This window comes from Magnolia sinica, chromosome 9 (assembly GCF_029962835.1).
Source record: "Magnolia sinica isolate HGM2019 chromosome 9, MsV1, whole genome shotgun sequence".
NCBI classification, from domain to species: Eukaryota; Viridiplantae; Streptophyta; class Magnoliopsida; order Magnoliales; family Magnoliaceae; genus Magnolia; species Magnolia sinica.
In genome coordinates, this window is record NC_080581.1 from 81,208,087 (window position 1) to 81,280,175 (window position 72,089).

A 72,089-nucleotide genomic window follows, 5' to 3' on the forward strand; every position below is an offset into this window, starting at 1 on the left:
TAATGTTTATCAAAAAAGTAAGAAATACTTTGAGATTGAGAAGCTGCTTTGCTTAGCAAAAAAGTCGGTTGCATTGTGCGATTGTTTTGCTTTTTAGCAAAAAGAATAATCCACTACTAATAATCTAATTAGACATTGGTGTGCCACTATATTGTTAGAAAAAAATTAGAATTAAATTTAGAAAAATAACGTTAGAATTTAATTTTTTGAGAACTTAATTAGCAATAAAGTAGGTAGTTGTGGTCCTAGGTTTTAGGAGAAGAATTTATTGGAAATGATGCTATTATTTTGAAAAGAGACGACAGAGTTAAACTATTATTATTGATAGTGCTAGTTTATAGGATTTGTTTTTTATTTTCAATTTCAAATTTGTAAACTAATTTTTAGATGTTCCTATTGTATAGGCCTTTCAATAAGTTTTATTTAAAAAAATTTAGGCTTTTTTTCTTCTTCTTAATTTTAATTTTGCTATAACATAGGACCTTCGTAATTAAAATACTTTAATTTTACTATAACATAGGGCCTTCATAATTAGGGGGCCTTTAGGCAATTGCCTCACATGCCTACCCCTTAGAGCCGCCCCTGGAGAGGCAAAGGAAGAAAGGGACCTGATATGCAAAGAGAGGCAAAGGAGTCAACGAGCATGTCATCCATGCAAACTGTCCTATCAATTTACTCGCACTAGCATGGAAAGTTGTGCAGACTGTGATCATGGAACGACCTTCATCCGCCAAAGTAGGACCTACCTTTCTTCATTAATGTTGCTCGAGTACATTAATTGTGATCATGGAAGGACCTTCTTCCGCCAAAGTAGGACCTACCTTTCTTCATTAATGTTGCTAGAGTACATTACATGCAGTATTGCTATTGGATATGCGTAAGTTTTAATCTTTCCAAAACTGATCAATGGACCTCACCTTGGATGAAACGTGGAAAGCTTCGTGTTGGATGAAAGAGTTGGAGGATAGAACTCTTACGGCCAATGTTGGAGTCGAGTGTATGGCAGGGGGAATATTTTTGTCTCCACAGTAATAATTGTGTAGCATCCAAACTATGAATCCAATAGTGCCCATCATGAAGATGGGACACACCAAAAATCATGCTGGTCGAGAGCTCACTTGGGCCACACCATATGAAACGGTGTAAAAGCATTCACAAGCCTCCAAATTCAAGCAATGTGGCCCACTTATGTTTTGATTGGATTCATTTTTGGAGCATCCAATAGACCGTGAGGCCCATTATTATAAGTGGTTTAGATCATTGAAAAGAGAATGATCCGAGCGTTAAAGCCCCAATATATGTTATTGCAACACATGGTGATGTAGGCAAGCAAACCTTTGGTGATAATCCTTTCAAGCACTGTTTTTTCTTATCCATTGTGGTAGAGCATGCATGACATAAAACTATACATGTATGTGAGTTTGTGTGAGTTGAACAGTTAACAGGGAACAAAGAGATAGACATGCAATTTAATAGATGATGCTGCCTGTCCATAGTCATCACCCAAACAACTTTAAACCGTTTCTAAATGAGGCGTCGTAGAAAACAGGGACAGTTCAGAACCGTTTTGGGTACCGTTTCAAATTTTAGAGACAATTTTAGGAACGGTTTTAAACCGTTCTCATGCCAACGGTCACATTTTAAGTACAAAATTTTAAGGTGGTTTTAGACCCTGATTAATGTTGCCAACGGTCAGATTTTGGACGGAGTTTTAGGAACAATTTTAAACCCTGATAAACACACGAAATTTAGGGCCAAGGGAAATAAATTAACAAAAGTATATTGCATTCCATCAAAATAGAGATTAATCCAAAGAAAAACATAAGAAAATAATGTGCTTGAAGATGTTTCATTGCAAAATCAAATTTACAAAATAAGCTATAGTAGAGGCTAGCACTTTAAATTATAGCTTTGCAGAGATGACGTGTGAAGCTCCCTCAATGCATTGATCATCATCTCCTAGACCCACAGGAACAAGGCGCTTCCCACCTAAGAATATAAATAAATAAATAAATAAAAATACTAAGCATTGTTTCATGAAAATGAAAGGAGAGGAATAAGACATGCAAAACCATCAATCTATGTGCATGAGAAAGGTTTCCAAGAGAGTTCCTACCTTTCCCATGTCACGAAAAATTACTACACGCTGTAAAGAATCTTGTCCAGGATAAGGAGATGCTTCGAAGTGATATGTCTGACTCCAAATGTACGAACCATTGAATAACCTATGCCCCAACTTGTAATTGTACCTGCACCAATATCAGGTTATAAAAAAAGATTTTGAGGCAAGGCATAAACAAAGGTAATGCAAGCCAACCAATAGAGTAAATCAGTTAAATTCAAATCACAGACAAACAACAAACAGATCTCGGCTCTGGGAAGATGCAAAAAAGAAAAGTCTCCCCACTAACGATTAAGATTGAAGAATGGGAGCATGCTACAAAGGACTAGAAACACAAACACATCTGGGACCCCTCAGTGCAGGCCAATTAACCCTGCTTGATATGACATATTATGATGCAAAATGCACATCAGGCATAGTAAGCTTGAAATGTTTCCCGAGACGTTGTTGGTCTGTTAAAGGAAAAAAGAAGAAGAAAACTCACCATTATGGAAGATAAAAGCAATTTGGGAGCTCAAACCATCTGATTTGAAGTTCATCTTTTGCATATCGTGGGAGTACAAAGCGAGCTTTCTTTGTTGCATCAAATGAGAAGATCAGCTTCCCACCCTTTCGCCATTTCCTGAAAATAGGATTAAAGCAAGCAAAGAATTCTAGTTAATGTAATGGAACTAGCTTCACAACTATTGATTGCTCCAAACATTAACGAAAGGCATATACTGCACCTATGCATCATGTTTATCAAAATATCCCAAATATCACAAATCATATAAGATTCCAAACAATTTAGAATCGATCAATCGCTGTGAAATGCCAAGTTATTTACCCAAGGCGCACACGATCCATATAGAGCAAATGTCTTGAATGTCTGTTGATATTTGATATTTGATAGTGGTGGTGCAACTAAAGTGAATTCAGTATCATTTCATATTTTTAATTCATGTCTATTTAGTTTGCTTTGGGAACTAGTTCAGGTACCACCAATGGTTACAAAAGCAGATGCAACAGAGTCTAAAGTACTTGAATCTAAGGCCACCACCTAATCGATTTCCATACAATGGATCAATTCAAATTAATGAAAGCAAAAAAAAGTCACCGAACTGTCAACCCTATCATTTAATGAAGTTTGAAGTAATTTCTGGAAGAAAAATCTTGACTCATGAGGTCCTACTTTTACCAATACAAAGCACATGAACCATGTTACCAAATGACAAGTAGCATCGTAATGACAACACAGGAAGATGGCACTCAGATAACAAAAACAAGGAGTACATAAAATTTAGATTTTCCTGTGAGATTATAAAACAATGCTATTCAATTATTGGCATCAAATGCATTTGAATTTGAACTACAATTCCCTTTAAGTTTATAGTCCATCAAAGACGTAAATTCCACCTGAATTTCAATTAGAAGTTTGGGACCATCCTATCATGTGTGGCTTACATACGAAGATGAAGATGTAATGTGATGCACTTATTTATGATACAAAAACGTATAACTGGTAAGTAATGACAAGTCATAAAGCACGGACTTAATTCTATTTGAAATGTCGAGTTCTACTATGTGAGCTATTGTAATGGTAGTAAAATACTCAAATAGGCACATCTCCTTTTCATCCACCCAACTCTAGTTATGTTGAATTAAAACTAGGCAACCTATTCATATTGTACATTTGTCAATAACAATTGATTGCCTCAGGTAAGATGTACTTCAATTTGTGCCAAGTGACGATATGAGAACCTCCTAAACAACAACAAAAAAAAAAAAAAAAAAGGTGGGGGGGGGAGGGGGGGGAAGGTGATTTATACATGATGCTTGGCCAATCAACTGGCCAGATGGAGACTGCCTTCTAGCAATGCAAACCAATTATCTGGTGATCCCAAATAACAGAACAGCAATGCTGAAAAACTTCCTCCATTGAACAATTATATTTGTACAATTGGTAGCCTGCAGGATGATGATTTTGACAGCATTCTGCATTAAAGTGGTAAGAAAGAGGCTTGAGACATGAACCACCCATGATGGGGCCCAACAGGTGAACCAATAACTTTACAGCATACATAACATTACTAAGGAAGAACCAAATGATAACACAATCAATTCTGAATAACTTGTTTTTTCAGTGCCTAATCGTTTAAGTTAGCCCTAACAATATCTCATTTTGATCATTTCCACTCATGGAACTTCACAAGCACTTGACATATCCAGACAACAGTTGCAAGAAATCAGCATACTATAGAGTTAAGAAGCACAAAAGAACACGATACCACATATATAGCAGCAGCAATTCAAAAAAAAAAAAAAAAAAGGAATTCATGTTAAAAAAAAAAAAAAAAGAATTTCTATTTAGAATGAGATGGGTGATTGATTTTGAACATTTCAAAAACTGAAAGCTAGAAATACCCGCGAGACCAAAACAAAATAAAAATAAAGACATGAGAAGGCATGCACATATCCAGGAATCAGATGTATGGCAAAAGCAAGTAGCGATACTAAAAGGAATCAAGTTATGACTACTCTCCAAAATGTCTGAGAAACCCACCAAACATCCAAAAGCCCATAACTTTAAGAAAATAAAAATAAACCAAAACCTGAAATCCCCAGTATAAAACATGCAAGAATCAAAAGAAAAGGATGGCCACTAGAAGACAAAATGAAAGTAAACACAAAACACAACAAAAATTTTCATAGAAAACCCAAAACCAACAAATTTAAGAATCTTATAGAAAAATAATTTTTTATATGAAAAACGAATAAAAAATCCAAAGGCATAACCTCAAGGAAGGTCGTGTGCAAGCACTCAGGAACAGAAGAACCCCATTCTATGATTTGCCTACTGCCCATTTACCAAAAAAAAAAACAGTACCACTAATTAAAAGCAGGCCAACAAGAAAGAAGATAGTGTGCTCAAGTTCATTAGACCTTAAAAAAAAATTTGAATTTATATGTCATTGAAATTTTTATTTTTACGTGAATTTAGATGTCATTGAAATTTTTTGGGCCTACATATGACATACAATTTCTGAGTGCATCTGTATCAGCTTGTCTTCTTCTTCTTTCTTTCTTTTCTTTTTTTTTTTTCTTTTCTTTAAATTTAAATCGGTAGAATCATGTGATATAGAAGAAGAAACTAACCTGTGTTCCCTTCTCAAGTAAGAGAATTGCAAAAGATGAGACTCTAAACTGAATCTTCATACAGGGCTGCATAAAGACAGTATACAAACCATGAGCAAAAAATCTAAATTTCTCTTTCTTTTCGGAAAACTTATGTACTACCTAAACAATTTTAATGATTTTCTTTTACCTATCAATATTGCCTTTACAAACTGATATTTGGTGCCAAAAACATAATATCATAAAATTGAATCCTACTCCCACTTATAATCCATTTTTTAACATTATAATTAATAATATGATATATCAAGATTGAATCCTACTTCCGCTTATAAATATCATAAAACCAACAAAATAATTCACTAGTCATAAGATCACTCAGAGCTTGGAAAGGTCAACCAATAAACACTACTTAATAGTTTTGGAAGTGCAAAACCCTATCCTGGCTACATACAGTTGCAAAAGTACAATTTTGAATTCTACTTTCCTGCACGTGCCAATGTGCCACGTGGAAGTGAGATCTGAACTGTACAGGGTAAGAAAATTGCTCAATCCACACGTGTCATCAATTAGCTATAGAAATTATAAAAAATGTTGGGAAAAAATCTCATTAATCTGAAACACGATCTCAATACAATGTATAAAACTCGACGAAGAAAAGCTAATTGTGAAGGACAAAAACCAACCAACAATAAAGTCAGCTCAAATAGCTAACGGAAAAAGAAAAGGAAAAGAAAAGTATAACTTAAGCAGCCATCCCATGGTTAGCATATGGTATCCTGCTAATGCATACATGAAGCAGTCAACTTGAAACAGAGGATCTATTACCTCACCCACTGCTGCCTTAAAAGTGAATATAAATGGCAGACGTTCCAAGCCCTCAGAAACAGAAGTTCTATTACCACCACTGCCATGAATTGCTGCCTAAACCTGAAAAAGAAAATAAAAAGGAGCTTATGACAAAGTGATTCTTCAAGTACTCTTTCATAATTTGGTTGTTATTATTGTTAAGTAAATACCTGAAGTTGTTGGAATTTGACCAAGAAAATGCTGGATTCAGCATTTTGTGGGTTGCTTTCAGCATTCCTAAGCTACTAATACAAAAAGATTGAAGATCACCCTACAACTAGATAGATCCACCAGCCACATAACAGCTACTAACACATCCGCCAGCCAAGCTCCAATCACCCCTTCAACCATATGATAGCTAATAATACAAAAAGATTATACCAAAATAAGAATTTCAACCACTCTTATCAGTCTTATTCATGAATAGGAATCCAAAAGGATTATGCTCAAATGGAAAAAAGTTTGGAATCTGCCAGCCCCAACTCATAGAGATCTCATGGCAACTAGTAGCCAAATTGGCAAAACTGTCCAAATTATGATAGATGGACAATAAACTGAGAATTATGCAGACGGCCATTTAATGGCCTGTTAAAGCAAATGTTATCCAGTGATCTGACTACTTCAAACTGGTGTTCAACCACTCTGATTCTTGGATGATGATCAATCTAATCGGGACAGTTTGATTTAAGGCATGCCAATGGCCACAAGTTGAGCTTTAATATAGACATCGACCCATTCTGGGGGCACAGATTCAGGGTCAGTGTAGGGCTAGGGCCCTTTGATACAAGCTAAAAAAAATAATTGTTCCAGGAGCACCCGTTTGACAATGAACTGCATATTGTTGAAGATAGAATCTCATTGTCAAGAAACAACTCCTGAAAGACTCTGAGTGATATCACGTAAGAAACAACTTATGAAAGACAGAATTGAGATCTCATGAGGCTCAGTTGAAAAGTAGCTCAAAGCTGAGATTGTTACTTAACTACACTGACTTGATGCTCAGCGGGACCCACCTATAGACCTACGCTGTGTTGTGTCGAGGAGGAAGCTTAGGGCTAGATCATGCTTTAATGATCTAGCTACAAATACTCATCATTGGGTGGCAAATGGGACCCAACTAAAGATCTGCTCCAGAGAACACTTCAGATTAAAGGCCATAACATGATAAAGACGTGCAAAGTATGATATGATGAGCGTTCTAGGAAGAAACATCTCTCATGAGCATTTTATCGAACAGTATGTGTGCATCATTAATCTAACAACAGTTTACATACATATCAGTCAAAGAGGTCCCAACATACAGATCAAACATGAGTTATCAAGTACGTGAAAGAAAAAAGTCAGGAACTCAATCTAGCAAATGTAAATGTGTCTATGAAATCAACTAATCTAGATCAAGAACTGATAGAACAAACTATCATAAAACTAAAAAGAAAAAACTAAAGGAAAAATATACTCCAAAAAATCCACATGGAAGAAGCATCAACTAATAATTCCAGATCTATACCATTTTATAACTAAAAAAATGAGAAAAAATATACTCCAAAAATCCACATCAGGAAAATGCTACAGATCTCAAACTCTAAATACTATAAAAGAAAGAACATTTCTTGCCAACCCAAATCAGCATCTACAGCTTCACATAGACAAAATCATGCCAAAATATAAAAAAACACTGATTAGAAAAATGGAAACAGAGGGGTTTTGATGTAAATCGCCTCTCTTGCTCAGTAAAGAACATTTCTTGCCAACCCAAATCAGCATCTTCAGCTTCACATAGACAAAATCATGCCAAAATATAAAAAAACACTGATCAGAAAAATGGAAACAGAGGGGTTTTGAAGTAAATCGCCTCTCTTGCTCAGTCGCACCCCGAATCTAAGCTTTGGTGACCTTCTTGTCAACGTTCAAGCTCCGAGTTGCAAACTTGACCCCAATCGTCGACTTGAACTCATTCCTGGTGAACCTCGAGAGCGGATTTGACTTCGTAACTCCTGAATCACCGATTAGAACGACAAAAAGGCAGGAAAGATGGTGGAATTACAAAAATACCTTGGCAGAGCTTCCACGGACCTCCAGAAAGATGACATTGTTGAGGTCGTTGATGCCATTACAGAACTCGACAGCCACGATTCTTCGCCCTGGCGGCTGCAAGCAGATTACCACAAGGCCTAGAGCAATGACCACTGCTGGAGTAGCAGCTTGGCCCTGATCTGCAGCAGCTGGCGCATTCACCACTTGTGCTAGAGGCTCCACACCTGTTACACAGAACAAGAGGGAGATTGAGAGAGGGAGGGAGAGAGAGGGAGATCGAGAGAGAGGGTTGAGATCGGAAGATCGAAAGAGAGGGAGATTGAGAGAGGGAGACGGAGACGGAGACGGAGACGCAATGGAGATGCAAAATGAGGCACTGTAGGGCTTTTGGCGTAAGGAAGGGTTAAAACCCATCGGTAGTCTGTGGCAGATAGAGCAATGTGCCTCTTGGGCCTTGTGGGGTCCACTCAGAGTTTTTTAATCGAATCCATTCCGTCCATCTGTTTCAAAATAAAATAATAAACAAAATAATAAGAAATAAGAAGATCCAACACTCAATTGGGACACACCAACAAAACAGTTGAAAGAATAACGTATAACACAAGGACTCCAGTACGGTTGATTACCGTTTCAAATCAGGAACGGCTTAGAGCCGTTTCTGAACCAAATTCTCAACCGTACCAGATTGACTATTTTGGTGTTGTGGAACGTGACTGATCGGTGCTTTATTTGCTGATTATCATGTTGTTATTATATAATATAAATTCATTGGTCCCCAACAACAACAAGATGGTCTAGGGTTTAGCAACTCCAACCTGTGCCCATCTGGCATTCCCTACTCGAGCGGATTCAGTTGATTCCAGGGTCCATCAAGGTCGGTGGGCCCCTAACTCTGGTGTCCACCATGATGTATATTCCTTACATCCATGTCATCCATGCATTTTGACAGCTCACTTAAGGGCATGATCCAAAAAATAAAGCAAATAAAAAACTTAGGTGGATCAACAAATATCAGCTTGATCCAATACTTTTGCGGCCCACAAGTTTTTAATGCTCAATCACCACTGTTTCATGTGGTGTGGTCCTTCGGAATTTTGGATCTGGATCATTTTTGGTCTCGTGTCCTAAAATGAGATAGCAAAATGGCCACTATTTCATCTGGTGTGGTCCACCTGAATTTTAGATCTGGAACATTTTTGGGCTCATGCACTAAAATGAGCTAGCAAAACGAATGAATGACATGGCTATACAATAAATACATCAAGGTGGGCACTACGGTGAAAGCCACACCGTATTGTTGGGGCCACACCTAATCCACTCTCCATTGGGATCATCCAATCTGTGTCCAATAGATAACTGGTCTGGATCAATGTACTACTCGTTTCACGAAAGCACTGTTTTTCCCTTTTACATATCGTCTTGCCTCAATTGCAGCTGAGGCTCAAGTCTGAATTGCCAAATACAAGAGCGTAGGATTAAATCCACAGTTCAATATAAAACAGCTTCAACGGTTGCTCAAACCAGTTAAGAGAAAAAAAAAAAAAAAACTTTTTCTTCTCTTGTCGCTTGGGATTTAGAACTGTCCACCGGAGCCCACAGGCTAAGTGCTCCAATGATCAGAACTGTCCATGTTGTAGATTCCATTCTAATTAAGAAGACCATAGTAATAAAATTGCACAGAAAGGATGATTACAGCCATTGTTGTCTATAGATGAACTTTTTCGTGGGGATAGAGAATTTTCAATGGCTTGTATTCAATCCTAAAAATCAAATGTTATTATTTGTTCTAGTAATAAGAATTTGGACGGCTTTTATTATTAGACCATCTCAACATGTAGGTCCTAATGGATGGTGACATACACTACATCCTAAGTGGGCCTACAACGGAACGCTTTGTAAGGTCCACTGCAATGTTTATTTCACATCTACACTGTCCACCAGTTTTGCCAATTCATGTTAAGGCATGATCCAAAAAAATTATCTAAATTCAGTTTTAATGGGTCATGAGAAAATCCATGACTCAAAGATTAGATGATTATGAGATCATAGCTTTTATATGGAAGTAAAGAGAGCATCGATTCAGATCACATCTAAGATACGATCGAAGGTAAAATTCCATTTGAATCTCAAATGGGGGCACCATATCCTACCAAAACCCATGTGAGAAATATGGTTAAGATTTATAAATTATCATAATAATAATCTTTAAACATTAAAAATTGATCAGTTTTAGTAAATTCTTTGAACAGTTTATCTCAATGCTGGATTTAATCCTATGGTTGCTATTTGGCCACTGGCCATGTCTATATGTCTATTTGATATCTGCTCTGGTCACCAGTTTTGTCATATCAATATTAGGGCATGATCCATAAAATTATCTAAATCTAATCCATCCTAAGAAAAATTTGATGAAGGCAATATTATGTATGAATATGAATTCTGAACACTTGAAAGCAAAGTTCGAATGGGTCATATGAAAAATCCAAGACTCAAAGATCGGATGATTATGAGGTCATAGCTTTTATGAGGAAGTAATGAGGACACAACGGTTGAGATCACATCTAAGATAAGATAAGAGGTGAAAGTCCATCCCATATCCTACCTAAATCCATGTGGGAAATCTGATTTATATAAATAATAATAATAATAATAAGCTTTAAATATTAAAATTGGTCAGTTTTGGCAACTGCTTTAAACAGTTAATCTCAAACTCTTTCGTTTTAACTCTATGGTTGCTATCTGCGATAGTGATTTTCAGCATGCCAACAGGTAGGAAGACTAACATGTGATATGAAAATGAGAAGAGAAGAAAAGGAATCAACGTGTCATGCGCACGTAAGAGCTCTATCGATCTAGTCATGTCAGCGTAGAAAGCTATGCAGATGGTGATTGTGGTTTTCAGCATGGGACAAGTAGGAATCTAGGTTGTTGATGTAGAGCGGGTCGCGGACAGTTACATGGCCAAGATGGATCAGAAAAGGCCCGGTCGATGACAGAAGTGATCCAGACCATCGGACCTTAAATCGGGCGTGTCTCGCAAACCAAAATGAGTTATCTGACGTAAAATATATGATTTTGGGGTAGAATGAGCTACTTTAGCCAACCAACCCCGCTATGCCAGGTTGCGCAGCCCGGATTTGCGAAATACCCCTAGATCGACGGTCGTTTCCCCATTTTAATTTCGTTTTTACTATAAATAGTAAGTTTTAGTTTGATTATAACTCTTCATCCGTCAGGCTTTAGGAATTGCATCCAACATGAAAAGAGCTTAGAATAATTAGGAGAATGGTTTGGTGAAGCCAAATAGGACACTTACTATTTTTGGCCGAAAACCTTACACACTAGTAGACATCACGACCGTTTATAAATAGTAAGTTTACTATTTATAGTAAGTCGCGGATTCTAGGAGTTTTAGTTGTAGTTTGATTCTGATTTCTTTCTCATTGCTTGGTACCCCTATTTAAAGGGTTGTGAACTCGTTTTTATTCATTCATTAATCTATTTCGAATTTATTAGAATTTATTTCTATTTTCTGCTTTCTTTTCTCGTAGATTCGAGAAGTCTCTGTGAGGAGTCCAAAGAAGTTCCGTGGATTCGGAATAGTTATCCTCTTGAGAAATATGGTGCTCGACCTCACGTCCTTCCCTGCGTCAATTTGGTATCAGAGCGAGGTTTTTCCTCGGATAGATGGCTTCTAACGATGGGTCGGGCAACAAGCCCATGGGCGGTGCTCCAGGAAATTTACCTTTAATGGCGGTAGCTTTTGAAGCAGCACAGCAAGAAAATCAACAAGCCATGCAAGGGCTGCAGGCTTCCATCAACTGCATAGTGGGTCTCTTGGCGGAAACCCTAGGACAACTCCATGTTCCTGGTGGTAATCCTCCACCACCAATTGCTGAAACTCGTAATCGCCCTGATCACAGGATAGTACCGGCAGTGCATCCAATGGTCATTCCTGAGGAAGGGGTCCAATGAAGAAGAGATCAACAACATAATCTTCCAACACCCCAAACAAGGCAGCGATCAAGTAGATCGAACAGATCGAGAATTCAAGATGCGAGTTTATTTCCTAACTTCAATGGCCAACTACACATTGAGGATTTCCTCGATTGGCTTTCTGAAGTTGAGCGATTTTTCGACTATATAGACATCCCTAAAGCAAAAAAGGTCAAGCTTGTGGCCTACAAGTTGAAAGGCGGAGCTTAAGCTTAGTGAGAACAACTGCAACTCGCACAAACAGACAAATGAAAGCATCAATCCACACATGGCAGCGGATGAAGCAGCTACTACGTGCCCGATTCCTCCCTGGCGATTACAATCAGGTATTATTCCAACAATACCAAAATTGTCGACAGGATAGTCGGTCGGTGAGAGAATACGCAGAAGAATTTTACCGCCTGGCGATGCGTAACGATTTGGTCGAGACTGAATCGCAGCAAGTCACCTAATTCTCGCCCGATTCAACGGTGGATTACGTATGGCGATCCAGGATCGGGTCCAGATGCAGCCCGTTTGGACGATGAATGATGCGATCAAGTTGGCTATTCGGGCGGAAGCGCAACTTAAACGTCCTAACACACGGACCTAACCTGCCGCAAGGATCGCTGCGGCAGGTCCGCCCCAAGGAGCTCCACAGCCCAAGGGGAAGGAGCCCGTGGGAGCACGCACTCAACCTCCTACGTCTGAGAGCCGAGATTAGGGAAACGGGCAAGCTAGACCCCAAAGGGGCGTATCGACTACTGCTGGTCCAAGTAGAATCCCGAACCCCGATGCTCGACTAAGGCCCGACAACTGCTATCGTTGTGGCCAACCGGGCCACCTATCAAATACTTGTCCCCAGCGAAAAGTGGCGAACCTCGCCATCAATGATGGTAGTGCTGATAACGCCTATGAAGATCCAGATGTTGAAGAACAGGAGCATACCACCGAAGACGAGGTAGATGATTCAAGTTGGGTTCAGCAAGCTCGCGGCGAGTCACTCGTCGTGAGGCAGCTATTATATACGCCAAGAAAAGAAGTGCATCCACAGCAGCATAACATCTTCCGCACTAGATGTACGGTGAATCAAAAGGTTTGTGACGTGGTCATTGACAGTGGAAGCAGTGAGAACATCGTCTCCAAGGTCATGGTGGAAAATTTACAATTGAAAACGGAGCATCATCCCTCCCCATATACAATCGGTTGGATCAAGAAGGTCAGTAAAACAAAGGTAACTGAACGGTGCACCATATCCTTTTCAATTGAAAAACATTATAAAGATGAAGTAGAATGCGATGTGGTTGACATGGGAGCATGTCGCATACTACTTGGTCGACCCTAGCAATCTGACCGTGACGCCACTCATAAAGGGCGAGATAACATATATATCTTCGTCAAAGACGAAAGAAAGGCCATATTGGCCCTTATGGATCCAGATGGACCACCTGAAACTTCTAAAGTGGAAGGTCATATTCTCTTAACCATACGGGACTTCGTGGAAGAATCCAAAGAAACAGGACATGCTTATGCATTAATTGTAAAAGGGAAAGAACTCGAGGTTACCACCATCCCTGAAAGACTAAGGCCCTTGTTACATGAATTCAAAGAAATCTGCCCCGATGACCTTCCCGATGGGTTACACCCATGCGATTTATCCAACACCATATCGACTTTGTCCCCGAGTCCAGTTTACCCAATCGTCCTCATTATCGAATGAGTCTGAATGAGTGCGAGATTCTGTCAGGATAAGTGGAGGAGTTGATCCGTAAGGGTCTTATTCGAGAAAACATGAGCCCATGTACCGTACCAGCTCTATTAACTCCAAAGAATGATAAAAGTTGGCGCATGTGTGTCGACAGCCGGGCCATCAACAAAATCACCATAAAATACAGGTTTCTTATACCTTGGTTGGATGATATGCTGGACATGTTAGAGGGTGCAAATATATTCTTTAAATTGGACCTAAGGAGCGGCTACCATCATATTTGAATACGGCCGGGTGATGGGTGAAAAACAGCCTTTAAGACCTAAGAAGGATTGTACGAATGGATGGTCATGCCCTTCAGTCCTTCGAATGTACCTAACACATTCATGAGATTGATGAACCAAGTTCTGAAACCTTTCATTGGGCAGTTCGTTTTGGTTTATTTCGATGATATTTTGATATACAGTCAAGACAAAACTACCCATATGAAACACCTCAATAAGGTCCTTCAGGTGCTCACTGAAAATAAACTGTATGTCAATTTTAAAAAGTGCAGCTTCATGACTGATAGCTTATTGTTTCTGGGTTTTGTCATAACATCCACGGGTATTTAGGTGGATAAGGAAAATGTGAAGACAATCAGAGAATGGCCAGTTCCCACAAATATTCACGAAGTGCGAAGTTTTCATGGACTGACGCCATTCTATCGTCGGTTCGTGAAAAATTTTAGTACCATTATGTCACCAATCACAAATTGGATGAAAAAAATGGCAGTTTCAGTGGACTGACGAAGTCGACAGGAACTTTGTCGAAATCAAGCGCAAATTATACACGACCCCGGTTCTTGTACTTCCCAACTTCGACAAACTGTTTGAAGTCGAATGTGATGTCTCATATGTCGAGGTTGGGAGAGTTTTGTCTCAAGAAGGCAGGCCGATAGCCTTCTACAGTGAGAAACTTAGATGCACGCAAAAAGTGGTCTACATATGAGATCGAGTTGTACGTGGTGGTCCAGGCACTGTGACACTGGTGATATTATTTGATTCAAAGGAAATTCATACTTTACACGGACCATCAAGCTTTCAAATTCATTAATAGTCAAGCTATCATTAATAGTCAAGCTAACATTAACCGTGTACATGCTACATGGATCTCGCTTTTGCAGGAATTCACGTTCATGCTAAAACATAGGTCAAGGCAACAGAACAAAGTAGTTGATGCGCTGAGTCGCCGTGCAACTTTGTTAATCACTATAAGCAATGAGGTTGCCAGGTTCGAGCGCCTCAAAAACATATGCCGATGACGACTTCAAGGACACATGGGTTAGATGCCAAGAAGGTCACCTCAGCGACTTACATATGCAAGACGGGTTCCTTTTCAAGGGCAATCGACTGTGCATCCCTAACAGTTCACTAAGGGAATAGATAATCCAAGAGCTACATGGAGGTGGCCTTAGTGGACACCTTGGCCGAGATAAGACGCGAGCTCTTGTAGAAGAATGGTATTACTAGCCGGAATTGGTGCGTGATGTGGGAAAGGCAATCCAACGTTGTTATATTTGTCAAACCTCCAAGGGGCAATCTCATAATACGAGCCTCTATACCCCGTTACCCTTGCCTGACAACCATTGGGAGGATTTATCTATGGACTTCATGCTCGGTCTCCCATGAACACAACGCAGCATGGATTCGATGTTCGTGGTAGTAGATCGTTTCTCCAAGATGGCACACTTTATTCCATGCAAAAAAACTCTCAATGCAACACACGTGGTGAATCTATTCTTCAGAGAAATTATGCGGCTACACGGGATTCCCAAGACTATTACTTCTGATTGTGACACAAAATTTATAAGGCACTTTTGGCGGACTTTGTGGACTCGATTCGATACACGACTTCAGTTCAGCAGCGCTTACCACCCACAAACTGACGAGCAAACCGAGGTTGCGAATCGCATGTTGGGAAACCTACTTCGATGTATTTCAAGAGAAAAACCGAAGCAGTTGGATTTGGCCTTGTCTCAAGCGAAGTTTGCATTCAACAAGATGGTGAACCGCTTGACAGGGAAATCCCCGTTCCAGGTTATTTACGAACGAGTACCTCGCCACACACTAGACTTGGTCCCTCTGCCCAAGCTCCCAGGCAAGAGCATTGCAGCAGAATATATGGCAGACAAGATCATGGGCATTCATACGGAGGTACAGACCAAGCTACATGCCTCAAACGAAAAGTACACGGAGCAAGCGGACAAGCATTGGCGACAAAAAGTGTTCGACGTGGGCGACCAAGTAATGGTCCATCTGCGCAAAGAAAGAGATTAGACCGGTACCAATCATCCGAAAGATCAATGACAATGCTTATGTTGTTGATCTTCCAGATGACATGGCGATCTCACGGACTTTCAACATCGCGGACCTGACCGAGTATTATGAACCAGGGCAAGACGAGAACTCGAAGACGAGTTCTTTGGGGGTAGAGGAGTGATCTAGTCATGTTAGCGTAGAAAGCTACGCAGATGGTGATTGTGGTTTTCATAGGAATCTAGGGTGTTGATGTAGAGCGGGTCGTGGACAGTTACACGGCCAAGATGGATCAGAAAAGGCACGGTCGACGACAGAAGTGATCCAGACCATCGGACCTTAAATCGAGCATATCTCGCAATCCGAAACGAGTTATCTAACGTAAAATATATGATTTTGGGGTAGAACGAGCTACTTTAGCTAACCAACCTAGCTACGCCGGGTTATCGTTTCTCTATTTTAATTTCGTTTTTACTATAAATAGTAAGTTTTAGTTTGATTATAACTCTTCATCCGTTGGGCTTTAGGAGTTGCATCCAACGTGAAAAGAGCTTAGAAAAATTAGGAGAACAGTTTGGTGAGGCCAAATAGGACACTTACTACTTTTTGCCAAAAACCTTGCGCACTAGTAGACATCACGACCGTCTATTTACAGTACGTCGCAAATTCTAGGAGTTCTAGTTGTAGTTTGATTCTGATTTCTTTCCCATTGCTTGGTACCACTATTTTTAGGGTTGTGAACTCGTTTTTATTCATACATTAATCAATTTCAAATTTATTGGAATTTATTTATATTTTCTACTTTCTTTCCTCGTGGATTCGAGAAGTCTTTGTGAGGAGTCCAGAGAAGTTCCGTGGATTCAGAATAGTTATCCTCTTGAGGAAGACGGTGCTCGACCTCACGTCCTTCCCTGCATCAGGTGTGAACATATATTTCAAAGTTAACGTGTTAAGCACGTCATAGGTTTTAGTCTATGAATTTAGTCACGCCAGCCAGCGTAGAAAGCTATGCAGATGGTGACCATGGAAAGACCTTCATCCATTAATTTTGATACAATGCATTGCCAACCTATTGCTATTGGATACGCCTAGGTTTTAGTCTTTTAAGCCTGCTTGGTTCATGGATTATCATAGTAAAGTGGCATAAAACTTTTATTATTATAATTATTATTATTATTATTATTATTTAACGTTTTATTGAATATTGGGTCAAATCATTGTAATATTTGCGTATAATTTTATAAGCCCCATCATGATGTTTGTTATATGCACACCATTGATCCATCTTGCATGATCGGTTTATGAAATGAGACAAAAAATGAGGTAGTTCCAAAGCAAAAATAGACCACACCACAACCATGGGTGGTGGTTGAACACCCGTCATTGAAAACTTCTTGAGGTCCACAGAAGTGTTGGATCTTTCTCAATTTTAGGACATGACATAAAATGATATTAAAAAATGAATATACGGTGTGGATATAATACATGTTAACGAAATTACATCTAAATCTATTTAACTTGCGAAAGTACATGTTGGTAGTAGATATGAGAGGGGAGGATTGTGTAAGATCACTATTTTGCTTTACTTCTTACTATAGTAGCAATGGTAATTATTACCTTTTTATAGTATACATAACAACACATCCAAACACACTCTTGGAACTCACAGGGTATAATCAGTGTACAGCACTAATAAAAATATGGCTACGGGAATAGTTGTGTCCACAATAATAGTGTAACATCCAAACTATGAATCAAATGGGGGTGGAAAGATGGGATGCACCAAAAATCATGCTGATAAAAATCTTACATGGGCCACACCATATGAAGCAATGTAAAATCATGCCCAAACCTCCAAATTCAAGCAATGTGGCCCACCTATATTTTGATTGGATTTGTTTTGGAGCATCCTAGAACATGAGGCCCATCATTATAAATGGTTTAGATCATTGAAAAGACCATGAACCAAACACTAACGACCCAACATATCTTACTGCAACACACCATTAATGTACTCTAGCAAATCTTGTGTGTTGATTCTTTTCGGAACTCTCTTTTCTTCTCCCTAGTACAAAAGCACATATGATTTCAACTATACATGCTTGTAAGTCCTTGCAAATGACTTGAACATTGGAATAAAGGAGGGTTAATAATTTGATAGATGGATGTTGTCTTTGCATGGTTATCATCTAAACAACTTTTTACACTATCGTGAATGTGGTGTTTGGCATGTTTATAATGTGTATACCATATAACTTTGCCCCTTTCCTTGTACTTCATTTTTACGTGGCAAAGTCATGTGGGCCCCACTATAATGTATTTGTTATATCCACACAGTCCATCCCAATTTTCCGATCATTGTACGACACATGATGTGAAAAATGAGGCAAATCTAAAACTCAAATGGACCACACCACAAAAAGGTGTAGAAGCAATGACACCCACTATTGAAACCTTCTCAGGCCCATGATGATGACCATCCAATCTGTTAATAAGGTTACACAGACCTGGATGAACCGAAAAACAAACATCAGATTGATCCATAACTTATGTGGCCTCAAGAAGTTTTTAATTGTAGACATTCAATCCTCACTATTTTTTATGGTGTGGTCCACTTGAACTTTGGATCGGCCTCATTTTTTGGTTCATGACCTAAAATAATCTGAAAAATTGGATGGGCAGGGTGGATATGACACATACATCATGGTGAGGCATACAAAACTTTGACATGGTAACATTTCACGTGCTGAGTTTTGTACACGGCCACTAGGAAACTTGCATGATGTGCCACAAACCACCGGCCTTACCATATTTTATGTCTCTCATATATCTATAATGTCCATCCATTTTATGGCATGGGCCCAAAAATGAGGTACATACAAAGCTCAAGTGGACCACACCACAGAAATTAGTGGAAGATAGAACGTCTGCTATTGAAAACTTCTAGGAGGCTGCAGAAGTTTTGGATCAACCTGATATTTGTTTTTTCCCTTCATCCAGGTCTGTGTAACCTCTTTAAGAGGTTGGATGACAAATAAACATCATGACAGGCTCTATGATGGGCTATAGAAAGGCTTCAACAACAGAAATGATTGTACCCACTGCTTTATGTGGTGTGGTCCTAGTAAGGAAAGTTCTATCCATTTTTCCATATCATGTTAAGACATGGGTAATTTGATAAAATTATCAAATTTCAGACTTTTTATCAAATAGAAAAAATTTAATTTAGTACTAAATTTCAGTGTTGAGGAACAGTTTACCAAACAGACATTCCAGCACTTATCAATGCATAAAATTTAAGTACACAATGGATACGGTACTTAAATTAATTTCAATCTTTTTTCATATAGTTTACCAAATGCATCCTGTGGCTCAAGTCCCAATTGCCAAATAAAAGTCATAGGATTAAATCCAGAGTTTTAGATAAACCAACTTCAAAAGCCAAATAAAAGTCATAGGAATAAATCCAGAGTTTTAGATAAATCAACTCCAAAAGTTGTTCAAACTGGTTAAGAAAGAGTCCTTACTCATGGCTCAGGCGTAGATTCACAAGAATTTCATCATAGATGTCACAGGTTCAAGTACTCACCATGGTGTGCTGTGGTGTGGTGTGTGGGTGTGCCAAAATAAGACCCAAAAAAAAAAAAAGGCAAAAATTTCTTTTGATTCTCTTGCCACTTGGGATTTAGTCATTTAGAACAGTCCTTTGGAGCCCACATGTTGAGTGGTCGAATGATCAGAACCGTCCATGTTGTAGATTACATTCTATGAAGGCCACCGTAATAAAATCCGTTGTTGTCTATAAATGAACTTTGAAGTGTGGATAGAGAATTGTCAATACCTAGTATTCAATCCTAAAAATAAAATGTTAGGATATGCATGGGGTATACATTATTTATTGTAGTAACAAGAATTTGGATGGGTTAGATTATTAGACCATCAAATGTTAGGATATGAATGGGGTATACGTTATTTGTTGTAGTAACAAGAATTTGGACGGTTTAGATTATTAAACCATTGCAACGTGTAGGTTCTAATGGGTGGTGAGATCCTCTTCATAAATACAAAGTTGCGGGGGCATGGCCCTCCTTAAAAAAAATGTCCCAATGGGCGGTGAAAATGCACTACATCATAAGTGGGTCTATAACCAAAGCTTTCTAAGGTTCGCTGCTATGTCTATTGACACCTCCATCCACCGCTCCACTGGTATGATCCAAAAAATTAGTTAAATCTAATTCACTCTAAAAAGCAAAGTAAAGTTTTAATTCATAAGAAAGTTATGAGAACATTGGTTCAGATCACATCTACATTCATCCACGCAAACCATCCTATCAATTTAAAGCTGTGCAGATTGTGACCATAGAAAGATCTTCATCCTCAAAATGTAGGACCTATTTTTTTTTTCCTTAATGTTGCTACAAAGTACATTGCACGCGGCATTGCTATTGGATATGCATAAATTTTAATATTTCAATAACTTGCGTGGGTGTGCTAAAAAAAAAAAAAAAAACTATTTAAGGAAAAATTTTCTTTTGATTCTCTTGCCACTTGGGATTTAGAACTACCCACTGGAGCCCATAGGTTGAGTTGTTGAATGATCAAAACCGTCCATTTTGTAGACTCCATTCCATGATGGCCACCACAATAAAATTACACTCAAAGGATGATTACAACCATGGTTGTCTATAAATGAACCTTGAAGTGTGGATAGAGAATTTTCAATACCTAGTGTTCAATCATAAAAATCAAATGTTAGGATATAAATGGGGTATACCTTATTTATTGTAGTAACAAGAATTTGGACGGTTTAGATTATTAGACCATCGCAACATGTAGGTTCTAATGGGTGGTGAGATCCTCTGTTCGTAAGGGGGCATGGCCCTCCTTAAAAAAAAATAAAAAAAATGCACTACATCATATATAGTGGGTTTACAACCAAAGATTATGAGGTTTCGCTGCTATGTGAATTCACATCTACTCCATCCACCGCTCCACTGGTATGATCCAAAAACTTAGTTAAATCTAATCCATTCTAAAATGAGAAAAATGGTTCAAATCACATCTACAATATGATCAAAGGTGAAAGTCCATCCAAAAAACCTATGTAGGAAATCTTATTTATAATAATAATAATAAATCAGTTTTAGCAACTGCTTTAATTGGAGAATTTCCAACTCTGGATTTAATCCAATGGTTGTTATTCTGCGACTAAGCATTGAGCTTATGAATCCCTACTGAGAAGATAGACTTTAAAATCCCTCTTCCTTCCTAGAAGGAAGGCAAATGAAAAAAGAGACCCAACATGCAAAGAAAGGCAAAGAAATCAACAAGCGAGTCATCCACGCAAACCGTTCCATCAATTTACTTACGCTTGCGTAGAAAGCGGTGCAGATTGCGACCATAGAAAGACTTTTATCCATCGATGAGTTGGACCCACCCTTCTTCATTAATGTTGCTAGATTACATTGCACGGCGCGACATTGCTACTAGATTTGCGTAAGTTTTAATCTTTCCATGTTCTGATCAATGTGTCCATGGTAATAATTGTGTAGCATCCAAACTATGAATCCAATAAGGCCCATCATGAAGATGAGATGCACCAAAAATCATGCTGATCAAAAACTCACATGGGTCACACCATATGAAACAGTGTGAAAGCATGCACAAGCCTCCAAATTCAATCAACGTGGCTCACGTATATTTTAATTAGATTTATTTTTGAAGCATCCAATATACCATGAGGCCTATCATTATAAATGGTTCGGATCATTGAAAAGACCATGAACCAAGCACTAAAGCCCCAACATATCTTATTGCAACACATTGTGATGTACGCAAGCAAACCTTTCGTGCTGATGCTTTCAAGCACTGTTTTTTTCTTATCCCTGGTAGTAGAGCATGCATGACTTAAAACTATACATGTATGTGAGTCCGTGTAAGTGAATTGAAGAGTCAACATGGTAGTAGAGCATGCATGACTTAAAACTATACATGTATGTGAGTCCGTGTGGGTCCCTAACTGTGGGGTCCACTATGATGTATGTTCCTTACATCCACATTGTCCATCCATTTTGACAGCTCACTTTAAGGCATGATCCAAAAAATAAAGCAAATCAAAATCTTAATTGGATTAATAAATATCACAGCTTGATCCAATACTTTTGTGGCCCACAAGAAGTTTCTAATGGTCAATCACCATTGTTTCATGTGGTGTGGTCTTCTTGAATTTTAGATATGGATCATTTTTGGTCTTGCGCCCTAAAATGAGCTAGCTAAACTGCCACTATTTCATAAGGTGTGGTCCACCTGAATTTTAGATCCGCATCATTTTTGGGTTCATGCCCTAAAATGAGCTAGCAAAATGGATGAACAGCATGGATATACAATAAATACATCAAGGTGGGCCTGACGGTCAGGGCTGCACCGTATTCTTTGAGGTTGGGCCCACACCTGATCCACTCACCATTGGGATCATCCAATCTGTGTGTCCAATAGATAACTGGTCTGGATAAATGCTCCACTCATTTCACGAAAGCACTGCTTTTCCATTTTACATATCGTCTTGCCTCACTTGCAGCCAAGGCTCAAGTCTCAATTGCCAAATGCTAGAAAGTAGGATTAAATCCAGACTTCAATATAAACCAGCTTCAACGGTTGCTCAAACCAATTAAGAGAGAAAAATAAATAAATAAATAAATTCTTTATCTTCTCTTGTCACTTGGGATTTAGAACTGTCCACTGGAGCTCACAGGCTGAGTGGTCCAATGATCAGAACCGTCCATGTTGTAGTTCTATGAAGACCATCATAATAAAATTACACTGAAAGGATTATTACAACCGTCTGAACTTTGACATGTGGATAAAGAATTTTCATGGCTTGTATTCAATCCTAAAAATCAAATGTTATTATTTGTTCTAGAAATATATAAGAATTTGGATGGCTTTTATTATTAGACCATCTCAACATGTAGGTCCTAATGGATGATGACATACACTACATCCTAAGTGGGTCTACAACCAAAAGCTTTGTAAGGTCCACTGCGATGTTTATTTCATATCTACACCGTCCGCCAGTTTTGCTGGATCATGTTAGGGCATGATCAAAAAATTTATTAAATTCTTAAGAAAAATTTGTTGAAGGTAATATTATGTATGAATACAAATGATTGTGTATGGATTTAAATCCAGAACACTAAAAGGCAAAGTTTTAATAGGTCATGATAAAATCCATGACTCAAAGATTAGGATGATTATGAGGTCATGGCTTTTATATGGAAGTAGAGAGAACATCGGCTCAGGCTCAGATCAGATACGAACAAAGGTCAAATTCCATCTCGAATGGGAGCACCATATCCTACCAAAACCCATGTGAGAAAGCTGGTTAAGAATTATAAATATTCATAATAATAATCTTTAAATATTAAAAATTGATTAATTTAATAATTTCTTTTAATAGTTTATCTCAACTCTCGATTTAATCATATGATTGCTATTTGGCCACTACGGCCTGAACATGAGACAAGTACTGGAAATTGAATGTCTGGTGTGAACATAAGACATGAAGGTCCCCTTCTGATAGGCATGCCACATGGAAAGAGAGGCAAAGGAATCAATAAGCGTGTCATGCACGACAGAGCATCCTATCAATTTAGTCATGCATTGTAGAAAGCTTTGAAGATGGTGACCATGGAAAGACCTTCATCTATCAAAATGTCAGACCCCACATTTCTTCATTAATGTTGATAGAATACATTGCCAGGCCTATTGCTATTGGATGTGCATAGGTTTTAGTCTTTCTGACCTGGCTTCATCTTTCAATGGTCCGATCAATGGGCCTCACCTTGGATGAAAACATGAAAGCTTTACAAGGTATGAAAGAGTGAAAGGAGTGAAAGGAGTGAAACAAGTGTATGTTACCAGTAAAAATATGGCTAGGGGTATATTTTTGTGTCCACGGTGATAGTTGTGTAGCATTCAAACTGTGAATCTAATGAGGCCCATCATGAATATGGGACACACTAAAAATCATGTTGATCAAAAACTCACAGGGGTCACACCATATGAAACAGTGTGAAAGCATGTGCAAGCCTCCAAATTCAAGCAATGGTCCACCTATATTTTCATTGGATTTATTTTTGGAGCATATAATAGACCATGAGACCCATTGTTATAAGTGGTTTAGATCCTTGAAAACGCCATGATCCGAGTGCTAAAGCGCCAACATATCTTATTGCTACACAAGGTGATGTACTCTAGCAAACCTTGCATGCAGGTACTAATTTTTTTCTCTGGGGTAGAAGAGCATGTATGACTTTAACTATGCATGTATGTGACTCCGTGCCCTACAAGTTTTTTGAAGATTCAACATTGGATTAAAGAGGTAGGGTCCACGATTTGAAATGGATGTTATCTTTATAGGCCATCATATAAACAACCTTCCACGCTAGTGTGACTGTGGTGCTTGACTTGTTGATTATCAAGACTATATCATATAATATAAATTCTTTAGTCCATGGTAACTGTTGATGAGAAATCTGATTAGCCTTAATTGGACCTTCGTGTACATTCACAAGGGACGGACAAAGGAGACCCTGACTAGTGCATTTGACCCTCCAATGCCTAAGTCAGATAAGGAATCCGGGTCTGATTGAGTAAAGGGTTTTAGGCTAAAGATTGTACACACATTTCACTATTAGAGGTGCTCCTATTTATAGTTGAGGAGAAACAGTGGTGTAGGAGGGGTTTCCTTATTTAGTAGGATATCCCGTAGTGGGATCCCAATCCTACTGTAAGCCATAAGAATTGCTTTAGATTTTTGGTTGAGATCTCGGGCAGATCGGTATCGCGATAGGCTTCCTAGATCTTTGGTTAGGATCTCAGGCGGACGCAGTTGAGATCAAGTCGGGCCTTAATAGGAGGCGGGCTACGTTGACCTAAAGTATGCTAGCCTGGGACGTACCGACCAACGACATGCTAACCTAGGACATACCGACCTGGGACATGCCGGTCTATCTCCTTAGTCGGGCGATCGGGTTCCTTTCATTGAGGTTCGTGGTTCTTCCGACCTTTTGGCAAGACGTCGAGCTCGACCTCATCTCCTACTCAACTTCGGAGATGGAGGTTAAGTCTAGAGTTTCTGTTATTGTTTGGTTCGGTTAAGCGCCTAAGGGTCCGACCTAACCTCTTTTCATTGATCGGTCCATTTTCCCCATAATAGTAAGCCCCCCTACTTTTAAGTCTGTGGAGCAGGCTTGAGAAGTAGGTTGGACCCGGTTAGGTTGGATCGTTGTTTCCTGAGGTGTCGAGTCGGTTCCCCATTAATGTCGAGTTCGGCGGCGTGCATAGGAATCAAAACTTATCTACAATCATGATATGTGGCACTCGAGACAGCAAGTTCGTGGCTCAAGGTCATGTGTGCTGTCAGAGCGCCTTTTTGGCATCCAGCAGGTGGGACGACGACACGTGGCGTGCTCTTGGCCGTGGAGTCGTGCAGCAAGTGGTAGGGCTCCACGTGTCCGAGCGCGAGCGTCGAGGAGCCGCTTTGCTGCCACACTGAATGCACGCATTTAATGTCACACGGACGGCTTTGGTATAAAAGTTGGTGCCCTAGCATTGGGCGAGGTTATTTGCCCCCTTGCTCTTGCTAAAGTTGCTCTTCTTTGGCGTCAGGCGATTTCTGGTGGTCTTTTGATCAGTTCTCCAGCATCTTCTCAAGCGAGCCCTCTCCCCTGGTGAGCCTCGTTTCTGCTTTTCTATCCCGCTCACCTTTTTCTTCTTTTCTTTGGGTATTCAGCAATCTCCCGCACTCAAAATCGTACTGGAGATGCCAAACCAGCGAGAGGAGACATCTCTTGGTGATGGTGGGACAGGTGATCTCCATAATATGTTGAACCCACCATCACCTTTGATGATGATGAGCAACAGAGATTTTCAGGCGTCCCATGAGTCGTGGATGGCAGAACGGTCCTCGACCGAATAACCAGAGGACACAATGGATGCCACCCCAGTGAATGAAGAGGTAAGCGGGTCCTCGTCAGAAGGGGAGGAGAAAGGGCCGGTAGGGTCTTCACTGACAGATGTCGACCTAGTGTATCACGTCCCTAATTTGGTGATACTCCGAGCTCCCGTACGGGGCGAGCTCCCGAACAAACCTTAGGGGCGCGAGGTGGTCGTCTACAAGGTCTCCCTCCAATGTGGGTTGAGGCTCCCTCTTCCGAGGATAGTAAGGAAGGTCCTCGCATACTTGGGGTTGGCCCCTGGGCAGTTGATCCCCAACGCGTGGAGAGCGCTGGTGGGAACGTTCATTCTCTAGTCCGAGCTTGATCATCCCGAGCTAATAGTGAATGAGTTCCTTCACTTGTACCAAGTGAAGTCTAATCCCTATCATGAAGGTTGGTATTATTTCCCCGCCTAGAAGAAGACTGATATAGCCATAGTCACAGACGTTCGACTTCGAATAAAAATTGGAAGACCAAGTGGTTTTGGGCATCGGGGGACAAGGAGACACCAGAGATTTTCAGGTTGCGCTCTCAGGTTTTGACCTCCTTCACCACACCAGGTCGGTATATCTGAATTGTCTCTTGGTTAGATTTGTTTTCTTTGTTTCTAATTGTGGTCGTCCTTAGCAATTCTGCTGAAGTATCTAGCTGGAGTGGGCAGAGAGGAGCAAGCTAGGATTGTTGAGGCAAGGGCAGTAGACGCCGAGTTGAGATCTTGGAAGTGTTTGATCACACCCCAACTGCTGCTCAAATCAGGTGTTGATTTATTTTTGACAGGCCCATCATTTAGGGGTTTTAATTGTAGGTTTTTCTTTTGCTTGTGTTTGTCGATCTATTTTTCTGCTGTGCAGAGATGCTCGAACAGAATAAGGCTAAGCGAAAGGCTTCGTCTGTGGCCGAGCTGGTCCAGAAAAAAACCGAGGCATGCCTCGAAGAAGAAGGCAGTTGCTGACTCTGCCCCCACCGCTGTTGTTGCTCCTCCATATCAGGTTATGGTCTATAGGGGAGTTAAAGTTGGTGTGGAGGGCGGCCCCGAGGTGGAAGTTCAGCCCCCCGAGGTGCAGGCGGCTCCCAGCGGTGAGGCCCGGCCCTCTTCGCCTCAGTTACTCAGCTTGGCCAGGGTTCGAGGTGGTGATGGTCAGGCCTCCTAGATGTCGGGCGTCGTCGTGACAGAGGGTCTCATGCCCTAGATTGCTCAGCATGTACCCGATGTCGAGTTTACCCGAGCGATGGACCTGCCCTCTGAGGCCGTCACCGGTCATATGGCGGCTCTTTTCTACAGGGTAAGTCGTCCTTCTCATGTTGGTTGTTTTTCCTGACTAAGTAGTTTTTCTTCTCCTAACCTTGAGTTTGCTTTCAATTCACCCCTTCCCTTGTGAGCGCTCGTCGTGACTTTCTGCGCCTTAAGACGGAATGCAAGGAGGTGGAGGCGAGCCTGCTACAAAAGAGCGTCTAGTTCAAGCAGCTCCGTTTTGAGAGTGTTGCATTGCTAGCTCGAGCGGAGGGGCTGGAGGTCGGGCTGAGGTCTACGTAGACCGAGTTTGAGGGGCAAAGGTGCTCCTTAACGAGGCTCTGGAGAAGGGGGCTCAGTGAAAAGCCGAGAATGCCGAGCTAAGGTATACCCTTAATGCAAAGGCGAAGGAGGCTCAAGCGGCTCTCCTGAAGGCTAAGGAAGAGGGAGAGGAGGAGTTGAAAGCCTCCAAAGAATGGGAGGAAGAGAAGGACGCTCTCTACAATGCCGGGAACTACTAAGGAGACAGGTCGGCATGTTCCGGCTTGACATATCCCAAGTTGGTACGTCCCGGGCTAGCATACTTCATGTCAGTGTAGCCCGCCTCTTATTAAGGCCCGACCTAATCTCAACCACATCTGCGCGAGATCCTGGCCGAAGATCTAGGAAGCCTATCGCGATACGGATCTGCCGAATATCTCAGCCAAAAATTTAGGGCGATCCTTACGGCTTACGCTAGGATTGTGATCCTACTACGGGATATCCTACTAAATAAGGAGACTCCTCCTACCCCATTGCCTCTCATCAACTATAAATAGGAACACATCTAATAGTGAAAGGTACGCACAATCTTTTTTAGCCTAAAACCTCTTACTCAACCAGACTCGGATTCCTTATCTGACTTAGGCATCGAAGGGTCCCTTGCAGTAGTCAGGTTCTCCTTTATCCGTCCCTTGTGTAGGTACACGAAGGTCCAAGGAAAGCTAACTAGATTTCTGCATCAACAATAACAATAAAATGGTTGAGGGTTGGGCAAATCTAATTCGTCCATCTGTCATTCCCTGTCGGGAGCAACTTCGATAAATTCTTGAGTCCATTGAGGTCAGTGGATCCCTAACCATGGGGTACATCGTGATGTATGTTCCTTATATCCACATCATCCATCCATTATGATAGCTCACTTTAGGGCATGATAAAATTTAAAATTAAAAAATAAAAATAAAAAAATAAAAAATAAAAAAGATCCAAATCTTAGGTGGAGCACATCATAGGAAACAGTGATTGAATACCCACCTCTAATATAACGCCCCAAATTTTTACGAAACTCGAGTTACAGAAATCCAGCAGAAATTATTTGTTTTTTTTTTATTATTATTTGTGAATTTTAACTGTTAGCTTGTATGCATGTGAAACCCATGTAACTTGAAGATACTACAATTCGAGAATAGTTGTGTATATCCAAACTATGAATCTAATGAGGCCCATCATGAAGATGGGACACTAATAATCATGCTGATAAAAAACTCACATCGGCCACACCATATGAAACAGTGTGAAAGCATGCTTAAACTTCCAAATTCAAGCAATGTGGTCCACTTATATTTTGATTGGATTTATTTTTGAAGCATCCCATAGACCATGAGGCCCATCATATGATTGGTTTAGACCATTGAAAAGACCATGATCCGAGCACAAGCACCCCCAACATATCTTATTACGACACATGGTGATGTACTCTAGCAAACCATGGATGTAGATTCTTAGAGGTACTCTTTTTTTTCTCCTCGGTAGAATAGCATGTATGATTTCAACTATGCATGTATGTGATACTTGCCCTGCAAGTTTTTAAAGAGTCAACATTGAATTAAAGATGTAGGTCCCCAATTTGATAAATAGATTTCATTTTTGTTGGGAGACCACAAAAGCACACAGAGATGAATCAAGCAAAGTATTTCAATTGTACAAATAAGTCCAATCACAAACACTCCGAATTTAACATGGAAAAATCCTTGCAGGAAAAAAACCACAACACAGAGACAATAATGCACCATGAAAGCAGAAAATTACTAGAGATAGGAAATTATTGATCCAAAAAAGCCTTAAATTTCATTCTTAAAGCCCAAGTTATGCCCTTGAAACCTTTAAGAACGAATTTAGAAAACCTGGAACACTTCTATCTTGTCCTCAAATCCTAATTACACTTACATATATATATAGCCTCCATGAGAATCACAATCGAAATTGAAAATAAATCCCGCACTTACACAATTCTGTGCGCGCGCTCGATGGGACTTCAATGGCATTAAACTTTTTCGATGGCATCAAGAAAACACCAAAATATTCCAGCAAGAAAATATAGATTTTTTGAATTTTTCCGATGGCATCGAGCTGCCTATCGATGGCATTGACAGGCTTGTAGTTTTCAAATTTAAGACATCAACAACAATCTTTATATAATCATCATCTAAACAACTTTTCACGCTAGTGTGACTGTGCTGCTTAACTTGTTGATTATCAAGACTATATCATATATAATATACATAAATTCGTAGGTCCATGGCAAGGTATTTTCTTTTCATATCAGTGCTTAATTTATTTCCCATACATCACTACGTGATCACACTTTCAAAGGTCCAATTACATCACATGTTGCACCCTTGTGCATTTGCACAATCCATAGTCATTGTTGGCAGATGAATTCAATTCCTCTTCATAATCTTGAGGCATGGACAATATTGTAATTATAAATAAATAAAAAAAAAATCATCAACGAAAAATAGCACTTGAGGGAGAGTATTGATGTTTCTTGAAGATTCAAAAACGTGCATGATCCACCGAGGTGCTAGCTGAGAGACTCTGAGCATTGATGGTTCAATTCCTTTCTATTTTAGACTATAATGAATTCATTTTTCTAAAAAAAAATGGAGGCATACATTTAAAAACACAAAATATAGGGGTAGAGTAAGAGCGATACTGCATAATTGTAGCATTACAATCATTATCATGTAAGGGCACTGACTAATATTATAAGGGAAGCAAACAATACCAGGTTTCCTATTCTCCTAGATTTATCATATCTACCTATGACTAGAGTAACAAACCTTTAGCATCACTTAAGAACAGGGTCTCAATCCCAGCTTACCCGCTGAAAGATAACCGTTGGATCCGCCGAGTTTCACTGTCATGCTTCTAGCTTAATTGAAATTAGTTTCATGGATGGTGCCAGAATTTTATATAATACTGTTAGGATATTAGAATTCTAGAGTTGAATGGCAGAACAAGAGCCATATAACCGACCCTTCTGAGTTGGATAAGGCTTAGATGATGATGATGATGATAATGACGGCTGTTGTGATATTAGAATTCAAGGTATCTTTTACATTTTGTGATTGTAACAACAATTTTAATTCAAGAACCGAAGAATGCATCAAACGAGAGGGAAACATCCCCAATATGGAGAGGCTGGATCTCAGATCGTTCCCTGTAGCTACTATCTTGGAAATTGCATTTGCCTCTCTTCCTACATAATTGGATATATTTCCATGGACAAAAAGACTACTTGTTCACAATTGATCTTATAATGTGAAAGGAAAAGTTATTGACTTGTGATATAAATATATATACCTTCTAGCTTCCTCATCCCGTATTTTTGCATCGAACTCTTTGCTCGGAGGATATTTGGGCAAGCTCGAAGGATCACAAGCAAGTGGTTTTGTTGTAATTAAAGAACTGAAAAAAAAAAAAAAAAAAAATGAAATGATTAGACAATTCTGCCCCATAGATGGAATACAAAAGTAGTTCTGTGGGTCATAGAACACAAGAAGGGTAATAAAAATCACAGTGATAAGAGAATATCTTCATAAGAAAATTTACCCCACAAAATAAAAATAATTGAAAAGTCTTAGGCAATGATAACTCCAAAAACATAATGTGATTCCTAAAGATTGCTTGCTAAATCTGGGAACAGAGTTACAGAAGTACCCTGAAAGGAATCACATGAAGTGCATTACTAACAGCTATAAGAAATGTAGTTTTGACGGCGTACTAGGCAAAAAAAAAAAATGCATTGGATTGCACAGGGAAACTTCACAGATAAAAAACAAGCAGGTCAAATATTTCATTAAGGATGTTACAAGTGTTTGAAGAAACAACTAACACTCGCCATGCTCACATTCCATGGAAGACGCATCACGTGTGAATGGAAGGGAATAAGAAAAAAAAAACACTTTTTTGTTGTTTGCGTGCATGAGCTGATCGAGAAAAGTTGGTTCGGGGTGAACCGAACCCCATGAGTTAGTTGACAGAAGAGAGAGAGCACGCCGAGAGTCCAGTGTTGTATCTGAGTTGGAAGCAACCATAGATGCTTCCTGACCTGCAACCAGTAGCAAGTTTATAATAGTAAAGCAAGGGAATAAAGGGATTTTAATATGGCTGCTTGCATACGATAACAACCATCCTTGTTGAGGCATTTTATCAAACAGCTTTAACCACATAAACAAGACCCTAAATGGAGAAATGAGAGCAAAAACGCAGGAAATGCAGCAAATGAGGCGATAAATTTCAAAATCAAGACAGAAAGATCCCATTTCTTCACTGATAATCGAGATCTTCGGTCGAGAACCGGGGAAGATTCGCAAAACATAAGGAAATCGATAGTTTCGACCGGAATCGGAGAAAAGAAAAGGAGAAATCGCTCACCTTTCCGAGTTCAGTGAGATAGCGAGAGAGAGAGAGAGAGAAAATGCTAGGGCTTTGAAATTTCTCCGCTGTGATTCAAAGACCGAAATAGCATGATTGAGAGAGAGAGAGAGAGAGAGAGAGAGAGGGCTTTGTGCGCAAAGAGGGACAGGGTTTTGGGCGGAAAGAGAGAGAGAGAGAGAGAGAGAGAGAGAGAGAGCCAGGGCCAGAGTGTTTTGGGCGCGCGGCTCTGCTTCGAGCGCGCGCCCCTTAGTTTTGGGCGTGGATTGGGTACCCACCAGATGGACCTATAGATGCGGCCCGGTAAGGGGCTCCGTGGGGCCACCATGATGTATACAGTATATCCCTTCCGTCCATTAATTTTTATAAAAATATTTGTGGCATTATCAAAAAATTAGGTAGAACGAAGGCCCAAGTGGACAACACCATAGGAATCGTGTATGATTTAATCTCTAATGTTTCCTACCGTGTGGTTCACTTGAGCCTTCGATGTACCTCATTTTTTGAATTATACCTAAAATTATATGTCAAAATATATGTACGAATTATATAGAACACATATATTATGATGGCCTCAAAAAGTCACTTACAAGACCGTGAATTTCTAGTTGTGTAGCAACTCCTTAGCTACAGATTAAACCCATAGTAATATAGCCACAGTTTACGTTCGTAGTTAAAAATCAACATAGTGTAGCCTTTGATTATTTTTTTGGTAGCGCCAAACTTAAAAGTTGGGAAGGGATGATTTGCTAAAATGGAGTTTATTTGCCGTAAGTAAATAGATCTTTTGAACTAATTTTTTAATATATTTGTTCTGAAACTTTTCAAGTAAGTTCTGTTTTACCTACTCTTCTTCTCTTAATGAAGGTGGGCCTATGTAACGAACGAATCACATCAAAAGTAGGCCCCATATGATAGATGGCTTGCATCACAGTGTAGCTTAACATGACGGGACATGCACACCAAGTGGGTCCCATTTGATGGCCAGTCTACAATCCACATCAAAGGTAGGAGCCGCATGATGGGTGATGGTCATTAAAGGTGGCCCCACATGATGGTCGGTTGACATCAAAGGTAGGCCCACGTGATGGACAACCCATATTGAAGGTGGGCACCATACAATGTATGGTCCATATTAAGGTGGGCTCACACAATGTACGGAGTGGGCTTCATATGATGGATGGCCCACATCAAAGTATGGCCCTCATAGTAGACGGCCAACTTAAAGTGGGCCCCACCTAATGGACGGTCCACATCCAAGGTCTTAAATAATGGATTACCCATATAAAAAGTGGGCCACATGATAGATGATTCACATAAAAGGTGTGCCCCGCATGCTGAATAGTTGATATAAAAAGTGGGCCCCATATAATAGAAAGTCCCCTTCAAAGGTAGGGCCCACACTATGGGCATATCAAATGTGGACTCCACAGGATGGGTGATGGGTAGTGGACATTGAGAAGCACCACATAAAGGACAATTAGCATTAATGGTGGGCCCCACATAATGGATGACCTACATCAAGGTGAGCCCATATTGATCAATGGTCCACATCTAAGATAGGCCTTGTATGATGGCTAACTTTAAAAGTTTGGCTCACACATTAGATGATCCACATCAAAGGTGTGTTACGTATGATGATTGATCCACATATAATCTACGACCTACAATGGATTACTCAAATGTTTTAAAATATGAATGTTGTAGTTGTCAATTCTTTTATCATTTGGCGCATGATTCCTCTATGATGAGATCCATCAAAACAATCATTTGAATTGCTTTTATAATAGAGTTGTTGTAATTTTTAAAAATTAGGTTTCTTATTTGAAGATTTTATATGATATCGTTAATTAAAATAATATTTTTTTTTTTTTTTTTTTTTTTATAGATTTGAAAAAGTAAATTTACCAAATGAGCTCATCTAAAACGGAAGATTAAATTTACCAAAAAAAAAAACAAAACAAATATATATATATATATATAAAAGTAAATATGCCAAATGAACCCTAACTCCCAATGGCCAAATGCAAGCCATAAGATTAAATCCGGAGTAAGAGATAAATCAAATTCAAAGGTTGCTCAAACGGTTAAGTAAAAAAACATTCATTTGCTTCTCGTCATTTGGGTTTTAGCACGGTCCATGGGAGCCCCCAGGCTCAGCGGTCCAAAGCTCGGAGCCATCCATGCATGTTGTAGACTCCATTCCACAAAGGCACCATAGTAAAATTAAACTGTCAATAGTTGAACTTTAAAGTATGGACAGCATTTTCAATGACTAGTACTATTCAATCCTAAAAATCAACTATTAGGATCATAAATGAGGCATGATTATAGGAGTATAGGTTATTTATTATAGCAGTGAGCATTTGGACAGTTTAAATCATCAGATCGACCATCTCTGCATGCAGGTCCTAATAGGTGGTGCCATAGTCTACATCCGAAGTGGGTCTACAACCAAAAGCTTTGTAAGGCGCGCTGTGATGTCTATTTGACATCTATTCCGTCCATCAGTTTTAACAGATCATGTAATGGCAAACTCCAAAAGATTATCTAAATCCAATATCAGGTGGGCTGTACGATGTGAAACAAATGGAGATGAAAACACTCACCATTGGAACCTTCTGGAGACCCTCCGTGATGTTTATATGTCATGGCGGGCATTCAATCCGCACCGTTTCTTCTGGTGCGGCCTATAATTTATCTTTACATGGGCTCCTGTAACAATGGTTGCAGGAATTTTGCATCTAACAGAACGTGGGAAGAGTTTTGATAGGACACCATGCCCACCCTTGCATGGGCGTGTTTTATTTTAATTTTTATTTAACATGGACTGCATCTTAGGAGATGATCTAACCCGATTACATTCTATATTATTTGGGGCCATCTTAGGAAATTTTTCTTCAACAGGAAGAATATGAATATGAATTGGGAACATTATTTAAAATAAAATTTTTTATTGGATCATATGAAAATCCAAGACTCAAATGATTAAGATATTCATGAATTATGAGGTCATGACTCCTAGAAGGAAGTAATGAGAACATCGGTTCTGATCACATCTAAGATACAATAAGAGGTGAAAATACATCCCATATGTGCGCACTGTATCCTACCAATACCCATTTGGGAAATATGATTTATATTTATATATTTTAAAAAAAGTAAGCTTTAAATATTAAAAGTTGATCAGTATTAGCAACTGATTTAGACGGTTAATCTCAAACTTTGGATTTAATCCTATGGTTACCTAAGGCTCCATGCATATAATAGGTACGGAAAGGAAATCTCTAGTGTGAATATGGGCTTCAAAGTCCCCCTTTGTAAAACCAGGCATCTAGAAAAGAGAGGCAAAGGGATGACCAGGAGCAAGTCATGCACGTCAGTTCCTTCTATTAGAAAGTTCTGCAGATGATAGCCATGGAAAGATTTTTATCAGTCAAAATGTGGACCCCACCTTTCTTCATTAATGTTAACTATAATACATTCCCTGGTGCATTGCTATTGGATATGCCTGGGCTTCAGTCTTTCAACTTGGGTCCATCTTTCAATGATCCGATCAATGGGCCTCACCTTGGATAATAAGGCCAAAGCTTCACATTCAATGGAATAGGGAGGCCTCATTTGGCACTATGGATTCGAAATGGATGGATTAGAAATCTCATGCATTTGTAATACCCTGGATTTGGAATCCTCCAATTATATTTGGCATCCTGAATTTAGAATCCCTTGTGATCCAAAAGTAGTTATGTTCTGAAATTATGTACTATATTTATATCAGTTTGAATTTAATTACTAAATCAACTTTATGCTTAATTAGTACACATGTAATTTTTAACACAATGATTATAATAAGCTTGTTGAAATATATACTTTGGCAAAAAAAAAAAAAAGAGGGTGAAACTTTAGGTTTCAAACGGGTCACAAGCATGGGATCACAACTAAGCGACTATCCAATGATTTTTAACCATTGATTTACATGGACAATGTTTGAATTGCTTATATCATTCTATTGAAGGAATTTCAGTGATGCATTTAATAATCTGATTGTTTTGGGATATTATTAGTGGGCCACGTGCCCAATAAATCATTACCTTGTAATACATATTACACATGTAACTCTCTTACCTTTACAATTGAGTTTTAAAAAAAAATGAGAAGATTGAAAATCCAAGAAAAAGGGAGTGACTATAAAATTCACCGAAAGTGAGGATTTGAAATCTCCTGATATGGAATACCCTCTAATCCACCTTGTTAAACAGCCAATGGATTTGGAATAACCTCGAATCCCCTCAAATCCTCGGTGCCAAATTACCCTAAAAAGATACAATTTTAGGGCAATGTTGGAGTGGAGCGTTCGGTAGTAGTAAAAATATGCCCAGGGAAATATTTCGTGACCACAGTGATAGTTGTGTAGTATCCAAACTATGAATCCACCGAGGACGACCATGAAGACGGGATGCACCAAAATCATGTTGATGAAAAAAAAGCCCACATAGTCCACACCAAATTAAAAAAAAAAAAAAACCTCCAAATTCAAGAGCGTGGTCCTCCAATATTTTGATTGGATTTATTTTTGGAGTATCTCTTAGATCACGAGGGTCATCGTTATAAATGGTTTAGAACATAGAAAAGGGGCAGTGATTGGATACTACCCTCACTAGGACATACCTAGAGATGGGCGATGTTGTTAAGGGCTCTATGGGACGCACCGTGATGTATTTGTTTAATCTATAATTCTCATCTATTTTGACAAATCATTTTAGGGCATGAGCCAAAAAAAGAGGCAAATCGAAGTCGCAAGTAGACCACACCACAATAAGCAATGGGGATTTATAAAAGCCTACCATTGAAAACTTCTTAAAGGCTACGGAAGTTTTGGATTAGATGATATTTATGTTTTCCCTTCATCCGGGTCTATGTGCCCTCCTGAACAACATCACGATAGGCCCTGAGGAGTTTTCAACTGCTGGAGGTCCACTGTGATGTTTATATGACATCCAATCTTTTATAAGGTCATTCCCATTGGCATGATCTGAAAACACAAGAATTTAAAAAAATAAATAATAATAATAATTGTATTAGCTGATTCCAAACTCAAAACTCATGTGGCCATGCCAACGTTTCAATATTAATGGTCAATCAATCCAACCTTTTCCTCTCATGTGTCCTATTTGAATTTTGCTTCCGTCTTATTTTTTGTTTCAATGTTTTAAAATGATCTGAAAAATCCAACAAATGGAGGTGAATTTATTACTAACATCACGGTGGACTCAGGAACTTTCTACAAGAGCAATCCTCTTTCAAGTAAGAGGTACATTATGTTTCTAGAGAAGTATTTCTGCAAAAGCAATCCCCTTCCGAGCAAGAGGTGCATTATGTATCTAGAGAACTATTTTCCACGAAAACCGATGACTGGATGGAAAGTAACGGCGAGCAGTTCTTCCCACCGGTCAACCCATCTTGACCATGCTCCACCTGGACCCGGATTTCCTGTACTTAAGTTTTGGATATACTTCATTTTTTATCTCACATCTTAAAATGAGCTCTCAAAACGTATGGACAAGGTGAATTTCTCAAAAATATTTCATTGGACCCCGCCCAACAGCCTTGCGCACGAACTCTTTGCGAAAGTCTTTCCCAGGAAATCCGGGTCCGCTCCAGCTGCTCTCTCACACGGCTTTTCTAACTCCAAGAAGTCTACGCATGACGGTCACAGCTGGGTCCAATTTCTTAAAGAGGAGCACAACCATGTCAAACACGTTGCACGACTTGCACAATAGCCATTAAATGTAAGGGCAACATACTCTCTAGCACAATAATCTCAAAAACATAAAAGAGTAAAAACAATAATTTCAAGAAAATATAAACTGTCCGCTTTACTTACAAGCCGTCCCTGATGTTGGCTCTCGATCACCAACGTTGTTTGGTTTACACGCATACAAAAGTACCGGATGGTCAAGAAGAACTGACAACTGTCTTCATCAATACTCATTTGGTGGTTCCATGGCTTAGAACCACTCAACTCAGCGGCCTAAGCATGCAATAATAATAGGCGACACGTGATCCGAGTTATCAATGTTAAAAGGAGAAGCGGTTTGGCTAGGGACTAGCTGATGTCAAAGCTCTGTGGGTCCACCACGTTGTTTGTGGTTTATCCATACCTTACATTCCTTTTGTCACCTCATTCTAGGAGATGAACAAAAAAAAAAAAAAATTTTAAATAGTATATCTGAATTTTAAGTGGACCACACCGCAGGAAACATTGGAGATTGATTACTCATCATTGAAAACTTTTTGGGGCCATTGTTTTAAGCTGATATTTGTGCTTTTCCTTTATCCAAACATGTGTACCCTAGTCAACAGGTTGGATGGCAAATAAACATTAGAATAGACATTAGGAAGTTCTTAATGTTAGACCTTCAGTCAACATTATTTTTCTGTACTATTGTCTACCTAAGATTCAGATTTGCACGCCCGGAAAAATGACCAATGATATAAACTACGTAGGTTCCTAGTTATAGATAAAAAACAGTAGGTTTAAATCCGTAGCAAAAAGGTTTCTATACCACTAGAAATTAACAGTCCTGTAAGGGACTTTTTGAGGCCCTTGTGTTCTATCTAATCCGTCCATTTGTTTTGAAATATAATTTTAGGATATCATCCTTCAAATGAGCTGAAAAATGGATCCATGCGGATAAAATACATAAATGCATGTCATCACTGATCGGAGCTCACAAAATACATTGATTTTCCCACCCCCAATACATTGCATACTTCACAACACACCTTTTAACATGTAAAACTTCTCTAGGTTCCACTATGATTTTTGTGTTAGATCCATGGTCCATCAATTTTTTCCAACTCATTCTAAGGCATGAGCCTAAAATTGAGCACAACAAAAGCGCAATTGGATCACACCACATAAAGTAACGGGGATTGATCGTTGAAACCTTCCTAGGGTCCACCTTGAGGGTTATTTGACATCTAACCTCTTCTTAAGGTAACGCAACTCTGGATGAAGGAAAAACATAGATAGCGGCTTGATAAGCCTTTCGTAGTCCCAAGAAATTTTCAATTGTAGGTGTTCAATTTCCATCATTTCCTATGGTGTAACCCACTTGAGACTTGGCTCTGCCTCGTTTTGCTTCATGCCCTAAAATAATATGGAAAAAATAGATGTACAGTGTGGATCTGAAACATATATCATGATGGGGACACAAATAAATAGACAGTGTGGATCTAACATATATATCATGATGATGGGCCACAAAAGTTATACATGTCAACACTTTCAGTTTTCTTCTCTTCCTAGAATGTGCTGCACAACAGCAAGCAATCGTGTGTGAAATTTATGTGGACCCCAACGTGATGTATTTCTTAGATCCACACTATTTATCCAATTTACAGATTATTCTAGGATATGAACTAAAAAACAAGGTAGATCCAAAGCTCAAGTGGACCACACCACAAGAAACAGTAGGAATTGGATTGATACCTTTGAAAACTTCTTGGAACCATATAAAGATCTAATCAAGCTAATGTTTGTATTTTCCCTTCATCTGCCCGTGTGTGTGACCCGATGAACATGTTAGATGGCAAGTAAACTTAGGATTAGCCCTAAGAAGGTTTCAATAGTAGTTCATTCAATCCCCACTGTTTAATTTCTTTGTCTTGTGGTCCACTTGAGCTTTGGATATGCCTCATTTTTGAGCTCATGCTCTAGAATGATCTGGAAAAATTGATGTACAGTGTGGATCTGGGTCCTAGAGAAGTTCCATACGTTAAAAGCTTATGTAGTATATAATATATTCAAGAGACAAAAAATCACCGTGTCATTGGAAATGACGTGGATGAAACAGGAATTGCATGTATCTTCAACACAAACGATCTTCACTCAGATTACTTGATGTAGAACACAACACCACTGATGCCGTCGTTGTAGACCAAAACTTTGTGAGCCCACCATATATAATGTATGTGTTTTATCCACATCTTCCACTTACTTTGCCGGATCATTTTAGGACAAAGCCAAAACATGAAACAGATTCAAAGCTCAAGTGGACCACACCACAGAAAGCAGTGGAGATAATGATGCCCACCATCGAAAACTTCTTAGGACCTACAATGATGTTTATTTCCCATCCAACCTATTCATAAGGTCACATTGGCATAGACAAAGGGAAAAAAAAAAACAAATATCAGCTTGATACGAAACTTCTTCAGAATTTTCAATAGTATTCAATACCCATTGCTTCATGTGGTGTTATCACTTAAGCTTTGGACTTGCCTCATTTTTGGGATCATGCCCTAAAATAACCTAAGCAAAGTAAATAAACGGCGTGAATAAAACTCATCTATCACGATGGGTCTAACAGAGTTTTGCCATGTATATAGTATACCCTGTAGGTGTTGTGCTCTACACTATGCAATTAATCGAGTCCAACTACCCTATACAAATGTCCATATGACAACGTGGGTACTTATCAAAAGTACCATTTTCAGAGATTTGATCACCTATAGGCAACTACACTACAGCCTGTATTATCATGTCAATTTTCAGGATGGGAGGTGGAGGTGAGTGGGGTGTCTTGCAATTCATCTTCAGATGTTTCATATAGAATCTGCAAGCATGGCATTCCCTTCTTCCTTGATGTCAGAGTTCAAGGCCAAAGGTTAAGATCTTAAACAAGGAAAGTGTATGGAACTTTGATCTGACCCATTCGAGTTAAATTCATGTATTGAAGCGTTCATGTTGCAACCATCTAATATAAGGTGAGGATTACCCTTCAAGCTTTTATACATGTTGATAGTTTGCCTTGTTTATTCATCTTTAATTATTTATCTTATAGATTGCTTAATATGATAAATTGCTCTTATTAATTTTGGTTCTTTATAAGTGATTGATGGATTGGATTTAAATTCAAATATTTGGATATGTGATAATATTTAAATGCATCTATTTGGTTTTAAATGAACGTTTTAGATATGCATGTGTTATTGATATTATGTGTAATTTAACTTGTCATTTATGATTACTTAATGGAATATTTGGAGGTCCTTGAACTAGTGGTCACTTTGTCTAATAGATTAAATAGAATGTTTGTTGGAGACTTACTATCTTGTAGATCATTTAGGCCTATATGGCTTTTGGGACATAATCTCTTCTCATCATATCATTGATTGGAACATTCGGCCTTTACAGCTTTTGTGGAATAATTACCTTATATGACTTTGATGAATTATTTTTATATAACCCTGTGATGGTAAGTTCCACTTTTAGAATTATAATTAGTCACTGGTTGAGGATGTTACCTTTAAGCATTCTATTTGTTAGAGTCTCATGAGTCGATGATGGTGGTATGAGAAAATATGTCCAAGTTGTTGGCCTATGCTAATAATGAGCCCCCATAGTAATTTTTGAACTTTCGAAAAATGACTGTTTGAAATTGAAATAATAATAATTTGGCTAATCATATATTTTCATGGCATACGGACTTTACCGAGTGATCGATGTAAGACGCAGAGTTCCTTAGGTCACTATGGACTGTACCATAGAGTATTTTACTAGGTGATCCTAAGTCAATATCCCGTGCATTCTTACCACTATGGGTTGTCCTTGTTGCATGGACTTTTCCGAGTACTTAGACCTCCTTAGGCCATACCTATGAGTACTTTTCTGGGAGATTAGTTCACCTTGGGTGTCCTCATTGCATGGTCTTTTTCGGGTGGCTACTTCTCCTTAGGGCATATCTTTGAGTACTTTTTCGAGTGGCTAGTTCTCATTTGAGCGTATCTTTGAGTACTTTACTAGGTGGCTAGTTTTCCTTGGGCGACCTTTTTGTCAGCTGGATATGCATCCCCAGGTCTGTGAGCATATGCATGCATCCTATGCATTTAAACAAGATTACTATTGTGAAATCTATTTTATGTTGCACAACTGATAGACTTTGTCTCATTATTATAATGGTCATTGTGAAATATTCATTATATATTATTCTTGAAAACTGTGCTTAATTATCTTGATGTTTGATAAATCTTGGGGGTTATATCTCATTAGGATATCCATTGACGCTATCAAACCATATTCAGTGCACAAGAAACGTGGATGATGTACGAGTTAACTCTGATGCATCGTATAGGGAGATCGATAGTGATGTAGAGTAGGTCGCGGACAGTTACATGGTCAAGATGGATCAGAAAAGGCCCGGTCGACGACAGAAGCGATCCAGACCATTGGACCTTAAATCGGGCGTATCTCACAATCCGGAATGAGTTATTTGACGTAAAATATATGATTTTGGGGTAGAATGAGCTACTTTAGCCAACCAACCCTACTACGCTAGGTTATGCAGCCCGAGTTTGCGAAATACCCCTAGATCGACGGTCGTTTCCCCGTTTTAATTTCGTTTTTACTATAAATAGTAAGTTTTAGCTTCATTATAACTTTTCATCCGTCGGGCTTTAGGAGTTGCATCCAATGTGAAAAGAGCTTAGAATAATTGGGAGAATGGTTTGGTGAAGCCAAATAGGACACTTACTATTTTTGGCCAAAAACCTTGCGCACTAGTAGACATCACGACCGTCTATAAATAGTAAGTTTACTATTTATAGTAAGTCGCGGATTCTAGGAGTTTTAGTTGTAGTTTAATTCTGATTTCTTTCCCATTGCTTGGTGCCCCTATTTAAAGGGTTGTGAACTCATTTTTATTTATTCATTAATCTATTTCAAATTTATTAGAATTTATTTCTATTTTCTGTTTTCTTTTCTCATGGATTCGAGAAGTCTTTGTGAGGAGTTTAGAGAAGTTCCATGGATTCGGAATAGTTATCCTCTTGAGGAAGATGGTGCACGACCTCACATCCTTCCCTGCGTCAGATGGCTATGCGGCTCTAATTTTTACTCTACTTTTATTATTTGGTTGTTCAATATTTAGTTATGAGACATTTGTTTGTATAAGTTTTTGAGTAATCACTCGAATATTTAGTTTTGTATATTTTGACTCCCTCTTATACTTACTTTGTTTCTATTCCGCTAAAATGCTCACTCTAAATACACACACACACACACACACACACACACACACACACACACACACACACACATGAAATTTGGTTTATCTTTAAAGGATAACACTTAGGTTTTTGGAAACGAGTAGTGTACTCAGGTCGAGAACTGGGGTGTTACATAGAAGCAAGTTTCAAGCCCTCGCCAAGTCAACTCGTTGATCCACCAAGATTCATCATCCTTCTACTAATCTTGCCCATTCTTGAAAAGATGTAGACCCCTAAACCTCCTTTGATGTGTGAATTAGAGTCATTACATAGAGCTCAGTTTGATCTTTCCCCCAAATCTGGGCTAAGATTAATAATTTAGCTTCATCTCTTAGATTAACCCAACAATGGGTGCATATACTCACTCTAATAATGTGTAAATCCGATTTGTAGGATATGATTCACTACTTATGCAAATCTGTCTTTCTTACACATCTTGGATCAAAGTCAAATTAACAGTGAGGAGATTGGGAGACTTGAGAGATCATAAACCTTGAGAATGTGACCTTAAAAGGTCCCTTTGGGCTAAATTGAAAATCAGAGGATTTCAACTTTAATATTGTGCTATATAGTTAAATCAGAGGATTAAACCTCATTAGTGAACATTATAAAAAAAAATTGAGGACTTAACCTCATCTTGTGCTCAATAGTAAAATTTGAGAATTTTAGCCTCATTTTTATTTATTTATTTATTTATTTTATAGTTTAAGCTTTATAGTTAGTGAATTTTGATATGACATGTTTTTAGCTTATACTATTATTGGTCATTCCAAATTCGATTGATATATCTTTTGAATGATCGATCATAATAAATATTGATGTTGAATTCTCGATGTCCTTTCTAGATTGTTGTGGACCTGAAAACAAAGAGCGAAGGAGACCTTGGCTACATATAGCAGATGACCATCCGATGCCAAAGTTAGGTTGGGAACTTGGATCTAGTAGAACATAAGAGCTTGGGTTTATGTGCATTTTTGTGTGTGATTTTATGCATACCTTTACCCATGGCAGGGGATGTATATATAAGTCTCTTGGTGGCAGTGTTGTGTATGGCAATAAATCTGCCACCCGGTATCGTATCATAGTCAAATTCTAACTCTGGGAGCATCGTAGCTGTCTTCCCGGGATTCTCGGCAAAGATCCAGGGGAGATCCTCTTGGTAGATCTTTAGGTGGTCGGTATCCGACCAGGTCGAGGTCGACCTCAAGGTCGGATGGGTCGAGGTCCTGGGGACTAGGCTAATTGGTCGTGCTTGGAGTTCGGGCCGAATTATTTCACCTTGGTCGGTCCTTTATAGCAAAGTAGGTTGGGTCAATACTCGAGGTCATTTGTTAGTCGAGGTCGATGGCTGCAGCAGTTGCTCGGACTGTTGTGCCTTTAGAGGTCATGCTCAGTTATATGGGCCAAGCTCTAATCCGACATCCTATACTTGGTCATATTGGTCAGTCTATTTTCACCCATAACAATAAGCATGCTCTAGATTTTTATGATTATATGCACTCTTTATTCCCATGTTAGTACATGTGGATGTATTTGAATGGTAGACTTTGGTTGTAATTGTATGAGCTATAAAAAAATCAAAGAGAAAAGAAGTGCAATCTTTCTAGAAAATAGGCAACTAAGTTACATGACTCGGGTTATGATCTTTGTTGCAACTAATTCAAAGAAATCCCATCTTTGCTTCTACCTTCATTTATTATATATATATATATATATATATATATATATATATATATATAAACCTAATGCAATTCTATATGGGCATCATATGGGATGAGATCAGCTACAGCGTTGATGACCCGTTAAAAAAAAAAAAAAAAAAATCTTATCTGATTAAGCTATCTTTCTTATCAGTAATGGTATGAAATGCCTACACAGGAATTCATGGTGGATGGCTCTTATCACCATTGTGTCAAGGTCGGCCTTTTGTGACCCCCAATCTCTTGATATCAAAGGAAGTGTGGCCTACTTTTCAATCTCTTGATTATCTCAGTTGGATTCAAATGGCAATTTTTGGCTTCCGCGCGAGTAGACATTGTCTGGTTATTTTTCTTCTTGAGAAAGGGTACATTTGGATAACGCTCAACTAATGCTCGAATCATTACTTGCATTGAAATTTTGGAAATGGATGGTTATCAGCTCTCTATGTGTTTGGTGTGATTTGAATTTTGAAAAATACAAATGAATGTAGTTTTTTTTTTTCAAAATTGTTTGACATTATTAATGTCAGAAACATTCAAATATAGTGATTCTCCACTGTCGGAGGACCAGTATATGGATGAACTCAATTAATACATCATGCTGCCTCGTGTTGGCGAGGGAGTTATATTTTATTCAGATACTTTGGGCTCTACTATTTCATTTGCTAGTACAAGGATTGCATCGATCGATGATATCAACATGACGGTTGAAATGGTTCGTAGGTTGAAACATCCCTGAGTTTGCGATAATAATAAAGGCACATGGAATGACATTTGGTGAGGTTTCCTCAACACAGAAGACTGTATATAACAGTTGTGAATAACAGTTTCTCATCACAACGTTGCACACTGGTGAAAGATTTTAGCCATCTATCAGTTGTGCCCCCCAGTTATCTATATCATCTGGTTAAAAAAATTAGGCTAGCTGGTAGGAATCATGATTATGGACTTACCAAGGTGTGGCTCGTGATTCTTGGACTCGCCAAAGTGGTGCTCAACTGGTCAGTAGTATCTAACACAAAACATGTTACATCAAATTGCAATTAAAGACATGTTTTCTATTATAATTTAGACTTCAAAACAGGATAGGGAAAACATGAAATATGTGACCATAAACATATAGTTGGCTACATTAGATACAAAAGTATAAATATCATTCCTCTTCCCTCGTGCTTCAGTTCCCTTGAGGTGTTTTGCTCTTCTCCTAGCTCCAATTCTCTTGTCGGCGCATGGCATTCCCTTCTTCCTTGATGCAATTGAATTTACACTGACCAATTTGAGTTTTGTGTTTTCTAGAATTCATTAGCATTGTTCTTTCTTCTTCTATCTATCTCTGCTCAGTTGCTATTATTCCTGACCTGATTTAGGCTTTCAGCAGACAGGCTTCAAAAAGAAAAAAGACAATATGGGCCTAAAAGCTCACGAAAATGCTACTGATTCTCTGAAAGTAGAGGTCGGAGAGATAGACACTAGAGCACCATTTGAATCTGTTAAAGCTGTTGTTAGCTTATTTGGTGAAGGAGCCTTCTCAGCTAAGAAATCTACTGTGAAGAGTGTTATGGACAGATGTCTTAAATCTGTCTGGTGATCTGTCGATGATATCGACAGGATTTCCGATGACATCGACAGATGTCTTAAATCTGTCTGGTGGTCTGTCGATGATATCGACAGGGTTTCGATGACATCGAAGCCAGTTGTCGATGACATCAACGGTTGCTCGATGCCATCGATAATTCACATAAATTTTCACCCTTGGTCGCTGGATAGTTTTGGTCTGTCTTCGATGACATCGATGGACCTTCGATGGCATTAAAGATGTTACGTAAATTTTCTGCGGAAATGCAGATTTTTCATTTTTTGTTTCCTATTACGATTCTACTTCTTTATAAACTTATATAAAGAGATGTATGTGGGATTGAGAGGTATTCTAAGGCTTTCCAAAGGAGTTCTAAGGGTTCCTAAAAGAATTTTAGGGTTTCTAAAGGGTGTAGCGAGGGTGAGATTTGAGGTTGTTCGAATCGGGTAAGTCCTCTCTCTTTGTAACTTCTATTTTTATAGTGGAGATCTGTCGCTTTGTGCCGTGGTTTTTTCCCGCAAGGGTTTTCCACTTTAAATTTGTGTTCTCTTATGTGTGCTTGGTGTCATTGGATTGCTATCCTAAATTTTGATCTGTGTGATTCCACAGTTCAAAATCCCCAACAAGTGGTATCAAAGCAATCGTTGGGGCACAAATCTGAATCTGAGGGATTAGTAATAATGGCGAGCATCAGGTATGAGATTGAGAAGTACTCCAAGAAAAATAATTTTGAGTTATGGAAGATCAAGATAATGAGTTCCTTAATCAAGCAAGGCAAAGATGGTGCTTTTGAGGAGCGAAAGTCTACTATGAGTGATGATGAATGGAATACTCTTAATAAGAAGGCTTTATCATCGATCCGTTTATGTCTCACGGATGAGGTTCTCTACAACGTCATGAAGGAGAAAACTGCGGCTAAGTTATGGGCGAAAGTAGAGGAAGTTTATGCGAAAAAATTCTCTGAAAATCACCTACACTTTAAGCGACAGTGGTATAACTTGAAGATGGCAGAGGGTAGAGATCTGGAGGCTCGCATCAGCAATTTTAATAAATTAGTTTGCAAATTGCTGCATATGGAGGAAGTGATAAAAGATGAAGAATAAACATGTATGTTGCTGAATTCTCTTCCGGCGTCGTATAAGTTATTCAAGGACACCATGTGCAACACGAATAAAACCCTAAGTGTCGACACTGTTATCTTGACCCTTCAAGGGAAGGCTATGAGAAAGCTAAACGGCGATATGGGGACATCTTCTGATGCACTGTTTACAATGGGTAGGAATTCTGAACAAGGTACGGGTTCTTCAGGTTATAGATCCAAATCCAATGGCAAGGGCAAAGGAAAGGTAAAGTACTGAAATTGTGGAAAGGAAAGACATGTGAAGAAGGATTGTGAAAATCCTAAATCGAAGAAAGAAGATTTTGAGGCTTCGTACAGGGAGGCCAATGTTGTCACGTCAGATGGATTGAATGGATGTGATGGTGATGTTTTGTCTGTGTCTACTATCAAGTAGTCATACGATGATCGTAAGGACGAGTGGATGCTAGACACAGGGGCATCTTTTCACATGACTCCTCATCGGAGTTGGTTCACCAACTACAAGGAGTGCGATGGTGGACATGTGTTTATGGGCAATGGCTTTGCCTGTAATGTTATGGCTACTGGTACGGTGCGCATCAAGATGTTTGATGGGGTGGAGCGCACCCTGACTGATGTCAGACACGTTTCTGATTTGAAGCAGAATCTAATTTCTCTTGGTGTACTTGAGACAAAAGGATGTAAGTACATAGGTATTGATAGTGCTCTTAAGGTATTTAAGGGGGCACGGGTAATTATGAAAGTGCAATAACTCAGTAACTTGTATAGGTTGATCGGGAGCACTTCAAAAGGTGAAGCTGCAGTGGATGTAGCAAATTCCACCTCTACATGTGTGTGGCATGTTGGGCAAGACCACATGAGCGGGCAGGGCAGGAAGGCTGAGACGTGCGGATAGGGATACAGAGCAGGTGGAGCAGCTACCTGTGAGAAGAATCACACGGCATGATCGTAGGATATCGGCGTGGTACAAGGACGACTCCAATATCGCAGGAGATTCATCTTATATTCTAATGGCTTTAGGTGAGCTTGGTGCTGAGAAGTGGAAGGTGACTATGGGCGATGTGATGGATTCATTTTACCAGACCGACATATGGGAGTGGGTGGAGCTTCCAGTGGGCCAGAGAGCGGTTGGATGCAGGTGGATCTTCAGGAGGATACAACATAGATATAGAGTGAGGTTGATATGAAGGGTTATGCTCAGAGAGAAGGGATCGGCTTCTTAGAGATATTCGCGTCGACGGTATAGCAGGTGTCTATTAGATGCGTGATTGGCACTGGTTGGCCTATGTGATCTCGAGCTGGAAAGATAGATGTGGAGTCTGCACTTCTATAAGGGAAAGTAAAGAGCAGATCTACATGAAGCAACCAGAGCGGTTCGAAGTTAAAAAGGCTGAGAAAAGACTTTGCAGGAGGTCGCGGTTCGATCTGTCGCCTAGACAGTAGTTTAATTCCTTCATGATGAGTCAGGAATTAATGACATGTAGATCGCCAATCATGACATGTCTGAAATCAATGTACTAAAGACTCGGTTAAGTGGGACATTCAGGATGAAGGATCAGGGGGCTGCAAAGATGGTTCTCGGCATTGAGACTGAAAGAGGAGTAGGCTTTGATAATCACATGAGGAATAAATTGTGTGTAGGTATTGATCAAGGATGTGATGGGCCAAGTAAAGTCGGAGAGCATTCCCTACGCGTCTCTCCTCAAGTTTTCCTCAAGACATGTCCCAAAACAGATGAGGAAAAGCAGGATATCTCATGAGCCTTATTTCGAATACGGTTGGCAGTGTATGCCATGGTCTGGATTAGACCGGTTATTTTACAGGCTATCAATGTTGTGAGCAAGTACCCTGGCAAGCATATTGGGTAGCGGTGAGATGGTAAGAAGACTACGTCTTTCCTTTTGAGAAGACGGGAACAAAGATGGTTGAGCACGTACGTGGATTTTGATCCGGCAGACATGCTCACGTAGATCATTCCTGTTGAGAAGTTCAAGTTCTGTGTAACTTCTCTGGGCTTGGTGATGGCATAAAAGAAAGACGGAGTGTGCAAGAGAAGCTATGATATGATATATAGATAATATAAGAGGACAAGAAGTTACACAGATGAAGATTGAAGACATGGTGGAGATTGTTATGGACAGATGTCTTAAATCAGTCTGGTGGTCTGTCGATGATATCGACAGAGTTTCTGATGACATCGACAGATGTATTAAGTCTGTTTGGTGGTCTGTCGATGATATCGACATGGTTTCGATGACATCGAAGCCAGTTGTCGATGACATCAGCGGTTGCTTGATGCCGTCGATAATTCACAGAATTTTTCACCCCTGGTCGCTAGACAGTTTTGGTCTGTCTTCGATGACATCGATGGACCTTCGATGGCATCGAAGATGTTACGCAGATTTTTCATTTTTTGTTTCCTATTCCGATTCTACTTTTTTCTAAACTTATATAAAGGGGTGTATGCGGGATTGAAAGGTATTCTAAGGCTTTCTAAAGGAGTTTCAAGGGTTCCTAAAAGGATTTTAGAGTTTTTAAAGGGTGTAGCGAGGGTGAGATTCGAGGTGTTCGAATTGAGTAAGTCTTCTCTCTTTGTAATTTCTATTTTCATAGTGGAGATCTGTCGCTTTGTGCCGTGATTTTTTCCCGCGAGGGTTTTCCACGTTAAATCTGTGTTCTCTTGTGTGTGCTTGGTGTCATTAGATTGTTATCCTAGATTTAGATTTGTGTGATTTCGCAGTTCAAAATCCCCAACAAAGAGATCAAAGGCTCTCTCTACATAGGTAACCTATAAATCTAAGGCATTTATTTCTGAAACGACGACAATGATATTTTTTGGAAGCTACTTGATGTTCGTTTTATAAGCCCAACCACTCTCTCTGGACATAAAATGCATAGTTGCATAATCCTTCTAACAAGCTTTCACTCCCATTTCAAATAGTGCTTGGAATCAAACTTATGCTCCATCTCCGTAGCTGTTTATACTTGCTAATGTTTTGGAACAGTCACTTTCCAGCTCCCGCATTCCAATCTGTTGCCACTTAACACTTCCATCAACCATACGAAGGATCATATTGCTGTTGAATTCCTTGTATTTTCTATTTCTTGTTCACAAGGATCTATACATTCTATTTGGTCTCCATTGGGATAGCTTTAATGGAAGCCTATCAAGGCTATCTGCTGTAGTAGGCTTCCAGTTCTTAGTCGTGCCATGACAAGTCAATGTGGCATATCTGCGGGATCTGGACTCTGCATAAAGTGAACCCCTCCGCGCTTGTCCTGTGGACCAAAAATACGTAGGTCCGGTCATTTGGTGGGTCGCATATATGCATTGAATGTGTTAGTTTTGGAACCATTCATACACATTTGAACTGTTTTGCCCAGATGAGGATCCGAACAGCGTTTTTTTTTTTTTTTTTTTATGAACACCTGGACCCTGCATGCAGGAATGTGTGATTGGAGGACTTTGGCTTCTCAACCTCGATGGTAATGTTTGCTCTGAACTCTTCGTTAACAAGTGCCCTGTTGTTTGCAGAGAGTATTGGCGAAGGAGACAGCTTCACTTGGCTGAGAAAGAGCTGCACAAGTTGAAGGAACATCCGAAGAATGCTGAGACTACAAAGAACCAAGCACTAGTGGAGCTCGAAAAAGCTAAAAGAACAGTTGAAGATCTCACCCACAAGCTTAGAGTTGTGAACGAGTCGAAGGAATCAGCAATCAAAGCGACAGAATCTGCCAAGAATCAGACCAAGCAGCTTGAAAACGTGAACACAGGTGCTTCCACCGTAAACAGTGGTTCATGGGAACAGGAACTGGACAGTGCAAGGGAACAATATGCAGCTACCATTACTGAGCTAGATGCAGCCAAACAGGAACTCAGGAAGATCCGTCAGGATTTTGAGGCATCCATGAATGCGCGGGCCGCCGCCTTCCAGCAAGAAGAAAATTCCAAGCATGCGACAGAAGCTAATAAGGAGAGGATAGGCGAGTTCTCGAAAGAGATTGCAGCTGCGCAGGAGTCGCTGGTGCATGTGAAGCTGGCCTCTGTGCAACCCCAAGAAGAGCATGCAAAGATCCTTTCAGAAAAAGATGCTGAGCGGCAGAGCGCAAGACGTGCAATAGAAGAAACCCAGATGAAATTGGAGTCTTTGAAGAAAGAATTTGATCCTGAAATGGGCAGGAACCTTGACAAGAAGCTGGCTGAAACGGCTGCTGAGATTGAAGCCTTGCAGAAAGAGATTGAGAATGCCAAAAATTCTGATCTTGATGCGGTGAAAGCGATAACGTCTGATCTTGATGATGCGAAAGAGACACTGCAGAAACTCGCAGACGAGGAGAGCTCTCTTAAGAATATGTTAAAGTCCCTCAAGCAGGAGCTTGAGATTGTAAAGAAAAAGCATTTGGAGCTGAAAGAGAAGGAAGCAGAAGAAGAAAATGTAGCTGGGAATCTGCACGTCAGGCTCCAGAAAAGCAAGATGGAGCTCGAGACGGCCATTGCTGCAGAGGTGAAAGCACGGGGCGCGTATGATGAACTGATCTCGACCCTCCAGCAGCTATCATCTGAGTCTAAGCCTTAGAAGAAGCAGAGAAGAATCTACGTGTTGCGCTGAAAGAGGTGGAAGAAGCAAAGGCTGCAGAAACGAATGCGCTGGATCAGATCAAGATCTTGTCCGAGAAAAGGAACGCGGCCCGACAATCAACATCAGAGTCAGGTGCCCAGATCACGATCTCAACGGAGGAGCAGGGGTCCCTGAGTCGGAAGGTTGAGGAGTCCAACACGTTGGCAGAAATGAAGGTGGATGCTGCAATTGCTCAGGTGGAAGCCGTGAAGGCCAGCGAGAACGAATTATTGAAGAGGTTGGAGGCAGCCCAGAAGGAGATCGAAGAGATGGAGGCGGCCACGCAGAGGCATTGAAGCGGGCTGAGATGACTGAAGCCGCGAAGAGGGCGGTGGAGGGAGAGCTCCGAAGGTGGCGCTAGCGGGAGCAAAAGAGGGCGGCAGAAGTGGCTTCCCGGATACTGGCTGAGACAACAGATGTCTACGATGGCATCTTCGGCTACGAGTATAAAGCCAAACATGCAAGAGAAGACTGGCCTGGTACAGGCTACGATTGTGAAGCCAAATGTGGAAGAGAAGACAGGCAGGAGCGGGAACCATAAGGTGGAGAAAGCAAGGAACCATAAGGCGGAGAAAGGTGCGGTGGTGAAAAAATCACTTTTACCCAACCTCAGTGGCCTCTTTAATCGAAAGAAGAACCAGGTCGAGGGCGGGTCGCCGTCTTATCTCCCGGGTGAGAAGCGGGTGTGATTGCTATCTAGGCAAGTAAGTGTTTTGATGTTTGATTGGTGTTAATGAAAGAAAAGGTAAAACGTATGCAGGCTTTTGTGGTTTGTGTATATATGTAGAATCTGTTTCCGTTTCTGTTTTTTCGCAATTCCAATTGAAGCAGGAGAGAACATACTTTGAGATTGGAATCCACAGCTCAAATGGGTGTTTCATGGTAGCATGGATTGGGATTTGAGATTGGAATCCATAGCTCAAATGGGTGTTTCATGGTAGCATGAATTGGGATTTGAGATTGGAATCCACAGCTCAAATGGGTGTTTCATAGTAGCATGAATTGGGATTTGAGGAATGTTGAGGCTAAAGTTGCAGTAGTTGGACGCAGGCAAGTCGTCAGGCGGGCCCCACCTTGTACAAGTGGCGGGCTGTGATCGTGCTGGTTTGACATGCATTGGTGGTCCACCTCTTTTGATGGGCCATTTTAGCATTATACAGAGTAGAAGTGACCTCAAGTTCAAATTTATGGACGCATTTTCAAAGCAAAGGTACTCACACCGTAGCATCATAGAGTGGGATTTCACCAATGATGGGCACTCGAACCTATGACCTTATGTTAAAACTCCCGTGAGTCTACCAACTAGGCATGAGTAAGAATCCATTGTAAGTGGTTCTGGAGGGAAAATAATAATAATGTTAGATGAACTAAACCAATGGTTTACATTGGAGATAGGGTCGGGCTAAAGGAAATAAGCCCAACCACAGCCTAAAATTGATCCGGCCATGCATGCATGCACCTGTAGGATGCCTCTGCTCACCATTGGACGTGAAAAATCATATGAACCAAAACTCAAGTAGGCAACATCATAGGAAACAATTTGGATTAAACATTCACCGTTGATTTTGTGTAAGGCCTACTGTGGTGTTTATATGCCATTGACTTCAATTATCTCCCATGCCTTGTTAATATGAGAGGATTACCCAAAAATCACAGTACTTCGAATTGTTTTTTTACTTTTTAATATTAAACTGTGTGAACAAAGTCCATTAAGGGATGGTATACTTGATGGACCGGCCGGATTTTATGTTTATTTCTTAGGAGAGTCAATGGGCCTGGCTTGGGCCCCCAAAACCAAAGTTTTGAACAGGCTTGGCTTGACAGCCCAGCCCAAAAAGTTCAAAATCCAGGGGAAGACCAACTCAGGCCCGGCCCGTTGACAGCCTTTCCTCCTTTAAATTGAAGATATATTTACAATGCAGGAGATAAAAAGGAGAACATATTTTCATGAAAGCGGATTGGGCGGTGTGCCACACACCACTACTTTAGCGGTGTGTTAACGTCACCAAGTTTTGTGAGCCTAACCATCATGTATATATCATATCCACACCCCTCGTCCATTTTCCAAGCCATCTTAAGGCATGGCTCAAAAGTCAAAAATGAGACAGATTCAAAGCTTAGGTTAACCACACCACAAAAAGCAGCAAGCTCCCCATGATATTTATTTGCCGTCTAACTTGCTTATAAGGTCACACAGACCTGGACAAAGTCAAATCAGCTTAATCCAAAACTTCATTTTGGGTGGTAAGCATTCTATCACCACCAAGTTTTATAGTTTTGTAGTGTGGTTTGCTTGAGTTTGGACTGCTTCATTTTTGGGTCATGCCCTAAAATGATATCGAAAAATGAATAAATGATATATATATATATATATATATATATATATATATATATATATATATATAAAACATACATCATGCTGGGCCCACTAAACTTGGTGATGTCAACACACCAGACACTACGCAATCCGCTCCTCATTTAGGCTAATCTAATTTTCCACGGTAGAGTAAATAAGTAATTATTATTTTTTCACTTAGGTTTCAAAATGGGTGAGTAATTCCACTATCAAAATTGGTCCAAAAGTTGTGATATATCTACACCGTCCATCTATTTTACCACAACATTTTGGGGTATGAGACTAAAAATAAAACAAATCTAACACTCAAATGATCCAAATGAAAGGAGATATTAGTCTTAATTCATCCACTATTGAAAGTTATTTTCTTCATTGGGCCTACATGGTTTATTCATCATCTAACTATCTAACTGGTTCTTAGGGTCACGTAGACATTAATAAGGGGAACACACAAATATCATCATGATCCAAAACTTCTAGGCCCCATGAAGTTTTTAACGACAAGTGTTTGATTCCTGCTATTTCCTGTGGTGTGGTCCACTTGAGTTTTAGATCTACCTCATTTTTGGACTCAAGCCCTAAATTTAGCTGGCATAACGAATGAGTGGTGTAGACAAGGCACATACATCATGGTGGGCCCCATATTTGTTTTACAAATTCTTTGATTTTAGACTAATAAAAATAAGTTGTCACTATGCATGGAAAAAGATGCATTAATTACATTGGTAAATAATTATAATCAAATAGACTATTACATGGTTATTTGAGGCTTAGATTGAGTGTTCCTCCTACCAAGATTTACCTAGAGCCTAACGGTTACATGTTTTATCTAAGCTGCATATCGATTTTAAAAGATCATTTTAGTGCATGATATCATAAGGGAGAAAGATTGAAGACCTACGTGAATGGAAAACATGCATATCAAACCAAAACTTCCTTATTTTTTCCTATGGGGTGGTCCAATTGAGTATTTAATCTACATCAATTTTAGAATATTAATTTCAGAATATTAATCAAAATTAAAATTTCAGAATGGATGGATGGCGTGGATAGAAAAAAATACATCACGGTGGCCCCACAGAGCCCATGATCGAACCATCCATCTCCGGCTAGTCCGGTACCCAATCACCGGGCGTTAGTTGATTTACATCCCCAACTAAACGGACGTGTCCCATCGGACAAAACCCTTTTTATCCAATCATGGCCGTTAGTTGATTTGACCGTGAAGTGCATGGAAACGACCGTGAAATAAAGCGAATTGACCATGAAATCCATGGAAATGACCGTGAAGTGAAGAGAATTGACCGTAAAATGCATGAAAATGACCATGAATCAAAACGGAATCGCCGGGATTGACCATGAAGTGCATGGAAATGATTGTGAAGAGAAGCGAATTGACCGTGAAATGCATAGAAATGACCGTGAAGTGAGGAGAATTGACCATGAAATGCATGGAAATGACCGTGAATCAAAACAGAATCGTCGGGATTGACCGTGAAATGCATGGAAATGATCGTGAAGTGTAGGGAAATGACCGTGAAATACATGGGAATTGATAGTGAAATGCATGAAAATGACCGTGAATCAAAACGGAATCGCCCGGATTGACCGTGAAATGCATGGAATTGATCGCAGAGTAAATGAAATGAATTAAAATGACCGCGAAGTGAATAAAATGGATTTCTAACCATAGACTTGATGGAATCTTGAAAAGTAACTAGGTTGGTTGGCTAAAGTAGCTTCTCCTACCCCAAAATCATATAGGGTACGTCGAGTAACTAATTTTGGTTTAGAAGATACTCTTATTAAATGAAGAAAGAAAGAAATGGAAAAAAGAGAGAAATTTTTTTGCTTATAAATACATATTTATATAAATATGTATTAGAGAAAATTGTAGGTAGAATAAAGTTATCCATGTAAAAAAATAAAAATAAATAATTAATACATAAAAAAAAGTTCTATAGACTAGTACAGACAATTATGGATACGGTTATAATTCATAACCACTAGTCAAATCACGAAATTTGCAGGATTTTTCAGGCAAACTCGTTGGACAGTTCTGGGCTTATAATCTATAGCTATAGAAAACACTGTAACCACAAGTTCCTGCTTTATCTAATTATTATTATTATTATTATTTTATTTTATTTTAATTTTTACTGTTAGAATCCCCACCTTTTTTTGTGGGTCCTATTATGAGGTATGTGTTATATCTAAACCGTCCATCTATTTGGCGAACTCGTATTAAGGCTTGAGATGAAAAAAAAAGACAGATCTAACTATCAAGTGGACCACACTGTAAAAGGCTATGGAGGATTGAATGTCTACCATTAAAACCCTTTTAGGGGTCACAGAAGTTTTGAATCGTTATGAAATTTGTTTTTACTCTTCATCTATGTCTTTGTGAGCTTATGAGTAGATTGGATGGAAAATAAATGTTATGGTGGCCCTACAAAATTTTTAATGGTGAAAATCAATTTTTCCGCTGATCTTTGTGGTGTGGTCCAATTGATCTTTGGATACGATTTTTTTTTTTGATAATGCTTCGAAATGATCTCGAAATATGGATGAACGTTGTGGGTATAATAAATACATAACTGTGGTGCCCATATAACTTTGATATCTTTTGAACCGTTCGTACACGTCGGAGTTCGAGGAGTGTCAGCGGCCGATCCTCTTGCGAAAGGAAAAGCAGGGGCATTTTCCACCTTTGGCAAGCCGTCCGTACGCATCGGGCTTATTCTTGAAAGGTAAAACGAGGTGGGCGTACGAATGTAAATGGGCCATAAATGGGTCGTACAGTTGAAAATTTCTCCCCCGCTTAGGATTTAAGAAATGGTAAAATACGTGGCGTGTAGTCCGCATCTTCGCACGGTACACACGTGTTTTCATCTGCACAATTAAGGCCCATTTTATTGCAATCCAAGCCATTTGATTGAAATACGTTACAATGTAGACCGTAGTTGCATTACTCTTAACGGTCAATCCGCAGGACACAAATCCAACAGATAACACGCCTCTTATAATGTACTTTTTGATCCCTCGTCCATCCGTAGAGAGACAGAACAGAGCAACGGTCTGGATTACCCAACCAATGGCCCCACTTGTCAGAATAAGAAACTCATGTATATGCTGGCTCACACAGCATATGGGCGCTGATCAAATCATTGCTTTCTCAGCCGTCCATTTAACATCATCAACCAGATGATAACAATTGATTCCCTTCAGATGCTCTATCTACAACGGAATCCACCATTTGGACGATCTGGATTGACCTACAAGTGGGCCACGTGTACAGTACATCCGTCACCACCATATAATAAAAAGGGTGGAAAACCTACATTTTAATTGGTTGAAATCCAAACCTTTTCTTCCATTTCTCACTCTCAATCCCACAAACACTCTACTTCCTCTATCCTTCAAAATTCCACAAATACCCTTCTGCCTTTTCCTCTTCTCTCAATGAAATTCCAAGAATACCCTTCGCAACCCTCTCCAATGCGAGCAGCAACAGCAGCAACAGTAGCAGAGACGATCCTCTGTCCTTCTCAAATCCTTCATCTTCTCCGATCCCAGTCTCTGATGCCGCTGATTCATTTCTCGCCGATCAGAATTCTCAGATCGGCAGCGCCTCCGGAAGCTTCCAGAACGACGTCTCGCTTTCTGCTGGGGGTGGCGACGGCGGCAGTGATGTCGAGTTCGGGTCCCTGCGGCCGGAGTTCCGGCAGGGCCCGCTTGTAGGGACAGTGCAGACCTATGAGAGGCACGTGTTCCTCTGCTACAAGAATCCGCAGGTGTGGCCACCGCACGTGAGGCTGCGGAATTCGATCGGCTTCCACGGCTGTTCTCGGCGGCCATGACTGCAAGGAAGGGCGAGATGAAGAAGCTGGTAACTCTCTCTCTCTCTCTCTCTCTCTATCTCTCTATTGTGTGGATTGATTAGTAGTCTGCTCTGCTAACTGATAATTGTAGTCCACGGATTGTCTTTCATTGTTGGTTGGAACCGTTCATCTGGTGGCTCCTATGTTTGATGACTTTAGGTTTTGTGTTACTGAATCTTTGCCTGTCAAATCTTAACCGTTGATCTTGTTTTGTATTGATGGGCAATGGTGGGGCTGCCAGTTCGTGGAGAGGTTTTGCAGCTTAGCCAGTTCATTTTGGGGTCTGGTGGATGATAGGGTTCAAGCCCTATCAATCCCATGTGAAAGAGGGGAAGGGTGTCTTCTTGTGTAAAACACGGTTAAAGGTAAAATCATCTCATATTAATTACTCCTGAAGGAACTACATAAATAGAGGTACAAAATCTTACCTAGCTGGTAAAATAAACACAAATACTAACAACCTATTTAAACTCAAATACTAACAACTAAGGAAATTTCCTAATTTAGAGGAGTAAAAACAGCAACTACTAGATACATCAGCATGCTGGACTTGTAGGTTGGGCACATACCATTGCCCCCCTCTAAAGCTTGTCCATTTACTCATGACGTGAAAAAAAAAAAGATCACTCCATAGTTCCCATGTAGCCTCTTCACTTGGCATGCCAGGAAACCTTCACTGTCAAATCAGGGCCAGATTCCACTCGTAACAAATTGGGCGGTTCTGGTTCCTCAATCATGAAGATTTGCATTTATTTACAATGATGGCCTGGTGTGAAGCGTTCATCTTAGTAATAGTAACGACCTTGATCTCGTCTGATCCTCATATTTTCGGGTGTATCTTTTTAATAGGAGCCATGCCAAGTTTTTGGGTGGGATTGCATGGGTGCAACATTCGACCCTATACTTATATACCCTCCCGTATCTGTTTGTGTTGGCACATGATTAGGTGTTCGTCGTGAAGACATTCTCAAGCATGCAAGCTTTTCCTCATGGCGACCAACCCCATTGCCTCCTATAGAGTAGAGGGTCCAAACATCAACACTTCTTGGCTAACCTCATCACATAGCCTTTGAATGAACATGCCCCTTAGAGCTCGATTTGACCACCCTTCAATGCAATTGTTAAGGTGCTCAAATTCGTCTTGATAGCTTTGGACGGTCCCTGTTCCTTGCTCCAACTTCCCCCAAATACCATCAAGATTCTTGTAATCGGTTGGCCCAAAACGGATCAACATGGCCTCCGTCATTCCCCATCCAGGTTGAACTAGGCAAGGAGAACCTTATCAATTTCTAACGTTTGATGGTAGCGAAAAAATTGCTCAAATTTGTAGATGAACTCTAATGGATTGAATCTACCAAAGCGTGAAAAAATCAATCTGAGCGAAACATGGTTGAATCCTTTCGTCTCTTTGTCCGTTTGGATTTGTAGCACTGGATTCTCTAATCCCTGAGTGCTCTCTATTGGTAGTGGGGGGAATCCGCAAGATGAGGCGCTCCAACGTTTGTTTGATCAATTTAAACTAGGTGTTCATATGATCTAATGCCTTCTCCAAGTGCTCCACATGTTGCTCCAAGCGTCCTCTTGTGTAAAACACGGTTAAATGTGAAAATCATATGGTATTTTATTACTTCCTGAAAGAATTACATAAATAGAGTTACAAAATCTTACCTAGCTATAAACATAAATACTAACAACTAAACAAATCTCTTATTTAAACACAAATACTAAAACACAAATACTAACAACTAATAGATTTAGAAAATTCTGATTTGTAACACAAAGGGCCTAGGCTTACTCATATGCGGTGCACGAAAATACAAAAGATTACGAGAGTGGCCCACTTGGAAGTCCCTACTTCCAATTTAGCGTGAGTAGTGCAACAGCCACCTGAAAAGACAATGGCGCCAATAAAATCACGTTTGGGAAAATGAGTGTGATTTACAAAAAAAATGAGATTTTCTTTAGGGTTTTGGGATATAGGGATTGAGATTTGTGAATTTTTTTTTTTTTTTTTTTTTTGGAATTAGGGATTAAGGGATTTATGGATTAGGTAGGGTTTGGGAGGGGAATCAAGGAGGGAAAAGTACCAAAAGGGGCCCACACGTGGCAATACGTATGGACGCACGTGCGTGTGGGTCCATGAGTGAATGGGTAGGGGAAAAGAGAAAGGAGGTGGATTGGGTTGGGTTTTGATGGGTTTAAAAGAGTTGTAAGGGAAGGAAAAAAAGGAAAAGAAGAAGAAGAAGTGGATTACCTTGTTGGAGAAGAGAAAGGGGAAGAAAGCACCTTGGAGGAATCCACCACCAAGCAAGCCTCTACCCTTCCACAATTCAACTGGAAGGGAGGGTTTCTCACGAACCCTAAAAACAAAGAGGAAAAATACCATTTCAACACAAGGAGCTTTTTTCTTTTATTTTTTCAAGCTCCCATTAGGGTTGGACGACCACCTCTCCTTTACTTTTATATTAAAACTTCAAAAAAATTACAAATATGCCACTCACTTAAGTGACATAGCCCACCATCCAAAATAAGCAAAGTAAAACACTTACCATCGATCTTGAGTGTCTAATAAATTCTAAAAATAACAAAAAACATAAATGAAACAAGATCAGAATCCAAGGGGCTTAGATCCAAAAGATCCGGTGGCCCGATGGCCTGATTGACAAGATCCAACGGTTGGATCAACATAAAATAAAAATTCTATTGCTAAAACTGTCTCCTAAGCAGCCCACATGCATCATCCTTAACTCAGGTCTCCCTGATGCACGTCCAATGCATGCGGGGTCTTCAAAATGGCCCGACGGGCCCCATCTGGAACTCGTCTCCCATCCGGAACTTGTCTCCCATCCACAAAGAGAGCTGCACTGATGTGGCTGGTCGCATCCGTCTCTAGTACACCTGAGTAGGTTCTCAGATGTCCCCATCAATTACGCTACCATAAACATGTTCAAAAGAAAAATTGAATACATATTTGGAATATTTACTTATTTTCAATTTTCTATATATATATATATATTCTACAACTCGTCTCCCATCCAGAATTTTTCGAGCAAAAAGAATTTTCAACCGTTAAGGGAGTCATAGCTAAGGAATTCAGTAACGATAATGGTGACTGTAACATCCACCATTGTTACCTTTACGATACGGGTTGTAACGACCGTTACGGTCTCTCTCTGTTTGTTTTTTTTTTTTTTTTTTTTAATTGAAAGAAAAAACCTGTGAAACCTGTATCGGCCTCTTTCACGGACCGTAATGGGGCCGTTATGGCCTTTACAAGGGGCGTAACATAGGCTTTACAGGTTATTTTTTCCATAATGGCTGTTATGGCCTTTATGACCTCGTAATGTGTAAACGGTTGTTACGACACACCATGGTCATAGCGGTCGTTACGCCCACGTATTGGTCGTTACGGCCAATACCTGTATCGGTAACGGTGGTGATCATAACCGTTACTGTTACCGATACAAAATATCTTACTCCCCATAGATAAGGAAACTGTCCATCGTTCTAAGGATCGCAAGGTTTTTGGTTATCCAATCATGTGAATAGTCAACCACTTCACAGAAGGTCAATTAGTTTGCATGAGCTAACAAATTCTCTGAACTCCCTTGATCCGCTGAGCTTGCTTGAGCGTCCGAGCTTTTTTGAGCTGAATCTGATCACATTGAAGTTGCCCCTAATACACCATGGGCACTCCAAATATGCTGTTGATTGACTTTTCCTCACTTCAAAAGTCGGCCTTCAAACTTCTCTAATAGGCCCTTGTACATTCGATACCACCCATACTGTTGCGTCCATAGTCCGTGATGGGAGGCATTTAGAGAATTATTGGTGGGTTTTGAATTTTTAGAGTAAGTGGGTTTTCGGTTTTGAAGGTATTTGGTGATCATTGGTGAGTTTTGATTTTTGGACGAAATGGGTTTTCTGTTCGAAAGGTTTTTGCAGATTATTGGTGGATTTTGATATTTAGGGGAAATGAATTTGGATTTTGGAGATTATTGGTGGCTTGGACTTTTGGAGGAAACAAGATTTGGGTTTTGGAGATATTTGGAACTATTCATCGGTTTTGAATTTAGATATTTGCAATGATTTGGATTGGGGTTTCAAAATATATTTGGACATTAACATGGTTTGGTTTGAATCTTTTTGATATATCTGCAGCTCGACTCTTAGGACTTCTGATGCAGGACCAATGCATGAAATTAAATAATGTGTGAGATTAATAAAAAAAATTAAATTAATTAATAAAATTCACAAATCCTGCTAACATCATCACAAATATCATGCTTCTAAGAGGAAAGCATGCATAGTTTAAGCCTAAGTTGTCAAGTATCGTCTTACATGATCATTAAACATGGAAAATTAGGATTTAATGGATGTAGAGACGTCTAAATAAGCATATGGTTAGGTCTATTGTAAAGGAGAAGGTTTAATACTAACTAGGGTTTACTAGATTTGGGTGTGGGTGAAGCTAGGATTAGGGAAGTTTGGAGAAAAGGTGAAATTAGGGCTAAATTGAGGAATTGGATGAACAAATTGAATGATTTAGGTATTATGAGATGGGAATTAGGGTTTTGGATGTAGGGAAATCAGGGATTTTAGGTTAATTGAAGGATTTGGGGATCCAGGGTTTAGGAATTTGGGAAAATTGGGAGATTTGGGGTTTTAGGATTAGGGTTAGGGTTTCGAACAATGGATGAAAGGGCTTTGAAGGGGAAATCAAAAGATGCAGGGGGAATAAAGATCTGTATGGGCCAGCCCATGGGCTCGCACGTATGGTTGTACGGTCAAACGTGTGGGGTCTGGTCGGCTTGGGTTTGGTTTGTAATCATGGGGTTTTGATGGAAATGATAATGAAGAAGAAATGAAGGTGTTTGGAAGGGTTATAGATGGCTTTAGGGTGAAGAAAAGAAGAGATTTCAACAAAATACCTCGAATGAAGATGGAAGACTCAAAGGTGGATGACTGGAAGCCTCGCATTCCCGTGATTGAAGATAGGCATCAAATCGATCATCGCTCCAAATTGCACAGAACTAGTCTTCACATCTCATGAAGAAGAGAAAACAAAGAGACGCCTTTTTTTTTGGAGAAAATCACCATTAGAGAGAGCTTCACCACCCCCATGGGGTCTTCAACATAGATACTCGCCTAGCCACAGAGAGATTGGGGCCCGCCTCATCTTCTGATACGTGCGCAAAGGCGTACGTGATGCGCTGTCCTCATCAATTTCCTTGACAATTGTCGAATTTTGCAGAACAACAGTTTTAGATGTTAAATTGAGCTAGTGTTCTTCACCACATTTGAACATTTCATTCTTTAGGGTTAAATTTTTGTGTTGTGATTAAGGTTTTGGAAAATTTTTAAGTGTTGGTTTGTTGTTGCCTAATTATTTGAAAATTATTTTGCATGCAAGTCCTTGTTTTGAGAATTATGTTATTTGGATTTTGAAGTTTGGACATGGAACATGTTTCTCTAGTATAAAAAGTAGCAGGTAGGTATTGCTCTTCAAGAATGGTTTTTGGGTTTTGGATGGTACTGGTGGCTTTTGATTTTGGAGGAAATGCAATATGGTTTTTCAGATGTACTGATTTGTTGTGCTCTTTTTATTATTTTATTATTTTTTTAAACACCTGTTCACACACACACACACACACACACATATATATTCCTTTTTAGTTTGTTTGGAAACGTTGTGATTTGTAATGTTTTGAGTTCCTGAGATAATGAATCAAATTTGACTTTTGGAGTAGAAGTGGTTGGATTTTGATTTGATGATATTGATTTTCTATGGAAATTGATGTGGGGACTAGGTTTGGAGGGATGAGTTAGATCTTTGTTTCACTGCGGCTTTTCGATATTTGGAGAGAGTTATGTGGGAGTTTTAGCCATCTAGATCAATCACATGTTTCTTCATAGGACCTTTGGCTATGCACCAAACAATTTTAATATTATCAAGGCTCGAGTGTGCGATGAATTTACTTGTTGGCTTGATACCTACACCGTACTGGTGATTCAGTTTTTGGACTGTTTTGAAAGTGTCCTCTTGCCCGATAATCATAGGAGAAATTCATTGAAGAAATTCACCCTGACTTTTGATTCCAATTCTAACCTTGGAGGTTCTTTGTACAGTGAATGGTGGGAAGGTGATGCTTGCGCCACCCTACATCTCTTCTTTTATGATTCCATCCTATCATAGCCAACTACCAAAAATGTCACGAAACATTATTTGCATAACCCGAAGTAATGCGGAAATACATGAAGATAAATGGATAATTACTGACTAGTATGGCAGGCTTGAGACCATTTGCTACTTGTAACTTGCTGTCCTTGAGGAACTCCTGAACTTGGAGAGTGTTCTCATAACAAGCAAAAGACCAAATGATGCTATCCATTTTTTAACAACATTATAATATCTTTGTAACCGACCCCAATTAATTGGATAATGCTTAGATGACTATGATAATAATTTCTTTGCAATTATTGCTCCCATCTATGTGAATCCAGACATAGTTTTTCCGTTGTCTTGAAACTTGACAAATTTGTCTTTCTTTTAGTGATGTTTGGTGTTGTCGTCACTTGGTATTGATTCCTGCATGGAGGAATTAACATCATAGGCAAACAATGGTAGTTAGTGTGTTTGTCGAGAAGAGGTTATGGAAATGTTTGTCTAATCGCAAGAGGAAGCTAATAGTCTCACGCAGCTGCCAGGCTCCCTTCGGGTTGCTCATCAGATTCTTGAGCTCCCGCAGCTGCCGGGCTCTCTCTCAAGATGAGGAAATAACTGGAAATGCGCATCTCTCCGGCATCTTCGCTGGATATAGCAATGGCTAGAGATGGTGAGGCTAGAGAAGGTGAGTGGAAACTAATTACGAAGAGGAATCATATCGATAAGAAAAAAGATGTTGATAGCTACCCAACCCTCTTTGTCAAAGGCTTCCCAGAAGGCTGGCTACCCATCAACTTTGCAAGAGTTTTTGGGAGAGCTGGAACAGTGATGGATGTAGTGAGACCTAGACATGAACAAAACGGATTTTACAGGGGGTTTGCTTTAGTGAGAATGAGTTCAGAGAGAACTAGCCAAGGCGATTGAGATTCTTCATGGCGAAAGCTTTGGGGGAGTGAAGATGCTAGTCCAGAGAGCAAGGTTCGGTCTGGAACTGAAACGTAAAAAAGGTGCAGGAGAGTACAGACAGAAAAGGCCCCAACAGTGCGAAGGGAACCCAATCTAGATAGCTTCTATCAAAAATGAAATTCTTCTTTCAGGAAGGTGCTCACAAAATCAAAGATAGACGGGAAGGACAGAGAAGACATTAGCCGAAAGACGGTATTGACCAATGAAGAGTCGTTAGAAGAATCAAGCGAAGTCCCTTGTGTGATCATTAACCAAGATATTCTCGATCGCTCCAGAATCGAACTCTCTAATTCGGTAGTGGCCTTCATCAAAGAAGGGGCTTCTATAGCTCAAGTCAGAGATTGGATTTATGATTGTTGCAGACTTACACTGGAGAATTACATTATTAAACCGATAGGTTTCAACGAACTCTGGATCAAGGTTGATCCAGGTGCAAATCCGGACCTCTTGATTATGGCTGCGGTGTTGCACAAAGATGGACCGATCTTCTCCATTCAGACTTGGGCAGAATTCTCAGCGTTCGGATTCGAAGATGTGTGGATTCTCATTTGGTCAGTTCCCTTGGAACTCCGGAACGAAGACTTCTTCTTACCAGCAACATCCCAACTGGGCATTTTCATTGAAATCGACCCGAAGACAAAGCAAGGAGAGGAGATGGGGGTTATTAGAGTTAGGGTGCGACGTAAAAAGGGGAAGTTTCTTCCGTCTTTCATCTACGCTTCGGCCGAGGGTAGAAAACTCGTCCTTCCGATTCAACAGGAGAGGAAAGATGACCCAATCCCCCACTAGGGAGACATTTGGAGGTCCAGAGGGTCTTAGGTATCGACGAAAGTGAATAGCGAAGCAAGAGTTGAAGATGAAGGTGTATGTCCTCCATGCTCAAGAGGACCACCCCTTCCGAGTGGTACTGGAAACCTGTGTAATACTGGAGTACCATACCTTTTGACAGACACGCGTCGTATTGTAGAAGGGAGTAGTACTCCTATGGACGGTATAGATTTCGTTGGGCCGATTCAAAGCTCATCTCCTTTATCGATAGACACGTGTTCGAAGCAGAAGATAGATATCCTAGCACTACGTACGTGATCGGCAGAGATGACCCCACATAACTTACCCGATCTCGAAATTCGATACGATTCTTAGAGCATTGGGATAGCGGCTGAGCCTGGCTGCTTAGTAGGGACACGTGGCAGATATCAAGAGAATAGTCCAGGTTGGGAGCACTCGAACCAGGAGGTTTGGAAGACGCGATTATCGAAAAGTCGGGAGGCTTGGGATTGTCAATTTTCGAAACGTCGGTTCAGTTCCCTGATGCCAGCTCGGGAGTCGAAAAGTAGACTCGATACGAGCTTTGGGTTTGACAATGTAGCTTCGGACGCTGCAGACCCAACTCTCGATGCTCGGAGTAATGATGGCACTGCTTCATTGCCATTCGAGATGGAGATACGTGTCTGCGTCTGTGATGGCTCGAACCAACACCACTCCATGTACTTGCCCTTTCTCTCTCCGCTGAGGAAGAACTCTACCCCTCTCAACCAACCCAGCCAACCGCTCAAAAATGTGGAAGGTGAAGATCTATCAGAAGGTGATAGAGATTTTCAATCCTGGTCTTCGTATTGTGAGATCTCACCTGTAAGTCTTTCGTCCTCTACAGAGGGCCTTTCAGAAAGAGGTCTCATTACCCTCTTCCACGAAGATAATGGAGATCGCATCACAGAAGCAAAACCCCTTCAGATCAGAGCGGGACTGGTCTCAGAAGAAACAGGAAGAACTCAACTGGTTAGAAAGGATTTTGAAGATCAAAGGGCGGATCTGATCAACATCATCTAAAAGAAAAAATGGATTAGAGACGCGATGGGCCATGTGGGAAAGGCCATATGCTTATCTTTCGACGACTACCCAGAGGACTTTGTAGCCCTTTTCCATTGCATAGAAGCTCGTCGGTGACTGCTGATGGCTTCGAGATCTCCGACTAGGCCCCTCCACCAAGTCGATTAACAAGAAAAAGCCTCACAGTTTGCACACGAGCCCCTGCTCGTCTAGGGGGTTCGTCGGAATTGCATCAGAGGAGGTCCTCGGGGGCAGATCAGTTTCCGAAATGAAGATTATTTCCTGGAATGTTAGAGGGGTGGGATCCAAACACGAGAAGGATCATCAAAGATATTTGTGGGAGATGCAAAGCGAACGTCATCTGTCTTCAGGAAACCAAGGTTCATAATTTCTCTGATTCTCTTCTAAGTACGCTTTGGAAAGAAAAAGATGCGAAGTGGGTCATGCTGGACGCTATTGGACGCGCTGGAGGAATCCTGGTGGCATGGAAATCTTCATCTTGGTCCCTTCTCCAACCCTGGAATGGATCATTCTCTGTATCGATAGTCCTTAAAGAGATTGCTTCCGATTTCTCATCTTATTATAGTAGTCCATGGTCCAAATCAGGAGGACAAAAGGAAAGAGTTATGGGAAGAATTGAATGAAGCTAGGCTCAAATTCGACGGCTCGTGGTGCATAGGGGGTGATTTCAATGTTACGAGATATGTGGCAGAAAAATCCAGTGGGGGCAAAGTTTCTTCTTCCATGCGCTCTTTCTCGCAATGGATTGACGATCAGGAGTTGGTGGATCTCCCCCTGTCTGAATCCAGATTCACTTGGTCAAATGGTAGGACCACCCCGATTCTTGCTAGGTTGGATCGTTTACTCGTCTCGGTCGAGTGGATAGAAGCCTTCCTTCTCCTTTCTCAATCTCTCTTGTCGAGAGCTACCTCAGATCACAGTCCGCTATTCTTGATGCTGAATTTGATAATTGGGGGCCAAAGCCGTTCAGATTCGAGATCTCCTGGTTAAAGGTTTAAGGTTTCCATTCTATGATCAGGGACTGGTGGATAGGATTCAATGTTGAAGGGTTTGCGGGACACAGGCTAAGTACTAAGCTGAAAATGCTCAAAGGAAAAGATTAAGGGGTGGAAAACCAATCATCTCAGGAAAAGGGACTTGGAGACTTACCAAATTCTGGCTGAATTGTAGTCGATTGATCGCAACATTGAAGATTCTTTGATGTCAATAGATACACTTCTCAGAAGAATTCATCTTACTCAAAGTTATGTAGCCAGGATGTCTGAGGATGAAGTATCTTGGAGACAAATCTTGATCTAAATGGATTAAAGCAGGAGATAAAAATGCTAGGTTCTTTCATTGTATCACTAGCGCTTGGGCCAAAAGTAACAAAATTTGTAGTCTTGTGGTTAATGGGGTTCGACCAGAAGATGAGCACAGTATCCCGGAAGAGGTAGTTCGGTTCTTTTCTGATCTCCTTCATAGCGAAGGATGGTAGCGGCCCAAGTTAGACCTTTTGCATTTTTATTGTATTTCTGAAGTGGAAGCCAGGGATCTTGAAGCGTAATTCTCGCTTGAAGAAGTTAAGGGGCAGTGGACGCCCTGGGAGGAGATAAGGCTCCTGGTCCTGACGGTTTTCCGATCACTTCCAAACGTTTTGGAAAGTGATTAAGGAAGACATGATGGCTTTCTTCTTAGAGTTTCACGCCAGAGGTCGCCTTTTGATATCTCTAGGGGCTTCCTTTATTGCTCTCATTCCCAAGTCTCAGGGTGCTGATTCTGTGAAGGACTTTAGGCCGGTTAGTCTTCTGGGCAAGCCTGTATAAGATTTTGGCCAAAGTCTTGGTGCCTTGTTTGAAAGGGGTTCTAGGCAGCATTATTTTAGAAAACCAAAGCGCATTTATCCCTGGCAGGCAAATCATCGACAACGCTCTTATCGCCTACGAATGTTTGGACTTGAGTCATAGATCGAGATCTAAGGGTCTTCTTTGCAAGTTAGATATTGAGAAAGCTTATGATCATGTCGATTGAGACTTTCTCTAATATATGTTGTCTCGAATGGGGTTTGGGTCCAAGTGGAATGGTTGGATTAAAGAATGTTTACGGTCTGCCTATTTCTCGATCCTCCTCAACGGTTCCCCGAAAGGGTTCTTTAGTAGCTCGAGAGGCCTTCGGCAAGGTGATCCGCCGTCTATGTTCCTATTTCTTATTGTTGGGGAGGCCCTATCCAGAATGTTGAGATTAGGCCAAGAAGAAGGTATTATCAGTGGCTTCAGGGTTAAAGGTATGAATAATCTCATATCCCACATCCAATTTGCAGATGGCACCCTCCTTTTTTGTGAGGCAGATTTTGATAAAATCAACAATCTGTGTACAATCATCAGATGTTTTGAAGCTACTTCGGGCCTTAAAGTCAATTTGGAAAAATCTAAGATGTTCAGTGTGAATGTGGAGGAAGAGCTGCATCAATTTGCTGATTTCTTTCAATGCTCCGCGGGAAATTTTCCGACCACTTTTGTTGGTCTCCCCCTCTGTATTGGCAAGCCCCCGAAGATTTTATGGAACAAAATTATCGATAGGTTTGAAAGGTACTTAGTCAGATGGAAATGCAGATATTTATTGCTTGGTGGTCAGCTCACGTTGATTAAATCAACACTTTCGAATCTGCCCCTGTACTTCATGTCCTTCTTCAAATGCCTGCCCTCGATCCTGTCGATGCTAGAGAGATTGAGAAGAGATTTCCTGTGGCATGGGAAAGAGGAGAAGAAAAAAATTTCACCTTGTTCAATGGAAGGAGGTGTGTAATCATGTGAAATTAGGAGCAGGGGTCAGAGATCTTAAAGATATGAATCGGGCCCTTCTAGGCAATGTTCGAAATATCGGTATCGCACAATGTATCGCACCCTTGAGATACAGATACGTATCGGTTATCGCACGGGATATATCGTTTGTATCGCATAGTTTATCGCACTTTTTGGGAAACATGGGGAAACATTGGGAAAATGGTTGAATTTTTTAATGGAACTTTGGGGATTGTTAAAAAGGCCCTTAATACACACTTTTAAATCATAACATCTCAAAAAAAAAAGATGCACAAAATAAATTTCTTTTGTATGGGGTCCTAAGTTATGCGGTGTTTAACTGAACTAATGCAACTATATTTAAATTGAATGAATGATATTTATAAATATATCATTGTCATGTATGAAAACACAACCAATTCATTGAAAAGCAAAATAAGAACTGAAGAAGTAAAATTTGATAAATATACATATCAATGATGGGGACTAGTTGTGGTCTAGACCCACATAGAGTTGCGTGGTGGCTCGTAATCATCATCTCCATCTCGACGGGGCTGGGCATAGTACTGCTGCTCCACAATTCGACAATATTGTGCCCAAGTCATAGTAGAGTGGTACCAGTTAAGATACTCCCTTACATAACGCTGGTACTCATCCTCTCCAAACTGAATCAATACGCCCATTCGTGGGTACTGTGTAATCGTCACAGTCTGTAACTGATATGGATCTAGGAAGGGCACATATGAAGCTCCTTGGTATCCATATTGTTGGCCATATCCATACTGCTGCTCATATCCTTGCCCATATGTAGAAGTGAACTCCTGACCAGGGTTGAAAAATGATGTGCCGTAACTGCTGGAGTCACTCGTCGCATATCCACTAGGTCCATATCCATGCCCATACTGTGGCACAGAACTCGAGCTACTCTCCAGTGTTTGTGATCCAGATTCATGTTGTGGCCTGTAACTCGAGCTCCCCTCCCTCGTCCGTGATCCAAATCTAGAGCCACCTTGCTTGCCACGAACGCTTGTGTCCCTCATGCATTTTGCTAGCAGTTCCTCCTCAAAATCTGAAAGTTTATGAGTTTTCTTTTTCTGTAGTAGCTTTTGACGCGTGTATGTTTTATTGTAAACAAGACGAGGTCGTGGTTCTCCTGGACGAGAACCATGGTCAGGGTCCTGCGTGGAATGATCGAAATTCTCCTCCCCGGTAAAAGGGCTAAGAGGCCTCTTATCCTGACTCCCACCCGTGTCGCCACCATCCCCGTTGCCACCACCACCATCATCATCATCATCCTTACTGTCATCAGAGTCATCGTCACCCTTATTGCCGCCATCATCATCACCGGACTCATTTCCTGCATCACTCTCTGACTCAGTCTCGGTGTCAGATAATGTTTCCCCGCCACGTGTCCCGCGTGATAGTGACTGCCGCGGGCTGCCCTCCGGACTCCTCGTTAATGGGTCGAATGCTTCATCAGGAGACCTCTGCTGCTCCACATGTTTGTCAACATTAATCCCTTGTGTCTCTGCTTCTGCCGCAATATGTGGCTCTGGTCGCCCATCCGAGGTATCTAAGTCATCCGACCTAACCCACTGGTAAACTAGGTCATCCTCCGCATCCTCAGCATATGCATGCTGTCCGACCGTCATCAGGTCCAGTGGGTCTTCTTGTGCTTTTCTTCTTCTTTCCGAGCGGAGCAACCTCTCTCGTAACTTCATATTGTAGTGACAATACACTAGCTTCTGAAGCCTCTCATACCCTATTCTATTACGTTTATTTGTATGTATGAGGGAGAATGTACTCCAATTCCTTTCACAGGGTGACGAGGACACCGTCTGTGCAAGCACACGGATAGCCAGTCGTTGTAAAACCTCACAGTCAGTCCCATACATGGACCACCATTCGCCTGCATATCATAAGATTATTTCATTATCCTAGATTTTCCAAAATAATATAAAAGTTAAGTTTACTACAGTGACTGACATGGCATCATGGCGTTCCTTGACTTCACTGA

General features: G+C 40.1%; 2 protein-coding genes and 1 pseudogene across 4 annotated transcripts in view; 2 read left to right on the plus strand and 1 right to left on the minus strand.

Annotated features, from left to right (window-relative positions):
• Positions 1-1,768: 1,768 nt before the first annotated feature.
• Positions 1,769-32,147, minus strand: LOC131255849 (uncharacterized). 3 transcript variants are annotated; one of them, XR_009176480.1, is made up of 10 exons: positions 31,202-31,462; positions 30,953-31,057; positions 7,957-8,619; positions 7,099-7,210; positions 6,256-6,443; positions 6,065-6,166; positions 5,258-5,323; positions 2,607-2,744; positions 2,117-2,249; positions 1,769-1,989 (listed from the first exon to the last, which is right to left on the minus strand). XR_009176480.1 is itself a non-coding variant. In XM_058256739.1 (7 exons), the coding sequence occupies exons 1-4, from the start codon at positions 30,981-30,983 to the stop codon at positions 3,989-3,991; spliced, it is 411 nt and encodes a 136-aa protein (XP_058112722.1). In that variant the 5' UTR covers positions 30,984-31,195; the 3' UTR covers positions 1,769-1,989; positions 2,117-2,249; positions 2,607-2,744; positions 3,931-3,988. The 3 variants fall into 3 exon arrangements, 1 of the variants encoding a protein (XP_058112722.1); XR_009176481.1 differs by lacking the exons at positions 6,065-6,166; positions 6,256-6,443; positions 7,099-7,210; positions 7,957-8,619; positions 31,202-31,462 and adding exons at positions 31,500-31,700; positions 32,027-32,147; XM_058256739.1 differs by lacking the exons at positions 6,065-6,166; positions 6,256-6,443; positions 7,099-7,210; positions 31,202-31,462 and adding an exon at positions 3,931-4,096 and having other exon boundaries at positions 8,138-8,343; positions 30,953-31,195.
• A 13,989-nt stretch (positions 32,148-46,136) lies between these two features.
• On the plus strand, positions 46,137-52,928 carry LOC131255850 (WEB family protein At5g55860-like; annotated as a pseudogene).
• A 4,856-nt stretch (positions 52,929-57,784) lies between these two features.
• Positions 57,785-72,089, plus strand: part of LOC131255228 (altered inheritance of mitochondria protein 32-like) — a gene marked incomplete at its 5' end in the record, with an annotated part of 24,372 nt that continues 10,067 nt past the window's right edge. The window contains 2 exon segments of the mRNA XM_058255921.1: positions 57,785-58,235; positions 58,238-58,317. Coding sequence (XP_058111904.1) covers positions 57,785-58,235; positions 58,238-58,317 — 531 coding nt within the window.

Coding starts and splice junctions, on each gene's coding strand:
- LOC131255849 (XM_058256739.1), bottom strand. CDS start 30,983: ATGCAAAAATACGGGATGAGGAAGCTAGAAG. Junction 8,344..30,952: donor CGGGATGAGGAAGCTAGAAG/GTATATATATTT, acceptor TCTGTGTAACAG/GTGTGGAGCCTCTAGCACAA. Junction 5,324..8,137: donor TCCGTGGAAGCTCTGCCAAG/GTATTTTTGTAA, acceptor GTCTTTATGCAG/CCCTGTATGAAGATTCAGTT.